At 35.4% G+C, this 72,089-nt stretch overlaps 4 protein-coding genes and 1 non-coding gene across 6 annotated transcripts in view; 4 read left to right on the plus strand and 1 right to left on the minus strand.

Moving 5' to 3' along the window:
* Positions 1-5,789, plus strand: part of LOC141648053 (uncharacterized) — a 7,031-nt gene extending 1,242 nt beyond the window's left edge. Inside the window, exons 2-7 of the mRNA XM_074456500.1 lie at positions 383-690; positions 971-1,702; positions 2,954-3,082; positions 3,591-3,794; positions 4,274-4,474; positions 5,160-5,789. Coding sequence (XP_074312601.1) covers positions 383-690; positions 971-1,702; positions 2,954-3,082; positions 3,591-3,794; positions 4,274-4,474; positions 5,160-5,279 — 1,694 coding nt within the window. The 3' untranslated portion in view covers positions 5,280-5,789. The remainder of the gene's footprint in view (positions 1-382; positions 691-970; positions 1,703-2,953; positions 3,083-3,590; positions 3,795-4,273; positions 4,475-5,159) is intronic.
* A 2,185-nt stretch (positions 5,790-7,974) lies between these two features.
* LOC141648054 (putative histone H2A variant 3) lies at positions 7,975-11,339 on the plus strand. Its single transcript, XM_074456501.1, has 2 exons — positions 7,975-8,192; positions 10,846-11,339. Exons 1-2 carry the CDS (start codon positions 8,094-8,096, stop codon positions 11,140-11,142), a joined length of 396 nt encoding a protein of 131 aa, XP_074312602.1. The 5' UTR covers positions 7,975-8,093; the 3' UTR covers positions 11,143-11,339.
* Positions 11,340-12,164: 825 nt separating this feature from the next.
* Positions 12,165-12,248, plus strand: TRNAL-CAA (transfer RNA leucine (anticodon CAA)). Its single transcript has one exon. It is a non-coding gene; the product is annotated as a tRNA-Leu (tRNA).
* Positions 12,249-30,766: 18,518 nt separating this feature from the next.
* On the plus strand, positions 30,767-39,533 carry LOC141648055 (phosphatidate cytidylyltransferase 1-like). 2 transcript variants are annotated; one of them, XM_074456502.1, is made up of 13 exons: positions 30,767-31,018; positions 32,234-32,312; positions 32,450-32,703; positions 32,807-32,958; positions 34,136-34,277; positions 35,155-35,311; positions 35,404-35,451; positions 35,572-35,658; positions 37,451-37,579; positions 37,673-37,729; positions 38,453-38,536; positions 38,646-38,761; positions 39,052-39,533. In XM_074456502.1, the coding sequence occupies exons 2-12, from the start codon at positions 32,244-32,246 to the stop codon at positions 38,733-38,735; spliced, it is 1,269 nt and encodes a 422-aa protein (XP_074312603.1). In that variant the 5' UTR covers positions 30,767-31,018; positions 32,234-32,243; the 3' UTR covers positions 38,736-38,761; positions 39,052-39,533. The 2 variants fall into 2 exon arrangements, with proteins under 2 accessions (XP_074312603.1, XP_074312604.1); XM_074456503.1 differs by having other exon boundaries at positions 30,786-31,018; positions 39,101-39,533.
* A 27,515-nt stretch (positions 39,534-67,048) lies between these two features.
* On the minus strand, positions 67,049-69,301 carry LOC141649707 (uncharacterized). Its single transcript, XM_074458390.1, has 3 exons — positions 69,237-69,301; positions 67,740-69,134; positions 67,049-67,592 (listed from the first exon to the last, which is right to left on the minus strand). The coding sequence occupies exons 1-3, from the start codon at positions 69,299-69,301 to the stop codon at positions 67,049-67,051; spliced, it is 2,004 nt and encodes a 667-aa protein (XP_074314491.1).
* Positions 69,302-72,089: the final 2,788 nt, after the last annotated feature.

Below are 72,089 nucleotides of genomic sequence, written 5' to 3' on the forward strand. Positions count from 1 at the left end.
GTTGATTACCTATCATGGCTAGATCTGCTGTGGTTAACGCCAGGAATTGCTGACTTTGTATGTTTTTGCGGTTGTGGCTTTGTAAGGAAATGGTTTTGCACTGAGACTTGTATAAGGCAGTTTCACATGTTAAAGAGTGTGAGACCAATTGAAATACTTTTATGTGTCTCGTTTAATTATATGGTCAATGATGTGTGTCGCATATAAGACCGTCTCATCTACGTTTTCCTGATGTTTTTGTATTTGGTTGTTCCTGGTGGCAATTGAATAGTGACCATGGTTATTGAAATCTTGGTTTACTGTAATAGTCGCATATAAGACTGTCTCATTTCTGGTAGGCAAGTTGTCTACGACCTTCTGAGAGATTATTCTGTAATGGCAGGTGTATATTCGTTCTGTGATGCTCCTGCTCTCTCTCACGGTCCATACATGGGAATCGTAACATTATGCTCCATTTCTTCGATTCTTCTTCTATCAGTGAAGGCCTGTGTTTTCTCAGTGAATTCTCAGATAGAAGCTGAGGCGTCACATTCTCTTGCAAGGCGCATTCTACATTTAAAGAAGTCTTGGGGAATGCCGGTCCTGTTTTTGTCATCTGTAGTCTTTGCTCTTGGCCATATGGTTATTGCCTACCGAACTAGCTGTAAGGCAAGGAGGAAAGTGCTATTTCATCGTGTCGACCCTGAGACAGTAGGTCTTCTACTGGTTTATTTTGTGGTTGAATTGCTTTATTTGATCTTTTATTTTCTCTTGAGGATGCAACCAACCATATTGGTCTTGTCTGCTGTTATTTTTTGTATTGCTGCTTTCTCAAACCCTGATACTTGAGTGCTATGTTCGGTTTATTTAGGGTGCTGATTTTGGCAATTTAGTAACTCTTCTATTGAACATAATCCGTGTTTGCTGTTCTTATTAACGTTTTTTATACAGTTTTATGAATTGTTCTGATATGTCCCTTTTTCCTCAATAGGTTCTGTCATGTAAGAGTTTACTTTCTGCCTATCAAAAACTCCCAAGGTCCCCCGTCCCCTCCACAGCAAAGGCAACCCCCAAAAGTGACAGTGAGGCCAGGAAAAAAGCTTATGGCTTGGCTCGTTATGAAGATACCTTGCCTGTCAGGTTACTTGCTGACATTGACAGCTTATTCACTACTTGCCAAGGTTTTGCAGTCCATTACAAGATTAGTATGCCTAGCTCTCCTCCACGTTCTCTTTCTTCTACGACCTTCGTTGAACCTGGCAGGAGTTGCAACCCTCAGCTAGGCATTGCGAGAGTCAAATTAGATAGGACGTCGAGTTGTCTGTCAAAGACCCAGAACCCCCTGCATAGAAGCTATAGCAATCAATTCCACTCTTCTTCTTTGTATGATCCATTACTGGACGGTTCTGCATGCTCAGCTATTTTTTCTGATGAAATTCCTCCTTTGAATCTTGATTCTACTGATGAGAAGGATGAAGTCAGGGATTTGAGCCCTCTAAAACTGGACTTAGATTTAGAGGCAAATGGCCAGTGTGGTATTGTCTTGGTGCATGGATTCGGAGGAGGAGTTTTCTCATGGAGGCATGTCATGGGCACGCTGGCCCGACAAGTTGGATCCCCCGTTGCAGCTTTTGATCGGCCCGGCTGGGGTTTAACTCCTAGGCAAAATAAGAAGGATTGGGAAGAAAAACAACTACCAAACCCATACAAACTTGAAACCCAGGTACCTTCTTTTGTTATTCAGAATGGATATTTACTTTATTATTATGAGGTTTTTATAACTTCATGTTTGATGACTTTCTGGTAAAGCTAATTTCTCACTTCAAACAACTGTTCTCTGAGGGATAATTTTGCGATTTTGCATGTGTACATATCATAGGCTCATAGTACAGTTCTAGAGCACCTGTTTTAGCCAATAACATTTAGGGGGCGTTTGTTTCGTGCATGGGTATGGGTTTAGAATTAGGAATCATACCTGGGTGGTATGGGGTTGGAATTTGATTCCTCATACCATGCGTTTGTTTTAATTCTGAGTGGTATGGGTTTGGAGTTCAATTAAAAGTTAAAATCAGTAAAATAAAATATTTTAAATCAAAATTTTTAGTATTATAAAATCATGAAAATAAAAATTTAATCAAATAAGTATATAGAAGATTTGATTTACATTATGCCATATTTTTATTTCACAATTTTGCTTATTTTAATTTCATTCCCATGGGTATCAATCTCATACCCATCCTCCTCCTTGGGTATGAGAAACCCATACTTCATGGGTTTGAGATATGGGTATGAAACCGCTACATTTGCCAACCAAACACATGGCATGGGTTTAGCTCATTCTAAACCCACCTCATACCTTTTTCAAGTGAACCAAACACCCCCTAATGGGTTTAGCTTAATGATACGGCTAGTTTTATTTGCTGTTGGATCCCCTTACTAAAGATAAAATTATTTTATTTGCTCTAATTTTTGTGGCCATGGCTAGTTTTCCTGATTAGTGTAACGAAGATTTCTACAGTAAGTGAGTGTCTTGCTCTGCAATAATAAAATTATATCCAGTAAATTTGGATTCATTACATTTCTACATGGAACAAGTGATACGAAATAGAAGTGGAATGGATACATATATATCAATTATCAAGTAGTTAAGTGGTTGAAGAGCTTAAGTAAAGATAACTGAATGGACACTGGTGCCGTCCGACTTCTGACAGTGTATTTTTTTTATTATTATGTTTTACCTTCAAAATATATCTAAAATGAGTTTTTATGAATGTTTAAAATATGAAAATAAGTTGGATCTTGGAATTAGAAAACTAATTTGCTTTTTATCTGTTTTCTTGTCGGGGTGCTTACCTGCTAGTGCGCCCTTTCTTAGTCATTTTTTGATTCTTAGATTCTCACTGTGTTTGAAGTTTGAACTTATGTGATGATATTGTTTCTATAATGGTTTGACACTGTATTCGTTTTGTTGCAGGTGGATCTGCTACTATCCTTTTGTTTAGAAATGGGGTTTTCTTCTGTTATACTAGTCGGTCACGATGATGGCGGCTCACTTGCTTTAAGGGCAGCAGAGAAAGTGCGATCTTCTGGAAGCGCTTCAAATGTGAGTATATCCACTTGTGTATATTTTATTTGAATGACTTGAGCTGTTTTGCTCATCATCCGAGTTTTGTTGAATACTTGAATGGGTGTCTTGCATGATTATTATGTAGATAATTGTAAAGAGCATACACTTGATGACTTTCCATTAACCTTCTCCATGCGTTTTGATATCATAGCAATTTTGTAATGTTTGCTAGTCTCTCAATTACTTCGCTTCTTCTGTCCTGTCTTGAAACATGACGATTGTAAGACTTTTGTTGGGCATGCTTTTTGTAGGGTTGGTGCTTTTAGTTAGAAATTGGTTGAGTTTTTGAAACATAGGAATGCATATATTTACCAAATTGCCTTTCGATTCTAATACTACTTTCCCTTATTGGTTTTCTTACAACTCAAACAAACTTGAAGGGACAACCGTTGTGAGTCGGATGGAGTTTGCTATCTGTTCCTTGAACTCAAAAACCTCAATTATTATCTGTAATCTTAACTTTGTGAATCTTTTGAAATTTCAGGTTGTCATCAAAGCAGTAGTGTTATTGAGTGTAGATTTGTCTAGAGATGTTGTTCCATCCTTTGCAAGGATTCTCTTACGTACTTCACTGGGGAAGAAGCACTTGGTTCAACCACTCCTTCGAACCGAAATCACACAGGTGGTGAACCGGCGCGCATGGTATGATGCTACCAAGCTCACAACTGATGTGTTAAATCTATACAAGGTACATAGTGATTATAGTCGTCTCAAGTTTTTTCATCTCTTTTTCTTGAGCTATGTTATTCTGAATCTTCTCTTTTTAACCTGTAAACACCAAACTTAAGGATATATGGGTCTCGGCCCTTGTCACTTCTGTAATCGTCCTAGAATAGTCAAATAGGAAGGCACACCTGACAAAAGTAGAAGGAGAGACCGTGTACGAAACATTCAGTATGGTATTTAATGATTTCAAATCTTGTTTCTTAAATATCTCTTTTGCATTTTGAAACTCCAAATATTTAAATTTTGTACTTATATTTTGGTTTTGAAGACGTGCTGCACTCATTTATATGATCCCGGGTCCCCATGTCTAAAAAATTGAGTCACGTTGTGTCCGACTACATGTACCAGACACCCCTATTTTTGTTCGAGTAACATGGTCGTCGATGGTCAATCACTCAATATAAGCTGATATGCTCTACGTATGTAAATGCATTCTATCAGGCTCCTCTTTGTGTGGAAGGTTGGGATGAAGCTCTCCATGATATTGGCAAGCTGTCTAGTGAAACAGTGCTTTCGCCCCAAAATGCCGGTTTGCTACTGAAAGCAGTCCAAGACTTGCCTGTTTTGGTTGTCACTGGGGCTGAAGACGCTCTTGTCTCTCTACGGTCTGCTCAAACTATGGCTTCAAAATTTGTAGATTCTGTAAGTATTTGTGTTTTCACATTCTCTTTCCCTTCTTAATCTATCATTACAGAAATAAGATAGATAACACCCTCTCCATCCCATTGACCTTGCCGGTTAAAGGACTTAATCCACCTTTTAACTTTCCGCCAATTAGAAACAAGAGTAAATGAAACACTTACACTTTGTATCATCTTGAAAATGATTAGTTTATTTTTAATCATCTTTGGAATGCTGAATTATTGTTTTAAGTTTTAATACTTTCGATTAGACCATGCAAATGGCTCATTGGGCAAGTACCCAGGTCAATTCAAGTTGGGTGATTTCTGATATGCTTGCATTCGGATTTGGGTTAGGCCGAAATCACATGTTTCTGGTTTGTGTATGTTTTCAGTGTTATAATCCGGTCATCATGTGTATGTGTATGTTTTGGGTGTTTTATCTGATTACCTTGTGTATGTGTATGTTTTGGTTATTATCTGATCACCTTGGGTACGTGTATGTATCGGGTGTAACATTTTGGGTTCGTAATTCGTATCTATTTTGGATATTATTATCTAGTCATTTAGGGTGTGTGTGGGTAATCGGATTAGCTTTGTGCTTTTGCTTGATTCTATTTTTGACGTATGTCGGCACGTGAGGCTAGGTTTCATGGTGCTTTTTATCAGAGATTTTAATTCTAATTAAAAGTGGTTCAAATATGCAGAGACTAGTTGCTATATCAGGGTGTGGCCATCTTCCTCATGAGGAATGTCCGAAGGCGTTGCTTGCAGCCATGTGCCCTTTCATTAATCGAGCCCTGTTTAATTCTGGAATTCAGGAGTAATACAATTGAGAAGTCGGGTCACATGGACATGGTTAGTAGCTTGTTCTGCTTGTGAACAACCAGGGCTGTACAAAGGCTCTGATTGGGAGAGGGCTTGTTTTGAAGGGCCTGTTCATCTTTTCCACCTTGGCTCAATCCTTGCTTGCCGAGTTGCCGCAGTAGCTCATCGAGAAGAACCGGGTCATTTGTCTGCCGTACCTCTTCCATGGTGCTAGTGGCAGCTTCATCACTTGCGACTTTGTTTTAGTTGGGGGATTTTTAGTGTGGGGTTTAAATGTAAATCTTTGTTAGTTTTTTATTTTAATTTAATATTGTTGAGGGTAGCTGTGAATGTTTAGAGATCGTGTTAATGACCACCAAAGGGTGGGCATTGACATGTTGTACACCATTTTAATGGATCTGCGCATTAGGAACTTCTGTAATGAATGCAGTGATTCTCATCTTCAAGGATGAGAAGATTTGAGAAATACCTTGATGCTTTATACTTTAAACATCGAAAATTGTCAAAAAGATGCGGTTTCTCACGAAAATTTGTTGATGGGTGAACGTAATGGTAATTCATTACATGACGACTTTATTTGATTGATGGTGTTTGTATTATGAAGATGTTTTAGTCTAGTGGTTAAGACTGATATATTATAGACAATATGCCACATTCATTGGGTAGATTCTTTAGATGATGCACATTCGTATGAGCAAACATGTACACCCACATAACTGTATTAATTATTCATAAATTGCTTGAAAATTGATATCCTTAAAACATAAATACATTAGATTAGAGGCCGTCAAGGGTGAGACCGACGAGAGAATTGCCCTGGAAGGCCACTTAAGTACTTAACCCTAAATCCGCCCAAGGAACAGATGGCTAGGCTGCCTCATGGGTTAGGTGGGCTAAGCGAAATAACAGATCGCTGTGTGATGTGAAATTAATCTTGCAAGGCTAATATTATCGTAATATGAAGATTGAGTTTCAGCACAAGTTTTGTTTGCGTTAAAGCAGCTTAGATTCCAGTCGATCTTAAGGTGAGTCTTGAAAATTAAGGCGAGTCTTGGGTTTCCAAGACTCATTTTAAGACTATTCGATAGTGAAATGTGCGTGATAAAATGGAGTGATTTAGAGAATTTTTACGTGGATGAGAGGCACATTGGGAAATTAAAGAAGTCTGAATTGGATTTTAAAATTAAAATAAGTCTTTTTTTTGTGCTAATACTCATTGTTGGGTCATGGGATAACCTCATAAACATAAAACATAGTGTATGAGTAATATTATTGGACATGAGTTGGTCTTCCTTAAGACAGGTTATTTTCGTCTGAAACAATAAGATGAAATTTTGAGATCATTTTACAGCCAAATATGACCATTTTTTGGGGAATTTTTTTTTTTATCAATAAGCTATAATACTAGCTTGACCACTTTTTGTTAGTGTCTTGCCCTCATACTTGAGTCAAAGCAATTTAGATTTCCGTCGGTTTTAAGGTGAGTCTTGGACTCATTTTAAGACTCTTCAATAGCAAAATATGAGTAATAAAATGGATCCTGTATAGTAATTTAGAGAATTTTTACGTGGCTAAGGGACACAGTAAATAATAAAAAAGTCTGAATTAGATCTTAAAAATAAAATAATAAAATCTTTTTCTTGCTAATACTCATTGTTGTGTCTTGGGATAAACTCATAAACATAAACATAGTGTACGAGTAATATTATTCGACATGAGTTCGTCTCTTAAGACTGGTCATCCCCTATTTACTAAATGAATAGGCAACCTAAAAAATTTTCCCTCCAAAAAGCATCTTTTTAAATAAGGTAACTAATAACACTTATGTATACATTAACTAAGTAAGGTAACTAATAATCCTAATAATTCATTTCATTAACATATTATCTTTTCATTAAAATTAACCTTTTCATCAAATTATATTTTTTTGACTAAACTCTAATCTATAATATTTTAATTAAAATATTTTAATAAAAAAATTGTATCAAACTATGATTTATTAAATATTTTACTGATTCTATTATTTGAAAATGATTTGACTTATATACTATGTATGAAACAAAATTAAACCGTTTTAATTACTTTCGAGACAAAAAAAATGAGAAAATTTATAAATTGGAATCATTAACTTTACATTATAAATAAAATATTATTTACAAAAATACATTTCAACATGCTGCTCAATTCTTTTAATTAATTTTTAGTTTCAATTTTTTATTTCTCAAAGCAAAATGCAATGATGAGAAAAATGAAAAACTAATGAGATACCACTATCATATACTGTATCTAATTTAGTAAAAATAAATAAATTATGAGCTATGCATTTAATGCACGGGGTTTAACCTAATTAAGTAATATAAAAATAAAAATTCTATAAATACCGCGCATTTATTGCACGGGATCTAAACTAGTTTTTATCTGAAACAATAAGACGAGATTTTGAGACATTTTACAGCTAGATGTGATTACTTTTTGAAAAAAAAATTATTAATAAACTGTAAAACTAGCTTGACCATTGTGGCATTGTGGTACCATTTAACCACCGTAAAATAATTACAAAATCCCGTCTTATTGTTTTAAACAAAGATGACTCGTCTTAACAAAAATTTAGGATTGGACATGAGTGAGGCCCTTTAATTAGGGCCCATTTATAGATTTGAGTTGGAATACGCTTCAAAAAGTATCCTGCCCAAACTCTAATACTGCATTACCCTATTAATTAATTCCCAAATCAATTGAATTCAGTTCATTTTGCATTTGCGAGGGAACCCAAACGATTCGAAAGAAAGGAAGCAAGAAACCAATCTCCAAAAATGTCAGGGAAAGGTGCCAAAGGATTAACAACTGGAAAACCTAACAAGGATAAAGACAAAAAATCCCCTATTTCTCGCTCTTCTCGTGCTGGTCTTCAGGTTTTCGTGTATCTTCTACGGCTTTTTTTTACTGTATTTGTTTGTAACCGCTATTTTTAATCAAACGTAAACAAATGATTGTTATGACGGAATAGTGAGATGTCGAATAACTTTCTGTACATATTGTTACGGTGTGTTACAGCGAATGTGTATCGAGAGTCGAGACTGCAGTAGAGAAGCGGGATAACTTGTAATCCCGATCATTTGTTTAGTTTTTGTTTTTATTCTTATTTTAATTAACGATATACAAATGATTAGGACGGAGGGAGTACAGATATCGATTAACTTTCTTGAATCATGTTTGAGCGTAGGCGGTAGGCACTTCTCTGCGTAATGTATCTCCTCGCTTGGTCACTCGTTTGACAAATTAAAATAGTTTGAGGAATGTGTGTTTTGCTTCTGAGTTTGTACTAGATATTGCCTGTTGGTGTTTCGGCTTTTTGGGTGTGTGGTTTGTAGAATGTTGCAATTTGGGACGAGACCTCTGCATCTGCATGTTAGTCCTACTTCTAATGGTATGCTGCCTGTGGCGTAGCTAGAATATTTGGTGACTGGGTCTTAAATCTTAAAACTAATCATCTTCTATAGCAAAATCAGTTCAAATGTTACTTATTATTGCATTTGTAAACCGTAAAACTAGCGAAACGTCAAAACCTGTGGTGTTATTTGACCCCCACTTTACTACTAAGGCCTAAGTCCCTGTTTGCTGTGGAATATACAATCTGTTATTGACAAGAGGTTACAAGTCGGGTTTGTTTGCGTTGTAGTCCCTTTTGTTAGTTGTTTCATTCTGGATGACATACATTTTGCTGTAGCGTCGTTGTGCTTAAGGGAAGTATATCTGTTTGAGACGAAGCATATGAGGACAAAATATATCAGCATATATCTTACATAAATGCAGTAAAATTGCTGGTTGGGCAGGATTTTTTTTTTAATTGGACTCGTTATAACTTTTAAGTACTATACTTAATCAAGAAGTACTGGTATATAGGAAGGTTTCACATTCAGGTTCTGTGGATTTGTTTTTCTCTTTACCGACTGTGTCAATAGATGTTGTTGCCTGCTGATCACGACAAAGAAGTGAAAAAGGACAATGACTGGACAAATTAACCAGTGAGTCCTCTTTGCAAGGGTGTTGATATTTTGATACTTAATAGAACATGTATCAAGCTATTAAGTACCTTCTTTGGCCATTTTGAGGCATCTGTAAGTCTTATTCTTGAGTCATCTAAAATATGATCTAAATTTTCCGAATAGTTCTGACTATTCTTTGTGATCTTTTTCTCACTATAGATATTGGTGATTTTTCTGTTGGACGGAAACTTTTTGAACTAAGTTGAACTTAGCTTCACTGTCCAGAAGAACAAGGACTAAGGAGTATCCTTTTCAAATGGGTGTTTGATGAATCTTTTACTTGGAGAATGGGGGTTGATGAGTTGTTCTATAGGGCTTAATTGAGTTGTAGGTAATGAACAATTGACGATACTTTTTATGCAACTTTAGGTAGAGAACGGGAGTTTATCTGCAATCTGCTTATTGTATACTGTATAGGGCTTAGTTGAGCATTAACTGATGAACTATAGATGCTGCTTTCTTTTTAATAAATGTAGCTTGAGTGATGGATTATTCTTTTTTCAACTAACTAGAGCCTTAATATTATGATTTAGAGTCTCATTAGCCTGGAAGATTTTTAATTCTTGTACGACTTAAAATGCCAGATGAGACTGGGAAGAAGCTAGAGCTTGTACTTACTTTGGGTTGTAATTAGATGGCAACTTCTCGAGTTTTTTTGGTGTAATGTCATGATATGAGTTGCGAATGCCAAGCGCTAGTTCAATCAAAGATGGGGGATTCAAAAACCTGGGACCTACGATATCTAGTATGACTTGATTCAGCTAATAATTGAACTATTGAAGTTCAAGACTGACTTTATCCCTTTAGTTTGTATTTTGGTCAGCTTCAATTAAAGATTTTGTTGTTTCTTGGAATTCTCTGGCAGAGTTTGATTCTATGTGAAAGGGGCTAAACAACGATGAAACTTCAGTCTCATCTCACATTCAATGATATTTGCTTGAAATGCAACCATAATGTAATGAATCAAGTTCATTTGGATTCCTCTAGTTCCAAACTTCCAATTTATTGCTCTCAGTGTGATTACGTGATTACGTAGTTTTAAATGTCTAATGAATTCAAGATCGTTGTGAAATTGCTAGACAACCTAGTTCAGAAAGATAGAGCACCGGATGGGATGACAGGTTCCATCTATGATAGTGTGGGGTATTTCATTATGTCTATTTTCTGGCAAAAAAATGTGATCTTCATTCATTCTGAAGGAATGAAGCCCCGCCATAGTTAAATAATTGCGGAAAGTTTTCTGTACAAATATGGATATACCGTAAGGCGTCAGCACATTCTGATAAGGAATTCTAGCAACTCTGTATACTACACTTCCCAGTACCTGTTTTCAGGGGTGTTTAAGTTAATAAAATTTTGAAAAAAAAAACAATATACAATTTATTATTGCTGTATGTATACTTGATGCATTTTTTATGTTAGTAGTGGATCAGCTGGTTGCCAGATAACATGATTTCTGTTGTCCTTTGGCCGGCTAGTTGAACTTCACTGATATAATGACGATTTTACTCCTGTGCAGTTTCCAGTGGGTCGTGTTCACCGCCTGCTTAAGACCAGTGTTTCTGCAAATGGAAGAGTTGGTGCAACAGCAGCAGTGTACACAGCAGCCATATTGGAGTACTTAACTGCAGAAGTGTTGGAGCTGGCAGGAAACGCCAGTAAGGATCTGAAGGTGAAGCGTATCACACCGAGGCATTTACAGCTGGCAATTCGAGGAGACGAGGAACTGGATACTCTGATCAAAGGAACCATTGCTAGTGGTGGAGTAATTCCTCACATTCACAAGTCTCTCATTAACAAGTCCTCCAAGGATTAGAACGTCTTTTGTCTACTTTAGCATGATCCGGGAAGAATGTATGGGTTGAACAAGTGAACTTTAGTTAGCAGAGAGCAAATAAGTAACTTGTCATCTTCTGAGATTTGCGGCAAGGTTGATTGATTAGTTGAGCACAATCGAAGTGACTATTGCCTACTTCTGGCGAGCTAAAGCTTAAATGATTTCTGACCAGTTCATTTTAGTTGTGTGCGAGTTACTTTCCCCTTATACCTAATTTGTGGAATGTTATCATTAGGTCATGAATCGAGTAGAGTTGTCGTGGACGGGCAACCCAGACCCCACTTGTTCAGCCTGCAGAAAATGTGGGTACGAACTAGGCATTTTTAAAAATGGATCCAAGAATCTATCCCAAACCCGCTAAACAAGATTTCTAAGGGCTAATCTTGGTCCGGTTTGGCTCATGAACCACTTTTTGACGAGCCCTTCCCCGCCCCAGCCTGCATTAGCCCACTTCCCCCACCCGGCTGTGCCTGCCTCAGAAAGTTTTCAGCCCGGCCAGCTTTGCGCTCGCCAAAACGCAAAAATAATAATAAAAAAAGATACTACACATATCCGGGCTGGCACAATTCATCCATGAGAGACCTCAGTCCGCCTCCACTCACGTGTCGGTTCAGGGTCTGGCAAGCCAGACCGGCCTGGCATGTGGCCACCTCTACCAATATGGGATAATGGAACGAACCGAATACCTACACACGAAATCACGACCAATAAAGGCCACCAAACAAAGGTCAACAACACACACAGCTAATTTTACACTTCAATAGTTCTATGAAGCAAGGTTGGTTGAATTAAACAATATCCATCTAAAAAAACCTTCAATACAGTACAAATTTAATACCAAACTAAAATTAACCCAGTTGTATTTATTTGGGTTTTGAATAAATTGTGCAAAAATGGGATGATTGAAATTCAGAAACAAGAACTCGATACCCAACATACTTGCTCAAGCTTCAGACTAAGGTAGGAACTTGTTAAAACTTAAAGAATCTTTATACAACAACGTCAGGATGGCCGAGTGGTCTAAGGCGCCAGACTCAAGTTCTGGTCTTCGTGAGAGGGCGTGGGTTCAAATCCCACTTCTGACATTTTTTTGGTTTTACTTTTTTTTATTAAACACACATGCAAATAACATGATTACATAAATTTCACAATCTGTTTGTAAAAGATATATATCAATCTTGTCCTATGGATGGTTATCTTTGAAAGTTTTAACAATGACTTTTTCTTTTTAAAAGAAATGAATCAAAAGAACATGTTCTTTGATGCAAACAAATGGAGAACATTGGCTTGGGGCCTTGTTGACTTCATTAAAACATTTCTCAATTATGTTTTTTTGATAATGTTATATTCCAAATTTCTAATTAAAAAACTCCATCATTTGTAAAAAAAAATAATATACATATACACGTTTGCAAATACTTACTTTTATCTATAAAATATAATTAAAAGGCTGCCCTAAAATGACAAATAAACGCCACCTAGACAAAGACCCTGCCTTTGGACTCGTATTTTGTTTGTACACAATTAACGGAGGCCTTCTCAACATATGTAGCAACGTCTTCAATAGCATGCTCTTACTTCGTCTTTCCTTTTGTAAGTCACCAAATTTGGTGCTTTTTGATCCCCAGTTGCTATGGGGAACAAAGGACGAAATACAATAGATTTTTCTATTTAAGTGGTTTTTGCTTCTTCCTGTTCCTGTTCTTAACTCTTTCCCGGGTAGTTCTTAATGTTTGGCACTTTCCATACTTCGTGGGTGCAACATCAACAAATTGGCTCACGTATATTCCACTATTAGTTTATACGGAGTACCATATACTTCAATATTAGTACGGAGTATAATTCTTTTAGCAATACGGAGTATAATAAACTCTTTCCATTGTTGAGTAAATGATGCCTTCCTCTCTAACCTTATCACTTTCACGTTAACCATTGTTGAACTCATACATTGTTTGTGCTTTTCTTGGATGACTTTGGATATAGGAGATTATGATAATATCTCTAAGCGATAAGATAGTATTAAGTTACATGTATTTTTCTTACATTGTACCTTTTTTTATCATTTAATCCAAACGTTTATCGTAAACCATACAAAAATGATGTATTTTGGATTTCTCCAAGGCTTCCTCTAAAACTGAAAATATATACAGAGTATTTTGAAAATGGGATAAACGTGGATATGATGGAGTATTATACTTCGTACACAAATTCTAAATGAGACGGTCATTTCTCTAAAAAATTATTCATTTATTATACTCTCACTAAAAGAGTGATTTTCATTAAAAAAAAATGAGGATCATTCTACAGTGTGACACCGTCTCACACAATAATCACTAAACTCTGAAGAGTGATCTATTTCAAATGGATCGTTTTATAAGTTACAATGTGAGACCGTCTCACGCAATAATTACTATACTCCGTAATATAGAGTAATTGTTTTCTGCCGTGCAAAGTTGCAAAATTTATGATTGATAAACTTCAATTGAAATGATTTTTGAGGCTTTTTCTTGGATGTCATTTTCTTTTCTTTTTGTTGGTGCAGGTTCTTACGGGTTAAAGCAACCGGGTTAAAGATTGTACCAAACTCAGTATTTCACTTTATTTTTAACGAAAGTTACGCCCGTGGGAGTATATGTTTTAATGAAATTCGTAAAACGCTTTATCGTACTCCATATTTACTAGATTGCCATCAAATTATAAATCATTTCGTAAATCCTGGCCATTATATGAGTTCAAGTAATGTATTTCGTAATACAACATAGTAAATTTAAAAAACAAACTCTTTTTACCAAATTCTTAAATATATTATGAATTACTTCATCCAATTATCAGACTCTGAAAAGTATTTTAATTACATGTAAACAAATGAATGGGATGGAAGAAATATATATGCAAAAAAGTGGATATATTGGATAATATGAGGAAAATTATCGTTATAATGATAATTGTTGTTCCGCATTTGTCCATTCAAAATATATTATAACTATAAAATTTATAAGGTTATTATATATTGGCCTATATATTACCTATATATGTTCGTGCAATTTTGCACGGGTCCTAAACTAGTATATCTATATCTATCTATCTATCTATATCTATATATATATATTAATCTTCTAATATACCTGCTGACATGGCATTCTATACAACTAGCAAAAATGACGTGGCACATCCTTATAATTATTAGGCTTTAAAATTACTCCCGTAAGAGTTACTGAGTTACAAGTTACAATCACATCATCATTAATTCATTAATGACCGACAGCGACAACCATCAGCAGCAGCACTGATCACCAACGGCCACGACCACTACCAACCGCCAACGACCACTAGCTTTACTTAGCATCCATGACGATCATCACCACCACCAGTATTAAGCACTAACAACGAGCGTCACCGTTGACGATCGACTACCGCGATTCCAATTTGCCATCGGCCACCACTATACAACAGGCAAACACACTACACAAACCACTTATCAGAACCCCGCTCAAACAACCGTCGAACCCAAGTGCACATCCTAAGCCAACATCGACCACCACTAGACGATGACCCACAAGCAGATTGAGGGTTGACAAAGTCGAAGACTTTGGCCAATAAATAATATTGTATGGTGTTAGGGGAGTGTTGGAACTATGTCCCATAGCAATCGTTATGAAACGTTTTGAACGAATTTCATACGGTGTAATTATTAATGGAGATTAATAATTAGATGGCTTTTTCTTATTATCTTATTAAAGTGTTCTTGATTGGAGTTTTGAAACACTACCTCGGGAAACCGAGATGGTAACGCTCCAATTATCTTGGCCGGATAGTTGGGGTGTTACAACATAAGTGTTGCCAACTCTGTCTTACTTCTGTAAAGCTTACTAGCAAACTCAATACCAAGACAATCCACCAAACAAGATCAACACCAAGACGAAATGTTACATTCTACCACCCTTAAAACGAACTTCGTCCTCGAAGTTTACTCATACACATAGACAGCATCACCCAATCCGTTAACACCATCGAAGTTTACTAACACTCCTAAACATCATACTACTACAAGCACTGTCATTACCTGTAATAAAATTGACCATCATACAAATCCATCCTTATTCTACACCAACACTCAAACTTCCAATTGCAACCTGTATGACCATCAAACTCTCTTATCGCATCCTACTCCTCTTAAGTTAAATGTTACGTCCTCGTAACTCACTAATACTAGGTCCTTTGCTATACCTCCCATAATCCCCATTACCACCGAATGTCAACGATAACCCACTATAACCTCAACACCTACAACTATTCCTATATCCAGGGCTCTCTTTCTCTAATAGTCCTCATACCTCAACTCATTCTGCACTCTATATAACCTATACCATAAAATCCTCAGCATAATCACTACCCCAACTCTTTAACATTACCGCAAAACGACATACTTCTATATATATATATATATATATATATATATATATATATATATATATATACACTCATCTCCACGATCATAACTCACGATCCACAATTGTTACACACACTCACATCAGCTTCTCAAGTTCATTTCTTTTATTACCACAAAACTCACTCATCACTTAACATGATACTAAGGCCCAATACTCCGTACTCACTGTCCCAATAAAAAGGTTAAAAACCACCTGTAGTTTCCAGTTCAATACCCCACATGTTCCACAATTTTCTTACCACAACTATGTCCACCAATGCCTCATCTAAAACAAGAACAAAATTATTATTTTTCCTTAAATATCGGTAATTTAAGCAACAATATGTCAATTTAAATGATCAAATCTAGGGAAAAAAGTTTAGAGTTCAGCTAAGGGGTTACTTGTGAATATGAGATAAGTTCAAAAGGTGAATAATAGGCGAGTATCTGGTTCAGCAGGTTTACCTTGTTTAGCCAGGTTCCTTAGAATCTCTATCAGGAACCACAAAAAATCCACTTTGAAAAATCGGAAGGACAACTTAGCACCTTTGGTCCTCAATGACGGGTACTCGTGAGCAAGTCGTATCAAAGACGAGGTCGGGATTGCCCACCATCTCTACGATATATTCCTACCCACCATATGCTCCATTTTGCTTATATAGACTACAAAACAGTCAGAATAAACATTAAAAAACTAGGATAGGAAAACAAATTCAAAACAACAAATACTTACAGAGATAACGAATTATTCCTCCCATTCTATAGTCTTTATAAGCCTGACAACCAAAATCCCAATAAGTTCCAGGAGTGAGAAATTTTTGATGAGTTAGGTGTTTGAAAATTTCGTCGTAGGCCCTTCTATTAGCATCTGTAATGTAACCTGATGACGTATGAAATCAGGGAGCAATGTCACGTAATTTCCTAAGATACTCGGCAAAAAATTGAAATCCGCATCTCGTAACAACTTGTCGATCTTTCATAGGAAGCCTAACAGTCTTAAAAGACCACATGTACGGTCACACGGGTTTTTGGAACCGGTGGGTTCAGTGGGTCCATATGTTAAATTCTTAGCGAGTATAAACATACCACTCCGGATAATATGTGAAAACAACAAAGCAAGCGGCATGAGGCATCTATTTCGGCGCTTTGTGGAGGCGACAGATGCACTTATGTGTATTGTTCCTAAACGACCCATCGTATTCTTTCAAAATTCTTTCCTTGAAAGCCTTGTAGGGGTTTCACACAACTATAACAATTTGTTAGATGAGTGATACTGATAAAGACTATTTTTCTTAAAACAGTCAAATCTTACATTATCAATGTAAAATTAATCACTTTTTGCTAGATAAAGTTAGGGAACGAACAACGTCATTTTCTTTATAAATCTTTCAAGCTCTTTTCATGGTGGAAATGTTTTAATTTAACATGTAAGAGAGAAATGGGAGGCTTGGTTATCCCCCAAATTTGTTTATCCCTTCAAATCTCACAGTTTAAAAAAGAGATACGAGTCTCAACATAATTCAATTAGTCTTGTTAAATACCGTCTTTAACTAATGTTAAAAGTGATTGTAAATGAAATTAAATGATCCAATAAAATCAAAAAAACGATTTCAAATTATATTTTATGAAACCGAAAATAGGTCGATTCGAATCCGGCTTTGAGTATTGTGATGTATTATGTATATATTATTTAGTTTATAATTCAGTAACTAGTTCTATTAACCGTGAAATTCACGGAGCTAGCTATGTTGTGACATTGGTGATGTTATGCAAGTCCGGATTTGCGATCGCACTGGTCCTTGAGGACAAAAGGATCTCGCAAAAAAAAATTCTATTAATCCATACGTATATTGCCATAATGCATCGTCAAAGTATAATTATGTATGTTTATGACCAATTTATTAAACTCTTTGCTACAGATAATTAGTATTTTGCCACAAATATTGCTATGTTTATTAATAGTTTGCCACGATTATTGTTATTATTGTTGTCTTTTTTTTACCTGTGAATTCATAGGTGCATTTGAGGCTAACTGTTTAAACTCACTTATAAACGTAACCTTATTAATTTGAGATATGTTGATATTTTTGTTGCCTTTTGTTAAACCTACAGCGAAATGTAAAAATATTGTACATGAACTGTATTTCATATATTTTGGTGAGAAGTAAAATAACATTTTTATATTCAATTTCAAATGAATTAACATATTCCACAGGTAAATATATGTAATAACGTATATGTTCTAACCTCGATCCTTGAACTACTTATTTGATCATTGAAAATTATGATGTAAAATTAACCATGTCAGTGATGAATATTCGATACCTGCAAAACATATTTATATCATAGACCAATATTTTTTTATATAGTTATAGGATACAAATACGTGGTTGTGTAAACAAATAAAATGTCACAACTTTCATATTATCTTATATAAATTTGAGAAATATTACAATTTATATTTACGTTAACTAACATAATGTATTTATATAGAACACTTTTCATTTGCATGCATTAGTTTAAAAAGACAATAAACTCAATTCCTTAAAATTCTCCATTAAAACCAATTAAATTAATAAAATTTTATTTAATAATTGATTTATATATGACTGTACAATATGTATTTAATTTGTTTATTAGAAATTATGATCAAATTATTGTTTTTATTTTGATTCATCTTTGTGAGTGCATTAAGAATATCAAATTTTTATAATTTTTATCAATGTAAAATGAAAGATATTGATGGCGCCTCAACAAATGTGGAAAAGCAAACTTAAAGAATCTGTTGAGACGGAGGAAGTAATTGTTACAAGAACTCAAGGTTAGGGATGAATATGATGATCATCACCATTACATAAACTTCAGGTTGCTTAAATTTGTGTGAGGTAATTGTTACAGGAGAACAATTAATTGTGTGAGTGTTAACTCTTGGTCTTAATAGGTTTTGAAGCATGTCAAGTTACCGTTTTATTTCTAAGTTATTTTATTTATACTTTTACGAGCTTGGTATGTTTTGTAGTATTTATAATTTAGGTACTCAAGCTTGTTTCAATAGAAGCATATATGACGATGATCGAATGGAAGGATACATATATATAAAGTCGTCACAAAGTCTTAAAAATAAGTTAAGAACATATTTTGTAAAATAGTATCTTAGAACTATGCACAAATTCAAACTGACCTTCAGAGAACGGTATCCTCGACTGAGGGAACGGTTACCTCAAGTGCTGAAGAACCCAGCCAGAATTTAAGGGATCAGTATCCTCATTTGAAGAGACCGTATCCTCGAGACTGCAGTAGTTCGAGTTTTATTTATTTTCTGAAAACTCTTTTTATCTCGTTTTGATTTATATTTTTCAAAAATATAATATTTCGTTTTTATGTCCTGTATGTTGGTTTACAAGATATTGTAGAATCTTTCAACAAAAAGATATACCAAGATTTGGTTTCTATGTAAACAAGAATCTTATTTTTTTTAAAGATATTTTATATTGTGAAAATTATTTTACTTTCCATAAAACTCTTAACCGAATTTATTAAGATTCTATATGGTCATTTTCGGTTATATTTTCATAAAATATGGTGTATATTCTATCTTTTCTAAATCTATTTTTGCCAAGATTTTAGAAATATTTATCTTTTAATATTTTATGAAATGTCGAGATTTAGAGTGTGCATCAAGGTAAGCACAAGAGAAACCCTAATTCGAAAGGTTTACGGTGTTTACTCGTGTGTGCTTCCTTATATATGCTCACATCTCTAAACCTAGAAGATACACGACTTGAATAACTTTCTTACTTGATTAAAATCGACATTTTGAAAAACCATTTATCCGCTGCTTTAAGCAGTGATCTTAATCATTTACTTTGCAATTGTATTTTGGAAAGTTGAGTCTTTTAAACTAAGTACTTTTCGTGTCAAAAGTTTATTTTTTTAAAACTGCATAGTTATACAATCCTCTTCTAGACAATTGAATTGTATTGTTTTAGAATCGATTGTATTTGATATTGAAACTTTGTAAGCTTAACATCTTACGCACCGTAGGTTTTGCATCCTACACCCAGGAAGGTTTAACATCCTTCACAATCGAGAGTTTCGCATCTCTCAAACACCGAACGCTTAACATCCTTCATTAGCACGATTAGGGTTAGTTGTTTATTGTACGTTAGACCGGATTAGGCGCTCGTAATAAACAATTAATAAAAAGAGGTGGACGTAGGCTTTTCAATTGGGTTGAACCACGTTAAAAATCTCGTGTGTTATTTATTTTTTTGTACCATTTCGTTTATATCGTTTTCAATTGTTTGCAATATTATCATTTCCTAATAACATCCGAACTTAATTAATAAGTCTCGAATTGTAAAGTACATCTTGTATTGTGCAAAAATTTTAAGAGGTGCATACTCTATTCACACCCCCCTAGAGTATTTATTGGGCTACTGAACTCTACAATTGGTATCAGAGTCTCGTGCTCTTGATATCCTAATGTGGACGTAGGCCACCTGCACGTCAAGCCAATCCGTGGACGCACAACAATCGGAAAGCCACGCTCGGCGGCGTAGAAATGCTTTCGACCGGATCGCTTTAGATCGGTCGATTTTGTCTCGGTGAAGGTCTCGAAACGATGCAGAGATGTTCGGAGTCGCCACCAAGCAATTATGGGATGCCTAGAAACTGTTCGAATCCACTTTATACCTAGGTCAATCAAGGGAAAAAGCGGTGCTTAACATAGGTACTAAAGATAAGGAATCGTCCCTCTTTAGCATCCTATCGCTAGAATGACTTTCATTCGCCCTGGATAAGGTCGTCCATTATCTAAAGTTTCTGAGTAAGAGGTGAGGGTACATATTGGGAAGCCCTTTAATCGAACAGCCAATCCCGCCCGCGGTAGCGACCTCTACCGGTCGATCTTGGTTGGTTAAGTGAAAAAAGTTGATAAAACGGGTAAATCTATAATTATATAATGCTTGTAATAGAAAATTGTATAGGATAGAGTTTTAGACTCCAAATTTTAATCATCTTAATTAATTAATTAGTTATTTTATTTTAAATTTAATAGTATTTTAATACACATAATTTATCAATAAAAGTAATAGCCAATGAAATCGCTCAAAGGTAATAACCAATAAAATCGCTCCAAAAGTTCATCTTTTAATTATATATATTGATGTGACGTGACATATTTAAATGTGATGTTGCATATTTTTAATGTGACATGGATTATCAATTTATTATTACATGACATTAATTTAAATTATTTATATATAAATTAATTTAATTCACTTATATCTATAATATTAAAAGATATTATAATTATTCTTAAATTAATTTTGTATATTAAATATATTGTATTTCAAAATGTATATAAACCTTACAAATTTACATCAAATTTCATAATTTATAATTAATATTGACATTTTAATTGAAATTTTTGTAATAAAACATGTTAATAAATTTTATAATTTATAATTAGAATTGAAATTTTTGTAATAAAACATGTTAAGGAATTAATTAAATCTCTTCATATTACTAAACACTCACCATTATTAACATTTTCCTATTTAATTCATTGTTTTTAAAATTTTTGTAATAAAACCTGTTAATAAATTAATTAAACCTCTTCATATTACTGAACACCCACCATTATTAACATTTTCCTATTTTTTTTTTAATTAAACATGGTAATAAATTGATTAAAACTCTTCATAATACTTAACACACACCAAATTAATTAAAAGTTTTTCCTATTTAATTAATTTTTGTAATATAATATGTTAATAATTTTATTAAAACTCCTTATATTACTCAACACCCATAATTTTCATTAACATTGTGTCCTATTAAATTCATCTCTTGAGGTCCTCGACAATCAATTATCTAATTTAATAATACCACAAAATAAATTAAAAATTAAATTAAAATATGGGAATTTATGGTTGTGTAATGACTATAAAACCTATAATACCTATAATAGTTTCTATTCACTTTATTTATTTAAAATATGCTCATTTGTCCTGAGTTTCTAAGTTGTGGATTATATTTTATGGTTTAATTTATTTATTTGATTATATTGATTATATTGAGTATTATTGTCGAATATTATTGTTGAGTATTGTTGTTGTTGTTGTTGATGATGATGATGTGTCTAATAAAGTATATTTTAATTTGTTATGTTGTTGGTTTTATGAGTCGTTTGCTTTATATTTGAATTCATGTTTTCCAGTTGGTTTAATTTAAGTGACTTACATGTGACAATGTTTTGATTCAGTTGTCAAGTTTTTGCCAGGTTGATGTTTTATTTTTTGGTCAATGTATTTTTTATATAACTTTAAAGCACCATGAAACATATGTGAATGCAGATAAGGCAAACTATCACGTGGGTAATCTGAAGAGGGAAGAAATACAAAAGGCACGAAACTGAGGTAAAATTAAAGGTAAAAAATCGTAAGGTAGAAACTGATAAGTAATGGATGATTGTTGATCTCAAAATAGTAGTCTTATAATATTTTTTTTAATTTGTTATTAAACGTATATTGTGGTGTAATTTTACTATTATACTTTCTTGATCAACCTATTTGAATTTGTTTTTTTTTGTATTCATGAGTATAATCATCTCTAACATATATTTTTCTTTTTCATTTTATATGAACTATTATCAAGGCATGTAATAAAAGGAAGCGAAAGTGAACCTTCGGGTAAATATTAAATAGTATAATTTCTAAATTCTACTTCGTATCGTATGTTTTTAAGTTTATGTGTTTTTTTGTCAAAACAGGAATAATACATTAAACTTACTTTCATAATTTCCTAAAAATGGGGGATGGAGTAGTGGTGAGGAAACTGAGGATGAAGATGGAGTGGTAAATTGTTAACGGTTTTAAAAGGTCAATACGATGGATTATTATGGGTTAAAATGAAGTTTGGATTATTATGAGAATACAACTAATAGTATGGATTATTAGTGTTAAATAGTAGTTTAAAAAAAAAGGATACTTTAAATAAAATTTAAAGTTTTTTCTCACAATACACCCTAATTTTTGGCTCTTCTAAAATGTATTCTGGTCAAATTGTGACTGTGTGTATTTTAAAATTGAAAAATGTAGAATAAAAGTAATCAAACAACAATTTAAATGATTATTGTTTGAACTATTTTATAACAGAATTAAATAAAACAGTTTGAAAATTACAAAGTATTATATATTACAAAGTCTGAAAGAGTTTAAATAAATATATACATTTTTTTCCCACATTTCTAAATAAATATTATTTCAAAATTTATAAATAATGTGTATAAATTTTATTTTTAAAATAGTTTGGAAACATAAAAAACGTATTGAAAGTATAATTCAACCATAAAAAATAACAATAATTTTTATTTTTCATAATTTTCAACATTTTCTGATTTTTTATAATATTTTGAAACTTGGTTTAACTTTTTAAAAAATTCCAAAAGTTTTTTTAATGGCATAACCAATACCGAATTTTTCTCGAGATTTATAGTAAAGGAATTTAATTTTACTTTTGGGTATAATCATATTAGTTGAAACCCAAAAATGTTTAATCTCAATACTATTAGAAAAAGTTAAGAAGTTTATAAAGTGAGAAGTAAAGTCATTCGCTTTCACTCTATACCAGCATTTTCGAGTTTAGTACATCAAAGTAGATAGAAGATATTTTTATTTTTTTGTTGTTCTTAAAGACCATGGATCGACCTTTAATCAATTTTTAGCAAATCATAAAAGCATTTTCGAAAGAGATCCATATAAGATGCAAATAATCTAATTCCCACGTACGTACTTTTATCCTCAAGGAGGCTTGATATTATCTTGGATTGTCCTTCACATTTAATCTCACCCAACACAATTGATATAGGGCCACCCCACCCGAAATCCGTTTCGGAAATGGGCAACCTAGCCCAAGAATTGATCTGAAGATTCGGACACACAACACTATGTGCTCCACGAACAACATCCGTCAGATCTTGTTGTGATTCCAAATAATCAACGGCTGATCTTAAATACTCCGAGTTATCCATCTTTTTCACTGCTTCGTCAATTATATTGATGGTGTACCATAGTGGATTGTGAACCACATCATCCGCTCTTGCAACACAACATGAGAAAAATATTACATTCCCAAAATACCCTTGTGGTAATGATGGATCTTTTAATCTGGACCGGCCATCAGTATGTATATATAACTTTACATCTTGATCATCTGCTAATCCACGGGCTTTGCATACACTACGCTACACGTGAGCCGCAATTACCTTAAATGTGCTTGGCTTATTGCTTACTACTGTTACTTGAGACAATGCTTTTTGTTTTAAAGCATTAACCTGTTCTTCCGAAAGTTTGAAGAGATGTTCTATTGTTGTGGGTTTTTCACCTGATAAATAGTGTGCACGTAATTACAATTTATAATTGATAAAATAACATGTATATAAAATAATGCAAAACGTACAAATCTCACATAACTTTTGCATAAGACAATTCCACTTAAAAATAAAAGTTTTTGCATCCATACGTTAGTAGTTTACTATGGCAATCACTTTGATTTAGGTTTCGAATTACTCCCTTCATTTTACTTTTATTATTCTATTTTTGTTCTTTTTATATTCCAAATTAATTGTCTATTTCTTCATATAGTAAGCAAAAATAGTGATCTACCCATTATACCCTAATTAAATAATTTCTCTTTTTTCCATTTTGCTTACATTTTGTAGTTAAGTTTAGTGGTTAAGGTTACTTCACCAATATGTTTTAAATATGACTTTTAATCAAACAAGGACAGTAAAAGTAAAAGGCAGTGACTATTTTTTAGATGCATTCCAACTCTAATGTATTATTGCACTCAAGGATATATGACCTTGAGTCACAATATGTATAATGTATTTTAATTAATTACCGCTTGTCTTGAAAATTGTGAGAATTATTATAAGTCATTTAGTAATCAAGCATTCGAGTTGAAATTAATGATAGAATAAGTGGGGCACTAAGATCATGTCCATTTCTTTTTGATTCACTTTTTCTGGTTCAACATTACTTTATGTTTTAGTTATCAATTCTTTTCTTTTTCGATGACTTACGACCACTAATTAATTGACTAAAATTAAAATCCGGACTAACTAAACAGGTTAATAAATCTCCATTTTTTTCTAACAAATTAAGAAAATCTTTACTCGAATTTGGGAGGGTGAAGCACAAGATGTTGCTTTCCTTTCCAATCCGTATTAGTGAATAAAAAGATATTTTAATATACTTATATTGCATTAAATTTAACAAATCTAACAATCTAACTTAACATTATCAAGCTATATTATATACTCCTTATATTTTTTTCTCAATCTAGTCGATGGTTTAACTCACCTAAGAAACTCTTTGGTAGTACGGGTGGGAAAGGAAGTTCGTACTCCAAGTGCTTGAACTTGACTTGGGGTGGGTCACGGGGCCCAAGGAAATGGGCCCGATCATGGCAAGGTATAAGCCTAATCAGCTCGGACCCTCGAACTAAACTTGCCCAATAGTTAATGAATTGCATGTGAGAAGTGCCATCGGCTACATGGTGGTTTGTTGCCACACCAAGGGTTACACCACCACAACTGAACCGTGTAACTTGTACGATTAATAGTGGAAATGACGATATTCCTTTGGAGTAATCACAGTTAGGGATTAATTCCTTTCGAAGCTTATAATTCGGCGCAAATTCGTCACCTAGGTCACCAACGATGTTAATTGTTTCTGCATCAACGAATAAAACTCCCTTTTCGTTGCAATCAATCTCAAATCGACCGTTCTCATTAATTTTTAACCTACCTGCCAATGGATAGAAAGGCACTAGAGCTCTACTAAGTGCCCCCTTCAAAGTCTCAACATCAAAAAATGGCGAAGAATTTATATTATTATTTTGATGAGAAGGAGAGGTGATTTTAGTGTATTTTGGATGATAAATGAACAAAACATGAGTATGTGAATAAGGTTGACGTATCATCATGTCTAACTTTGATAGCCAAAGACATTTCCGAGGCGTCTGATCACTTGGATACACCATTGTGCATTCATTCACTTTCACACTCATGTTCACTATTTTTAAACGAAAACTTCTAATTTATTGTATATTTCTTTTGTTGATAATTAAAATCTCAAAACAAAGACGAGTTAAAAAAGTAGTATTCCTTAATTACTATATAATGTTAGCTATGGAAAATTACTAATGCTTTATATACTAGATTTTGTTAGTGGATATTCGTTAATTCTAATCTTTTGAGATAATCACGTCATGTTGATCTTGTGTTCATTAAGTCTTATCACGATTTTTTCATTTTCATATCATATCGTTTATGTTTCACGACTTCTTTTTTCCCTAATAATACATAATTCATGAATTTCATACTTTGCTTTCGGAGAACTTTTCCTTATTAGCCAATAGCCATTCACATGACTCAAACACATGAAAAATGACTCTAATGCTAGATTTAGGCATGAAGCCATGAACTAAAGGCATTTTCCCCTTTAAACCCTTTTCTTTTCGTGTACCACTTATCCCTAATATAAAAAAGGAATAAGGTCATGCTTTTTTACTCATTTTCTTGTCTTAGTTGGTTTTGTTATTTTTCGACTTCAATATGTTTTTTTTCTTTTCACAAAATATTTCTTGATAATAAATGTAAATGTTTTAATTTTATAAATAAATATTTTTATTCTCCAACTTTTCTACGGTCAGAGTTCTGAAACTTTGACCACTAAAAAACAAATGAGAAGAAAATAAGAGTTTAATCAATAAATAAGTAGTATGACATCGACTCCGAATTTCTACCACTATTTCAAATTTGTGTGCGGGATTTAGCACACTTTATCACTTTATTCTAATCCCACCCTTCATCCTAAAAAAAGTTTCCCCCTTCTCTCCCTCCCAAAACTTAATCAATTCGTTAATTGTTCAACAATTATGAATCTTAATTCGCACAAATTGTAAGTAATTTCGTTGTTTAATCAACAATTTTATTAATACACGTCTTTTAATTGATTGAATGAATGTTTTTTTTTTTTAAAAAAAAATTACAAATAGGGTTTTAATTTTTGTTGTGGAAAGATTGATCGACCAATTTACCGATAAGCAGCTTGATTATCAATGACCTTAATTAACTGTGTAAGTATGGAGAGTATGCTAGGCACACCTAGACATGGGTGGTTAGATAACTTTTTTAGACTGTTTTAAAGGTCAGCTAATTTCTTGTAACATTCTATGACTTGGTTCTTCATCAAAGTAGTTTATTTGTCATTTGTCTCCAATTTCCAATCCCACAAAGGAAAAGAACCACATTAATGGCTTATTCAGTTCCCATTATAAATCTCATTGAAGACGGCACGTATCCGTCACTTTGGAGTGACGGATATCATTTTCTCTCACAAATGACCCAAATAGAGGAGAGAGGGAAGCACATGGGGGTGCTCCCACCTTGTCCCTCCTATCCGTTTTGTGAGTGACATTACCCGTCACTTGCTCCGACCCGTCTTCAGCAAGACTAACTGATTACTCATCTCGCCATTAATGTTCGTTTCACTTTTCAATTTTGCCCTTTACTCTAAAACATTCTCAAAACTAATTTTTATCGGTAATTCAAAATATGAGTGACGGTGACCCATTTTACGATAATTAATAACCAAACATGATTAAATTAGAAACAAAATTGACGATTAGAAACGTAAAAACTTCAAACGATCATAAGTTTGTGCTCGGGTGTCCGATTTTGACGATTTTTTTTCCAAATCACTTAGCTCGACGAGACGAACGCAATGGTAAAAAAAAATAAAAAAAATAAAAGTGGGCCCATTCGTGTGAAACACGAACCGGTCTAAGCCGGTTCATGTGGTTTGGCCAGTTCATGTAAATCACACGAATGGGCCTAGACCAGTTTATGTGGATTACACGAACTGGCCCTGGCTGGTTCGTGTAATCCACATGAATCGGCCCAGGTCAATTCGTGTTTTTTACACGAATGGACCATTTCTCATTTTTTTTTCCATTGCGTTCGTCTCGTCGAGTTAAGTGATTTGAAAAAAAATTTCGTCAAAATGGGACACCCGAGCACAAAGTTATGATCGTTTGAAGTTTTTTGGTTCTTTAATCGTCAATTTTTGTCCAATTTAAATCGCTATTTCGTATTTTTTTGAGACGGTTTTGTTTTTGTTAATTTCTGAAGCGGTATTTTTGAAATTTTAAATTCAAAATCGAAAATGAGAGAAAAGGAAGGTATATGAGATTTTAATTACTCAAGGGCAAAATGGTAATACTTAGGGGCGAGATGAATAAAACTAGGGGCGATCTTTAGCAAACCCGTATTTTTAACATGAAATTATAATGTAAAAGTAAGTTTCACACAAAATAATTTAGGGTGATGATAAATACAATCCATTGGGTTGTATTTAAGAAACTAAAAGAGGAAATAAATTCTTAATATATGCATTAATTGTATTGGTTAATGTGTAATGTAGTTCCTAATTCCCAAATTAATACCCAAATTAGAAGGTATTTAATGCTTCAATACAATCTACTGGGTTGTACTTAGCATTACCCAATAATTTAATATAGCATCAAATAACATGTGGTATTTATATGTACACACTTGACACAAAAATTGATATTCTTAAATTTTCAACTTCATCAATGATGTCGTTCCAAATAAAAAAACATACCAAAAAAAAAAAAATACGTTCAAAAGTAAGATGAAGTAATATATACATTAACCATAACGGAATAGATAAAATCTCAATATACCTCTTAGTTAATTTGACTCGATCCACGATGATTCGATAGTAACACATTCAAATCTAAAACAAATAGCCTCTCTCTTAAGAAAGAAACAAGAATTTGAACTCAGATCACAAGTACCACCTCTCATGACTTACCAATTAAATTAGTTAATACCTGCGCACACACATACAATTTATATCAATTCATGTCTATCAAAATAATCCTTTTAAGAGGTCTATACTAATCAAAATAACCCATTTACTAGGTCTAAATCAAATCCAAATTCCCAACTTATACAAGATACTCTGTCTTAAACAAAAAGGGACGTGCTTTTTCACATACGAACTAGTTTGATACACGTGCAAAATTGCACGGGTATGTATTTTGGGCCACTATTAATGTTTTTGGATGACTTTTTTTTTTTTTTTTTGCATTTCTATTGTAATTATATAGTTGGTCTAAATTAGCGATCTATATAACCTCTAATGTAACCCTAACTTCCCCACTATTGCCATTAAGTCGCAACTCCACTCCTTGCAAACTGTTGTAACTGTTGCCATCACTTAATTAACTGCAAATGTCATTATGTCAGCATAACTGATTCTCTGATTTCATGCAGTTTATGATTTGAAGTTTGACGTTTCAAGTGTATTTAACATGATGATATTAATGTTGCCTATAAAACGTATTTGTCGAAGTAGAAATTACTCGGTAGCCTATAATTGTCATCTTCCGAGTTTCGAGTGCGCGATTTATAGTAAAGTTGCCATAATTTTTGCTCTAAGTAAATAAATCCTCGGTGATAAACGGCTTTCTGTATAGATCTGAAATGATTATTAAAAAAAAACATATGTTAACGTTTTACAATTGTGTCATTATCGTGTTATATTTTAAAAAAATGTTTTTTAGAACAATTTTGAATCATTTGTCTTATAATTTTTTAAAATTGGTAAATTTAAATATTTCCATAAATTTATAAATTTATTTTGTTTTTTTAACGAAATAAAATATTTAAATTAGCTTTAAATGCTTGTTGGAGTATAAATTTACTCTGGAGCCTATCATTGTCACCTACCATTTTCGGTGTGCGCGGCTGATAGAAAAGTTGCCGAGTTTTTTACTTTAAGTAAATACTCTGTCACGATTTTTTTTTTTAAAATATATCGTACTATCTAGTTTTAAAAATTATGCAAGTTATGTAATTTATTCGCATTATATGTAATTCATTCCCGTAATTAAATGTAATTTCTTCTCGTAATTATGTAATTTTATTATTATGTAATTTTTTTTATTAATTATGTAATTCTTTCCGATTATTTGTAATTAATTTCATTTATTCCGATTTTTAATGCATTCCGCTTATATGCAATTAATTTCATTTATTCCAGTTGTATAAAATTATTTCATAGAATTTTTTCTAAGACGAAAATTATCGCTTGTTTGTATTGCCGGACGATTTAAAGAACTAATTTCTTGGCACATGTCCCCACCATAACCTGAATTTCCAAAAAAAAAAAATTGTACAAATGACGTGACGCATCCTGCATTCAGTATTGTCTTCTGAATTAATAAAGATAAGATTTTACTCTTTCACATACGTTTTTTACAATTTTACCCTTGTCATTTTTTTCATTCCTTCACCAATTGTTCTTTTCCTCCTTTCACTCATCTCCTTTCACCACCAACACCCCTACTCCGTAAAGCCAACTGCCGGCCAACGTTGGCTAACCTCGCTCCGGCCGACTTTTTTCTCCGTTATTGTTAGCAATACATGTAACCGTGTAAAAATCGAAACTAAACGATCAAGAGATAATTGATAAACAAAATCAAACTGCGGACAACATCAAAGCATCGCATAATAAATATTGATAATTGCTCAAAGTTCAAATGCCTATTTATGACTACGCATCACTAAATGATACAGTATACTCCAATTAGTCTGGTGTGAAGTGCGAACGATGAAGAATAAAAGCACAAAAGAATGAATTAAGAAGTAAGCATTAATTTCAATAACTGATAATAACTCCAATAATTTCAACCAAAAAAAATTAGTACGAGTAATTAATAAGCAACAAGATTACTTCATTAATCGAAGTATTGTAATCCATTGTTCAATTTTATAGAGAAATTAGATTCGATTTTAGGGAAAAAGTATAATGTAAGAGTTAATTTGATTAGGTTTAGGAAAAAGGGTATGATATGAAAACTTTATGAAAAAATGTATGTGAAAGAGTAAAATCCGTATGTGAAAAAGTAAAAATTTGTGAATTTAATAGGCAAATACAAACCACATCAATTCATGTCAATCAAAAAAGTCCGTTTACAAAGTTTATAATATCAATCAAAATAACCCGTTTATCAGGTCTATATTGTAATCCAAAGTCTCAACCTTGTATGGGGCAGTCCGTCTTAAAGTCTAACAGGGACTTATACTAATAACAACAGCTCATAAATCTCCATCCTTATTCCTTCGTCTTCATTTGCCACTCCATCGAATATTAATCACTCTCTAATATAATACTACTACATCAAATTTTCGTATCACACAACCAATTTTAAATTATTTTTGGTTGGTTTTAATTATTCTTCTTGCATACTTTAATCTTCATAATTCATATCATACATTTAACAATCTATTACAAAATTCTAGTATCAATATTTCCCTGTCTTCAGGTTTGTTATGTTCTTCATTAATTTTAATTACTGTACTTAATTCTGTAATTTTGATTTCTGGGTTTATTCATTATTCAATTATTGTGTAAACCCAGAAATGAATTTTGCTAATTCTGTTTAAAAGGTTGTTATTGAAGAAATGCCGTTTGTTATTAGTATTTGTATTTCATTGCTTTAATTGATTAATTACGATTATTGATTAGAGACAATGATTGTGTTTTTCTGGGGTTTTACTGGTATTTATAGTTATTGAAGGCATTTATGGAGTCTGTCAAGTATTTGTAAGTTTGTTGATTGCTGAAAAGTCTGTTTTTCTTTGAGTCAACTGTCAAAATTCAAGCCTTTATTTGTAGGGTTATGACATAATTAATGTTTAGTGCAAAGTTTCACTGTTTTTAGGGTGAGAATTGTACATTTAGTGCCCATATTGAATACAAAATCTCGTTTAAGGCCGTCTTAAGACCGCCTCTTTCCTTGCTAGACGGTCTTTACAAGACTAGCATAGAATTGAAATGTTTAAATCAATTGTAAGAAGTAGAGACTGGCGTCCGTTGGTGACCGACTGACAGAATTCAGTTAATGTTAGTTTGGGGTAGAGAAGTCTAGTTTTCGTGACATGTTTTGGTATGTACATTTGGCCTTTGTATTGGGGATTTATTTTTATAATGGCGGTTTCTTGGTTGATGCTAGATCAGTTAGGTTTTCTGGACGCCTTTTTTTGTGTACCTATACGGTACCTTGATAGTTGACATGACTTTTTGAAGTGGATTGAAGTATGAGTGTGTGGCTAAGGTAGTGTAAGGAGAATTGTCCGAGAGATTATCGTTGCATTTATGAGTTGGGTGGATTTTATGTCCCTATTGGCCATGGGAAATGAGCTGTATCCTTCAGAGCTAGTAGACTCTAGAGCCTGTATTTCATTTACGGTTACGGAAATACTAGGTAGCCTTTGACTTATGCCTACCTGAATGGTCTATTACTAATTTCATATGCAACGTGGTAATGTCAATACCCATGTCATCTCTTTTGTTGTACTGTTGTGCTTTCTACATGTCATCTTTTTGTCTTCTATTCCTCTGTTCATTGTACGCTTTAGCTTGTTATATAAGAGATGCAATAGATGAATAATAAAACCATATTCCTTTATGGTTTCTAGTTCAGGTAGTATATTAGATGCTCGTGTAAGTGAGTTATTTGCTTGTGGTAAATGACCAGATTTGGAGACATGATCAAAGATCAAGGCGGAGGTGGTTCAGGAACCCCAAGGTTCAGGCGCCGTAAGCAGTCAAATGAGGTTCGTATATTTGAAATATAGTAGCTCAAATTTTTCTGCACTTAATCTGCATTGATCCTTTGTTGGGCCATTTGAATTATATTAGACAGACTGTCTAACACTTATTCTAAAGTGTTCGGTAAATTTCTTCCCATCAGATTCCCTCTGAACTTACCAAACCAAACGGAGGCAATCTACTTGTCAATGACAATAACAAGTACAAATCCATGTGGATTCGCACATATTCTACCTTGTGGATGATTGGGGGTTTTGTCTTCATTATCTACATGGGCCATCTGTATATCTGTGCCATGGTGGTTGTGATCCAAATTCTCATGGCCAAAGAGCTTTTTAATCTGTTAAGAAAAGTTCGTGAAGATCGACATCTTCCTGGTTTTCGGTTATTAAATTGGTAAGGGTTTAAGGTTTGAGTAACTATTTAATGCACTGAATTCGGACTTTGCAAGTTATGAATATCATGGGTCTAAGACTTCGTATATTATTTATCTTGCCAGGCACTTTTTCTTCACTGCGATGTTATTCGTATATGGTCGATTTCTCAGTCAGCGGCTTGTCAACACTGTCAATTCAGACAAAGTGCTGTACAAGCTTGTGAGCAGTCTTATCAAGTACCATATGGTTGTCTGTTATTTTTTGTATATCGCAGGTGTGTCATGGTTTCAGTCCTTTCTTTTCACTTTTTTTTTGTGTTTACAAAATGAGTTAGCATGTTTTTTCTTGCCAATAGAAGAGTAAAGCTTATTCTCCAATGATAGAAGCATTCCTAATATTTGGTTGTAGAGTAAGTATACACTTGTCCTTATAGCCATATAGCCATATAGCCACTACCATATCCTTATCATGTAAGTATTAGATTATTTTTTCTAAGTAATAGACGATATTGATTAATGGTCACCAAGGGGTGACATCAGTCTCCTATCAAATATGGTTTTAGATTTTTCTATGGGTTATACCATGTAGTGAGCTGAATGCATTCAGCGAGCTACTCCTGTAACTTTCTAAGAGGTTCTTTTTGTAGATAAAATCCTGTTTAGGCATCAGACTGGAATTTATAAAATCCTGTCCAGGAACTATGATTAGAGGAACCATTTCTCCTGTAGTTCGAGCTGATTGTTGAAGTGTTATTTATATGTTTATTAACTTTCTCATCTAGTGTTTTCTTTAAAAATACATTCTCAGTATTCTCAGTATAGTTAAATCTGATTTAAGTCATAGGCAGTCTCTCGTTAAAAAGAATCAAGCTTTCTCTTGTAGTCGGACCCTTCTTGTATGTTAGTGTTACCTCATGCACTTTATAACTCCCTAGGATTCTTAAAGATTTGCCTATTTGATATTATGTGGTCTTGAAGACGACATTAGGACCATGAGTTTCATGTGCATCTGAAACAATTCTCAAGCCTTTTATGATTGGTAAACTGGAGCAAGTATACCATTTCCCAGTTAACTTCTTAACTAGGCATCTGAATCAGTTGAGCATCCAAAGTTTTGTTCCTGTCCAGGCTGGTCGCAATCCTTGAACTTTGGATCTTCTTAGCTATCTTTAGATTGTTACATTAGTTTTACTTTTTAAGTTTTAACCCCCATCCCATACCTGGTAGAAATCCACATTTCTGCACTTCAACCTTGCTTCTGCCTGAGTTTGTTGCCTACGGGGAGGTTGAGAGTTGAGAATGAAGTAGAGGTCAATATGTTGTAAACTTTAAAGCTACCTGTTTTGGAAATTGCTTAATTATCATTGTTTGTTTGCTCTTTTTTGGCGTGTTTGATGAACATGCCTCTTTGTGGTGCAAAGTTTGCTAATGCTGTTTTGTAACCGCTTTCAGGTTTTATGTGGTTTATTCTATCGCTTAAGAAAAAGATGTACAAGTATCAGTTTGGGCAGTATGCATGGACGCACATGATTCTAATTGTTGTGTTCGCCCAGTCATCATTTACCGTGGCCAATATCTTTGAAGGAATGTTTTGGTGAGAGTTTCATGATAGGCTAAATCAACTAATTGTTGCTTATTTGTTTATACAATTTTTTCTAAATGGAAGTGGGTTATGCTCATTGTACGGTTGTATCTGAGCCTTGCTATAGACATGGCTGCGACATTTGCCCTGAGTTATGCTTACACAAGAAGCATGAAATCATAAATTATTTCTTTGCTGTTCTGAATGTGTGTTATGTGACATGTATGCTGCAGTTTAACTTTTTTTTTTTTTTTTTTTTTTTTTTTTTTTTCCATTTTAAGGGAAATCTGCTCTTTGTGCGCCTAACCCTTTTTTTCCACGTACATTCAACCCCCTATGCCCCGCTATATGTCGGGACCCCTGAGGCGCTGGGTAGTGTTGTATGGTATTCTCGCCCTATCTTACACGATCTACGTCTGCCTTCAAGGACTAGAAATGAAAACAAGTTGGCCTCTCATCAGTAGATATTTCTGGACTTTTAATTATTTCATTTGTGCTCAAATAAGCCGGCCATCAAATGAAGAGTTAAGTGAGATATATCAAGAGCTCTTTTTATATAAAATGTGCTGTGCATCTTCTTCTCCTTTCTCAAGAAAGCTAAGTTGGTATTCCTTTGGAATTCTGTTGTTTTGAGTCTGAATGTCTGATGGTATGAATGTGATGAGTCACAGCCTAAAGGTGCTAATGATTTCTATAACATTAGAAAGACATTTATTTCATATTCCGTTTTTCCTGTGTTATCATTATCTAGTGACACACTAGCCATTGTTGTCGATTAGGTTGGAATAAAGCAAAATGACTCTCACTAAAGTAGTTGTTCTTTTCTTTGTTATAGTGAAGGCAGTGGGTAATGTTGTTCCAACATTAACTAAGTGCTATGTGACTGCAGGTTCCTTCTTCCTGCGTCACTTATTGTCATAAATGATATTGCAGCTTATCTGTTTGGGTTCTTCTTTGGAAGAACTCCTTTGATCAAGCTTTCGCCAAAGAAAACTTGGGAAGGTTTCATTGGGGCTTCTGTTGCCACAATAATTTCTGCTTTTGTGGTATGGTCTTTCGTTAATCTTGCTGAACTTGTGATGTTACTCGCAATTTTGCGGTGTTAAATTTGTGATGTTGTGCACTTTTGTTTTGGCAGCTCGCAAATGTCATGGGTCGATTTGAATGGCTAACTTGTCCTCGAACGGTAAAATCTTTCTTTGATATATATATATCTATAGCTTATATTACTCCGATACATCTAGAATTTTGACATTTTACTCTCTGATATGCTGATCCTGTTTGTGCTGGCCATAATCACTTCTAGGATTTATCTACTGGGTGGCTCCATTGCGATCCTGGGATTATGTTTAAGCCAGAGTTTTACGACTTTCCAATATGGATTTCGAGTTGGGTAAGTCATTGTTCTTTTTTTTTTTTTTTTTTTTTTTTGTATGAGCTAAGCAACATTCTTCCCACCAAACATCTCCTACCTTTGGGAAAGTTTTATTTTCTTTCCTTTGTAGTTTGGTAGTCTGGCTTCCTCAGTAGATGTTGGTTGAATCCACTGTCTTAGTGTCGGATACTTGCTCTTTTAAAAAAATTTTTTTTATGTTTTTTTGTCAAAAACTACCTTATATTTAGGGATATTTGTAAAAAGACTACCTTATATTATTTTTCTTGTTTTAGACTACCTTTGTTTTCTCTTTTTTTGATCAAAAACTACCTATGCTGAAAATGTGGCGAAATTTGGTCGATTTAACGACATTAACCTATCTCACATTACTCTCTTAACACCAAACAACAATGATCAAGTGCGTTCAAACCCCAATTTAACTTTAAATAAGCATAATTTATGTTTTCACATTTCAATAATAACTACGAACATCTCTTAAAGTTAAGCGTAAGTACATCATGACTTCCCAAAATAGGGTCTAAGCAAATTTGAAACATAAAGGACTCATGCGAGATAGGTTAAAGCCAAAAAACTGACCAATTCCGTCTAGACTCTTAGCATAGGTAGTTAATGACCAAAAATAAAGAAACCAAAGGTAGTCGAAAACAAAAAAAATAATGTAAGGTAGTATTTTTACAAATACCCCTAAATATAAGGTAGTTTCTAACAAAAAACCCTTTTTATTAGTATAAATCACTTCATGACTGTTTAGCACCAAATGATTCATATGCAGCTGCAGCCTTGGTGTTAAATTTATTAAATAATTCACCGACTAATCAATTGATGAATTAATTTTCAAGCTTGCATCTTGCAAAACATCAGCCCTTTCATGTCTAATTGCAATATTTTGGATCACTGACTAACATTGATGGATGCGTAGCTGAAAATGGCTAAATAAATTAATAAAACTTCACGTGCAATTTTTATTTCAGTGACATAAAACTCAACTTGAATTGTGATCTATCTTTTAGTTAATGGCTAGTTTTCTTTAAGGAGCATGGCTCAAAATGGATTACTTCCTTGGTTGGAACCAGTGAAAATATCAGAAATGCCTTTGGCGTCCCATGTGGAAAAGAGTTGTCTTTTACTATGTACCACATGCGTCATTTAATGGGGCATTTTTGCTACTTGTTAACTTAATCTACACCTGTCAAACGGGTCCTTCTGTTCGTGGATTGGGTTAAATCAAACTGTTGAGCCTTAGTTTCGACTGCGATTCGATTTAGTTCAGCTTCATTTCCATCTCTCCTTTATTAGTTTGTAGTTTGTACTGGGAGAGGTTGGTTACGAATTCAGGGCTCAATATTGGATCAAGTTAGATTTGGGCTAGAGTTAGACCATAGATTTGGTAATGCATTTGGCTTTCTAGAGATTAGTGGAAGGAGCTTCTTATGGTGAACATCGCATATACTCTTGAGTATTCAAACGAATTGACAAGATAATTTTTTATGCCTCTCTAATCATATTATAAATAGGATTTTGTATTGTTTGTTAACAGGAGGACTTGTGCAATAATCTGCTCTCTTGTCTACTCATCATTTAGATATAGAAAAAATGGCGTTAGAATTTCTTCACTTTCTGTCCAACTTAGTCTGAAATTCATTCGTGTGATCTTTTTGTCTTCGTGGTTTTAGACTCTAGACTGACATTTTTCGCAGGTTGCTCTCATTGTACCTTCTAAAAGTCTCTATTGTAGATTAATATTCATTGTTTAGCATTATAAATTGATGAGCTGCTTGTATGTTTGCAGTTCCCTTGGAAGGGTATCTCCATCATGCCAGTTCAATGGCATGCATTATGCCTCGGCCTATTTTCTTCAATAATAGCGCCTTTTGGAGGTTTTTTTGCTAGCGGTTTCAAGAGAGCATTCAAGATCAAGGTTCCCCTTTATTACTTGGGCCCTACACGTGTGACTCAGGCGTAGCTTCTTTGGCGTTGAAAGTTGATGTCTTTTATTTTGTGCCTCTTTCAGGACTTTGGTGATAGCATCCCTGGACATGGTGGAATTACCGACAGAATGGACTGCCAGGTATGCTGCACAACTTGTTTACATTTCCAAGTTTTGTGCATCATGGAATGTGTATAATTTTTCAGTAGCTGACTAGAAATTTGTGGTGTCTTGAAAATTTGTGAATAGTACCTGAGTAAAAAACCCGACTCTAGGAACCTGATCCGAACCAAGAATCAAACCATTCCGACTTAACACCAATCCGGTAATGCTACAACCGCATTAGTCCTAAACTCCTAACCCATCCCAAAGAGAAAATGTCTCAACCCAATAGATGATCGACAATGAATAAGCTCAATCATGATCTAAGTAAGATTATCTTATAGTTAACATAATAATCTTAACTCGAAAACAAAATTAATGGATAATATAGTTCGAAGTTTGAACATGAAATTATTGTTCCTAACTTGACAAGACTCCGTGAATTTTTTGTTAATAACTTGACCCAAACCCGAGCCATCAAGTAATAAACCTGGACCAATAATGACCAGATCCGAAGGGTGATATTGACCAACAAAACCTAAACTTTTTATGACCCAACCGCGCCTAACCCAATTCAAAGGTGCCAGCTTAATTTGGCTCCATTTACTATTTTACTTCATTTCTAAGATCAAATCAGTTTAGTTTGGATATTGCCAGTAGGATCAAGAAGTTAACCAGTGGACTAGTACAGTTTCTTAGTATGAATTGTTTGTCTCTTGGTTTATTTGTTCGAGCCATTTTGTTAACCATGATTCTCTTCAGATGGTGATGGCCGTCTTCGCATATATCTATCATCAGTCATTCGTTAGGACACAAAGCTTCTCAGTTGAAACTATCGTTGACCAGGTAGATGCCACAACCATTTTATTTGTTTGGTTCCCGTTTTGAATTTCTGCTTTTTTTTTTCGAAACTTGAAAACTCAAAGAAATCATGTTAACCACAATTTCATCATAGATATTGATGAACCTTACATTTGAAGAGCAACTAGAGATCTATCGGAGAGTCGGGGAGATCTTGCAAGAGAGACGGTTCAGCCTATCATAGTTCTCCATAAAAATTCTTCATTTGAGGTTTGTTTGTCTGGTCTTTGTTCTACTCCCTAAATGTCGTTGTTGTTTGTGTGTGACCCACCCCACTTTTAGGCGTGCTGATTGTTCGAGAGCATTTTTCAATTCTTAGTGGGCAAGGGGGTTATATGCCTGTGAAATTTCGACTTTGGTGCCCGAAGTGTTCAAAAATTCCACTTTAATAACTTGAAGTTAGAAGCAATAGACGTTCTTTGAACAATGTCACTTTTAGCAAGTTCTTAGACGCCAAGGGACCAAAGTGGAGTTTCTTTATATTTTCTTTGTTCTTGCAGTACTCAAACTCTGACTTTCGTCAATCCAATGACCATGCTGTATTTGAAGATAAACCGGATATGGGATGATGGCGATATTTTAAGCTCTTTGATGTTCTGGTGATTTCGCCTGAAAGCTTGTTTTCATTGAGACGTGGTTGGATGGATGCCTTGACGCCTGTTTTGTACTTGACTCTCTGTTTAATATGCGGTATCCTGGAGAGATGTGACTTTGCTGGTAATTTGCCTTGTACATTGGGAATGGTCATGGAGGGTTTTTTCCATCTTTTTTTTCTTTTTATTTATTTATATTCTTTTTTATTTTGCCTTAGTTTGAGTGTATTATTTAATTTTATATTTCTCATTTTTTATTTATTTTAATTTCAACTCTTTTCCCGCCGTTTTAAAATAGGGTACCACAGCTTTTAGGGTTGTTTGTGACATTAATGTTTTCTCGATTATTTACGATCGATTCTCCCTATTTTTACATGAACCAAGTTTTTTATTTATTTTAATTTTAATGTTTTCAACTCTGTGGGATATGTAAAACCAGTGATGATATACCATGCACATTGGCCGTACAATCAGTCACCTGTATTTTTCATAAATGTACGTTTTTCCAAATAAATCAAGTAGCAAATTTGTCTAGTTAATATTTGTGTTCGTCAGTTGAAAATCTGAGAGCTACCAAGACATCTTTGATAACAACACTATTTTTAATAAATTTGTCTATTAATTCTATTTTTTTTCGTAATTACCAAGTCATTATGTGACTATTGACAAAACTCGTTATCACGATTGCATAATTAAAAAAAATTGAGTTTGTAGCCATAAAAATAAAATGTTTCGAAACGGAAGAGGACAGTCAAATTGTCAAAATACTTGGATCATACAACTACAAAGTGTAGAGAGCAGGGGCGGATCTAGGATTTAGAAGTAGGTTAGGCTAGTTGATGTCGGTGGTTAGACATGAAAAATCGACAAACCATATAATTCCAGTTGCACATATACTACATAGCTGCGAATGATGGCAAAGGCATTTTGGGATAATTACAATATAAATATTATCTTACTAGTTGGAAAGCCCGTGCGATGCACGGGGCTCCAATTAGGATTATCTTTAACAATGTGCATGTTGAATGTTCCAAGAATTTGTTGAACAGTATATTGTAAACGTTGGTTTACATTGCCATGTTTGGTAGCAAAAGTCAACTAAACTAAATATAAAAAAAAAAGTCCAAATATGTTAAAAATTGGAACGCATAAAACTTCTGGTTGATTTAGTTGATTACTGCTGAATCTTCAGTCCCTGTAACGTAAAAGTTAATCTCTTTGGTATTAATTATATCAGTTGTATAACATTCAAATAGACAGTTGTATTATTCAATTATGTAGTTACCTATTTTTATTGTTGTAGCCTGTAGGTACCATCAGTTTTTAGTTAACATAAAACGGTATTGCCAAATGTGGTTTAATTCTACCAAAATAAACATGTGATAATTGAAGCTAACCTTTATGTGTTTCGCAAATTAGATTAACCTACAATATCTACCCATATATTCGACTCTGGAAGCATAATACGGTGTAAAAGCTGAATGAGGGTATGCAAAACAACAGGTATCTCGATCATATATGTAGCATGTTTGTTGAATTTGTTATATCTTTAACCAATAGAATTTGTTTTCATAATTTACAATTAAGACTGATTATTTCCTATGAACTTCATGTAAACAATATCTTTCGTGTGACATTGGTATACTTGTTCCCTATCAACAATGTAGAGCATTCATCCCTTGGCGATGTTGTTTCTTTATGTTGTTACTTAAAGATAACCATGACTAAAATCTGAGCTCATATAAATTTTAACATGATTAAGTGACTGCCCCTTGCCTCTATTTATGGTCATGGCGTAGAATGACCTCAATGGATATTGTCTTCGGTTAAACACGAAATATATTTTTGTATCTGAGAACCCATCACTATCTCCGTGTACATCTATGAAGATATGAGTCATTAAAGTTGCATGTCTATTATATAGATGTATCTTTATATCTTAGAGAATAACTAACTACTCCAATAACTAAATACTCCATCTGTCTCAATAGTTATCTATTTCAATTTTTGGGTGTATCATTGAATAGTTATCTATTTCCATTTTTGGCAACCTTTTGTGGCTCATGTGCATCTGGTCCAAATTCACTCATATTTATTTCCTTAATCTTTGTGCCAAAAGTAATAGATAACTATTGATCGGGCGGAGGAAATATATACATAAAGACCAAGGTACAAAGAGAGAGGAATTGATTTTATATTTTTAAAAGATAAAGTAGAGAGTATAAACATACCTAAAACAGAAACGTAAACTATTGACTGAAACACTCAAAAATGGATAGTGTAAACTATTGACCAGGGAGGGAGTAAATGTTTAATTTTTTAGAGTTTAGGATAGATAGTAGATATTACTTGTAAATCCGATTAGATCTATATTAGTTTTATTAAAAAATTTGATTATAGGATTAGTTAACTGGCAATATGATTTATATTAACTTCATTGCGTATGTACTTTATTGTGAAATTTTCAAGAGCAAATTTCGTCTTGCCGAGTCCAATTCAAATACCTAGGCAAAGTCGCGCATAATGAAAGTAAAAAATGACTCATTTAAGAGCAAGGATGTCATATGGAGAAGGGGCATGAACGATGGTTGAAACCATAACTGCCTCAAGAGTTATGAAGATGTAAATATTAGCTTTATGTATGTCTTAACGCCCATAGTTGACACGATGTACAATTTAATACCGGCCTAATAAATCGCCATTTACATTCACTGCAACCAAAACAAATGCACTGATATAATTGAACACTTTTAATAGAGTTTGCTTTCTAATAAAAATGATTTTCTTATTGTAGTGCTAACTATTCTTATATTTACGATAAATAACATTTATTATGACCAATTGCTTATTTATTATATTCATCACAATTATGGAGTATATACATATGTTCCTCTGTATTAATCTACTAATAATATTTACCACCATCATTATACAGCTCTGTTTGGCTATATGCCCCTTTTTTCTTTACAAAATATTGTAACACCCCCATACTCCAAGTGCCTTACCAGGACCACTTAAGGCATGGAAGTGCTACCATCTCGGTTTTCCGAGGCAATGATAATCATAAGACAATAACGAAACATACTTAAAAGTAAATAATATTTAAAGTGATTACATACCAACTCCAAAACTGATAAAAAGAAATACAAGACTCTCAGACGGTCTATTGCTAAAACTATCAAAGCTATAAAACATCGTCTGACACAGCGGAAGACTTCTAACTGCCACGTGATGACTCATCCCAGCTATCCCATACGCGTCATATCATACCTGCTCAATAACTGCTCACCACCCCCGAATGGATCACCACAGTTTTTAAAACATTAAACGGGTCAAGACTAATCACACAATTTATATAACCAACAACACAAGAAACAAGCGGCTCAAACGGTCACACACACAATCACACCCACTCCAATCAATCTCCGTCACCGATCGTCCACCTGGACCACCTCGCCGCTGGGGGACCGCAGCCGTTCCCACCTAAGCCCCGCTCATCATACCGAGCGATAACTCTGTCCCATTAATGTGCACATCCCCTCCCGTGGCGGGTTCCACGGACGGCGAAACTAGGACGTGAAGCCACTCCCGCAAGTGACTCCACTCAGCCGAGAACGCATCTCGAGAACCAGAGACAAACAATCACAACCATCAAACAACAATCAATCAACAACCGTCTCAATACGAATACGATAACAATCAACAATCACACAACACCAACAATGCATTATGGGACTAATACTGAGTAGGGAAACCCTACCTGAAAAGCAACACAATCAGACGGTCTCACAGCTGATATCAAAAGGCTTATTCTACGAATCCTCCTCCTAACATACAAACATATAATCACTACCAATCACAAAATACAACAAAACCCCCAAATCCCAATATTAGGGTTTAACCAACTTTGACTAAATACTATAAAAACGGTACGTAGATCTTACCCTCGACGCAAGGATCACAACGGTATAAAGAAAGGTAAAATCCGACCTTCCACGCTCCGGGATTTGCCAACAATGCGATTGATGCGAAGAACGTAGTTTGATTTCTCTTTTGAAAGTAATTAGGTTGTAAAAGTGTTTAAAGAAAAGTGACGGAAGTAATTATATACTTAATCGCATTATTAACCAAAACCCGAGAAATCATCCCCCGTAAACCGGCTACTCGATCGAGTAGCTTAGGTACTCGATCGAGTGCCCCCTTACTCGATCGAGTATCAACGTTACTCGATCGAGTACCCAACAGGTCAGAAACTATTTTAAAAACGCAACTCACCCTTACTCGACAGAGTAAGGCCTACTCGATAAAGTACCCAAAGACTCATAAAACCGTAGTATTACAGTCTTCCCTCCTTAAAAAGAACTTCGTCCCCGAAGTTCAACCCATACCTAAAAACAACCATACTAACTCGACCAAGACACAACAACATACTAAGAACTCAAGAAATCGATCAAACATAAAACATGAACTCTTAACACCCACTCCACCAACTATGTTTACTTCCACAACATGACTCACGATATCGTATCTACCAAATATATATCTCTCACGACACCAACTCCATACATAACCAACTACCATCCTCTAACGTTGCTAGCTCCATAATATCATCCACTATCAAATCCAATATAAAGACACTCATAGACATCAAACGGAATGTTACATTCTACCACCCTTAAAAGGAACTTCGTCCTCGAAGTTTGCTCACACTCATAACCTCATCATCCAACTGTCAACACTAGTGAAATATTCTCACACTCCTAAACATCACACTACTACAAGCTCGACCATGGCCTTTTAACAACATCAATCACAAAATATTCAACTTCCTTCTTTATGCTACACCAACACTCTACTGCGAATATACCACCATATGCACAACCATCAAAATCTCTTTTATCGCATCCTACTCCTCTTAAGATAAATGTTACGTCCTCGTAACTCACTAATACTAAATCCGAGCTATATCGTCTCATTATCCTCATCACCACCGCATGTCAAAGATAACCACCTATAATCTAAACACTCGCCATGCATATATCCAAAGCTCTCTTACTTAAACATTTCTCATACCTCAACTCATTCGGCACACCACCTAACCTATACCATAAAACTCGTAGCAAAATCACCATACTAACTCTCCATTATTACTGCAAAACAACATACCTCTCTATGTAAAGCACCTATCTCCCAAAAGCATAACTCACGATCCACACTCGGTACGTATACTCACACTAGATCCTCAAGTTCTTTCTTTCATTACCGCAAAACTCATACACAACATAACATGACATTAATTCCCCCAACACCCTACACTCACTGTCTCAACAAAGGATTATGAACCACCTGCATCTTTCAGGTCATTACCACACATGTTTTATGAATCACTTGCCATTACCATATCCACTAAAGCCTTATCTGGAACCAGATCAAAATTACTGTAACAACCTCTCGCAACCGTGTCTCATCAACAGAATATCACTATACCAAGACAACAACGAAAACATATACAACTCTATTTCATATCATACTCTACCCTGATTCCCAAACTTAACTGGTAAGAAACATCAATAACAAAACAACTGTCTATCTTTACAAACTGAAACTCACAGGAAGCAACATCAAACAAAACAACAATCTATGTATGACTGGTATGTACTTTTGAAAACTCGTATCATAATCATCCCGCCTACTCCACCACAACCGGTGACGGCATCGCAACACCACCACCAACAGCCACACCGCAGTGCGAAAATACCCGCATCACAACACTATGTACCGTGCCCAGATCACCACCCGAGGCACAACAACCACATCGATAGACATCACAACTGCATACACACTACTACAAATACAGGCAACCACAACGACCCTTTAACAACGCTTATTCACGAAAATCATCAAAACACGTTGTAGAATTTATTCCGCGAATTTTACTAAACTTAATTACAACGGTTATGTGTTGTTAACCGTTGTTATTGGTTTTAACAACGGGTCATACTTAAACAACCGTTGTTAATGAAAAAACTAATAACAACGGTGAAATTTTAACCGTTGTTAATGGTTTGGCGCCAAATTAGTAAAAAGTAATCACAACGGTTATATTAGAACCCGTTTTTAATACGTTTTAACAACGGTTGTAGACTCAATAACCGTTGTTATTAATATTATGAAAATCTTAAGAACAACATATTGCTTTATTCTGCTATACGCTACAAACACAAACACAAGCTAATACTGCTACTATATCATCCTCCATTCCTCCCTGATCGTCTCTCTGTCTTCATCTCCGTCACTGTTGTCACGTCTTCTCTCCCTCATCGTGTTTATCAATCAGGTATATATATGTTTCTTAGCAACGCTTATAGATATAGGATTTTTGGGTTATTATCTAATTTGTTGATAATTTAGCTTAATTGCTTTCCTGAATTTCGTTTATTTGTTTGCCTATTATTGTATTTTCTGAATTAGTTGCCTATTATTACGAATGTAGAATAATGACTCGAACTTGGATGATTGATGCAAATATGAGTGACCGCACCTACAAGGATGGTTTAGCTGAATTTTATGAATTCGTTTCGAACAATTTGAAAGGTTCTTCTAGTATTACATGTCCTTGTGAAAGATGTGGTAATATTAGCTATATGGCTTTTCCGGACGTTAAAATACACCTAGAAAAGTGGAGATTTAGTCGATCCTATACACTTTGGATTTTTCATGGGGAATCATTAGAGGAAGAGAATAACTCTGAAGAAGATGATGTTGAGGTACACGAAAGGCTAACTGATGATCCTGAGTTTGCCGAGTTTTTTGAGTTGGAAGAGTTGGAACTAGAGAAGTTGAATGTTGGGTCTATAGATAATGAAGAGAATGATGATGATTCCATTGCTTTTGAAGATGTAGGTGATGACACTAGTAATTGGGATAACCTTAACAACATGTATGAGAAGTTGTGTGAGTCTGAAGCACCTCTGTATCCTGGTTGTAAGTTCACAAAAATGTCTATTTGTGGTGAAGTTGTATAATATCAAGGGGGCAAATGGTGTGAGTGACACGTGTTTCACTAGTTTTTTAGCCTTGATAAAGGAGTTGCTTCCTGATGGTAATGTTCTACCTGTTAAGACATATGAGGCGAAAAAACTAATAAGAGGAGTGGGTATGAAATATGAGAAAATACATGCATGTCCAAATGATTGCATATTGTATCGGAAATTATATCAAAACTTAACCAATTGCCCTAAATGTTTGGAGTGGCGTTATAAGGATAAGGAAGGGATCCCGGCTAAGGTGTTGTGGTATTTTCCATTGATACCAAGAGTCATAAGGATTTATGCGAATCCCGATGATGCAAAAATGTTAACTTGGCATGAAACATGAAGAATAAATGATGGAAAGCTAAGACACCCGGCAGATGGTAAGCAATGGAAATCGTTCGACGCTAAGTATCCCGAGTTCGGCAATGAACCTAGAAACTTACGTCTAGCGCTGTCCACTGATGGAATGAACCCACACGGAAACATGAGTAGCCAACATAGTACTTGGCCAGTAGTGTTGGCTATTTATAACTTACCTCCATATGTGTGCATGAAAAGAAAGTATTTGATGTTGTCGTTGTTAATTTCCGGCCCTAAACAACCTGGAAATGATATAGATGTATATTTGGAACCTCTTCTAGATGATTTGCGATTGTTGTGGGATAGTGGGATAGAAGTATTTGATGCATATAAGAACGAAACTTTCAATTTGAGAGCGATGTTATTGTGTACAATAACTGACTATCCGGCTTATGGCGACCTTTCTGGGCACACAGTTCATGGGAAAGAGGCTTGTCCATTGTGTGGGGAGGATATCGAGTCTGAATACTTGAAGTCTTCTCGTAAGTATGTGTATATGGGAAATAGGAGGTTCTTGTCTCATGACCATTGTTATCGCAAGATGCAGAAAGCATTCAATGGAAGACAAGAACTTCGCCAACCTCCTAGAATTTTAAGTGGGCATGAAGTTTATCAGAAAGTAAAGCATATTGAGATAGATTATGGGAAGAAGAGCGGCTCTAAATTGTCTACTCGTAGGTATAAGAAAAGATCCATATTTTTTGATAAACTTCCATATTGGCCTCGACTGGAGGTCGCATTGCCTCGATTTCATGCACATTGAGAAAAATGTCCGTGATAATATTATCAATACCCTTCTGAATGTTCCTGGTAAAACAAAGGATAACGCCGCAGCTAGGGAAGATATGAAAATGATGGGTATTAGGCTAGAGTTGGCACCACGGAAGAGAGGTAATCGTACATTTTTACCGCCAAAGCAGCCTTTTACCCTTTCACGGAATGAGAGAAAAGAGTTCTCGTGCATGCTTGAATGGAATTAAAGTGCCACATGGTTATTCGTCGAACATCAAAAGCCTAGTGTCGATGCAAGACCTAAAACTCACCGGGTTAAAGTCACATGATTGTCACACTTTGATGCAACAATTACTACCTGTGGCTATTCGTTCCATTTTACCTGAAAAGGTAAGATATGCTATAACTAGATTCTGTCTCTTCTTCCAGTCCATATGCGAGAAAGTCATCGATCCCGATGACGCGGATTCATTGCAGGACCTCGTTGTAACCTCTCTTTGTCAGTTGGAAATGTATTTTCCACCCTCTTTCTTCACTATCATGATTCATCTGACCATTCACTTGGTTAGGGAGATTTTGTACCTTGGGCCCGTGTACTTGAGATACCAGTATCCTTTCGAAAGATTGATGAAAGTCTACAAGGACTATACATCTAATCGGTATCGTCCGGAAGGTTGTATTGCTGAACACGCTATTTTAGACGAAGCTCTTTCATATTGTTACGCTCATCTCTCCCCTGAGGAGTTGATTGGCGTTCCTAAGAATCGTCATAGTGACTGGATGACCGGAAAAGGTATTAGGGGCCGGGTTGAAAAAATTGTGACACGTGAAATGTTGCATTTAGCACACATGTATGTGCTAAACAACGAAGATGAGGTGCAACCTTATATTCAACAACACAAAGATGAGCTCAAATACGATCACCAAAACAAGACCGAGAAGTGGATTGCGAACGAGCATACGAAGACGTTTCCAGAGTGGTTTAGGAATATTGTCTTACAAAGATGTAATGATCAAACTGGTGATGACATCTCTCCTAGGTTACTACGTCTTGGTTTAGGTCCAAATGCCAGGGTCACCTTTTACAACAGTTTTGCCATTAATGGATATACTTTTTACACCCGCGAGCAAGATGAGGTGAGCACAATGCAAAATAGTGGCGTGAGTTCTGAATTTGAGGCAATGCACTTTGCTACTTCAAAAGATAAAAAGCCTATTTGGGGAAAATGCCTTTATTATGGTATTATTCAAGAAATATTGGTACTAGATTACATTGATTTCACAATGCCTTTGTTTCGATGTAACTGGGTTGATAACAACATCCATTGTGTCCGAAAGGATAAGATGGGATTTACGTTGGTCAATATGAGTAAGGTTGGCAATAATAAGGATGATCCTTTCATAATGGCATCCCAAGCTAAACAAGTGTTCTATGTCACCGATCCTATAGATAAGAAGTGGTCTGTTGTACTGTCTATAAGGAAAAGAAGGAGTAGTCCATCCGATAATGGTGATGATGATCAGGATGTCGTTTTTGAGGGAATGGATCAGTCTACCACTGTATCTTATTTCGACGATGTTGACACTGATCATGAGGACACTGAAAGCATCTATATGCGTGATGACCATGGTGAAGGTATTTGGGTTAACGAAGAAACTATGACATCCAAGAAACGTCCCCGATCCTGAGATAGTTCATCAGGACACAGTATGCATGCATGCTTGTGTTGTCTTATTTTCTTGATCTTATTATTAGATGTGGATGCTGGTGTTGAAATTGCTGAATAATGTTGCAAAAGATATGGTGCTTCTTTGTTTAAGTATGTATTGTTACAGTTTGACCGTAATGGAATTACGTAATTTTAAAAAAAAAAAAAAAAGAGGTTCAACAATAACAACGGTTATATTTAAATTACCCGTTGTTAATACTTTCAACAACGGGTGTAGTACCTCTACCCGTTGTCAATTATTTTTTTGACATATTTCATTTTGGCGCAAATTTGGTGAAAATATATTACAACGGGTATATTTTAACCGTTGTAATAAACTTTTGACAACGGTTTACTTTTATTGACCCGTTGTTATTAACATATAACAACGGTTCTTCTTTGAGCACCCGTTGTCAATAATTTGTCTTAATAAAAAACTAATATAGAAACCCATACAGCATGCCATACACAAACACACACAACATTATTATTAGTTCAACCGTTGGTATCCTGAGTTAATTCTTCTCTCTTCCTCGCTTTTTACATTCTCGTCGTCGCCGCCGCCGCCCGATTTCAAGCCCGATTCCGTTGCCTTCCCTTATCATCCCGCTCGTTCTCTTTATCATCATCATCAACAGGTATGTTCACTTTAATTTTGTGTTTCGTCATTAGGGTTTTAAGACGATCATCTTGTTTCTTTTTCATGCATCTGTTTGTTTTTCGTCTTCTTTGTTATCTTTATCATCCCGCATCATCTACTTTACTCCTCTTATCAGGGTTTAGGATTTTAGAAGCTCAATCTGTTGTTTTAAATTTTCATTCAAATTAGAGTTTAGGGTTTTAGATAATACTCTGCATGTACGTTGTTAAGTTGTTCATTTCCAGCTATATCATTCATATTTGGGTTTTAGGATTATCATGGGTGAAAAACGTAAAAGAAGTCAAAAGAATAATGAGCCTGGTGATAATAAGCCTGGTGAGAGGGGTGCTACGAAGTGCAAGAAAGTCCTTGCAGCTATAGCCGCTAAAATGTACTGTTCGAAATAACATGGAGTGAGATGGGTTTCCCTACTGGTCCAAATGCGGGTCTTTTCTCCAGTTGGATTGGTGCTTGCACAAGACAGTTTGTGCCTATCCATTTAGATGATGTTAGAACTTTGAATCCAAAATTGGCGGATTTATACTTGGCTCGTGTAAAGGAAGGCTTTATTATACCCGATAAAAGCCATGATGAGTATTTAATGCATAAGGCAACGGATGTCCACAGTGCGGTGGAAGTGTGGCGTTGCTAGGGATTGGTTGTATGTGGACAAGGCAGCGGGGGAGATGCGTAAGAGCCCACCGGAAAACAAGTGTCCCACCATCAAGCAGGAAGAATGGGATCTTTTCAAAAAGATGAGAACTACCGAGAAGTTTCAAAGTTAAATATCCTCGCCTTTTAACGATTTACCTATCATTTTTTTAATTAATGAGTCCTTTATATAATCTTTTTATTATCTCATCTACTTGCGCTTTTATATAATTATTTGAAGGCCGTTAGCGGAAGAAATCGTGCTAACATTTCATGCAAGAAGGGGAAATTCTATGGTTCTCGAGGTTTACGAAAGATAGAAGAGGACCTCGTAAGTAGCATGCATTATTCCCCTGTGGGACTTTATTTTTTTAATCACACTTGGACTTGCATTGATACACATTTACGTGTATAAATGTTACCATGTTAATGTGTAGGTGGCAAAGGGAGTGAAAGAGGTGGATCGGCATGTAACTTATAAACAAGGGCACACGCCTAAAGGATCCCGGTCGTCGCGTGACAAATATGATGAGGAAGTTTTGGCCAACATAGTAAGCATTATTTTATTAAGACGAGTTCATTACTAACTTTATTATTTTAGTCACAAATATAATTTGAAGTTTATTTAATATATTATAGGACAACGTATTGAAAGAGGTAGAAGAAGGGAAATTCACTCCCAAAGGGTCGTAATGACGTTCTTGCTAGAGCGATCGGCCGACCCGAACATCCAGGTCGTTTGAGGGGCGTCCCGTTACAGGTTGGAGTAACGAAATATTATGGGAAAACTGCCCAGATAAAGAAGAAAAGGAAGACTAAGTCTGAGAACGCTGACATGGTAACATTTATTCTATTATTTTCATTTAAGTTCAATTCACATGTTATTGTTGGGATAAAAATTGCTGACACATTACATTCTTGGCAAGCGACTTGATTAATGGCATCCGTACTACTAAAGTGAATCTTTGGAGGTAAGCTTTCCGAAGAAGAAGTGAAGATGATGGAGGATGTCATTTCTAAAGGGGGTAATAATAAGGTACAACAGATTGGTGAAGAGGCCGCTACTACCTTGGCAATACATGAGAAGGAAGTATCGGTCAACGAGATTCAGAAAGATCAGGTACCTAATAATGCTTCTGAAGTTGTAACAACTAAAGCCGATCAGGTACCTAATACTTCCTTTTTTTTTTTTTTTTTTTTGGGTAAGATCAGGGGGTGTGTTCACCGCCAACTTCGACATGGTGCCATTGAATTGGTTAATTTTATTAGGTAAATAATGGGTCCGAAAAGGAGATGCAACTTGAGAAGACGGCTGATGGAAAACAAAGATACATCCCCTTCAAGTCGGTTCCTGTTTTCGTAAGGTATGCATGAAGTGTTTAATTAGTTAAATTTATATGAATGCTGAAGTTTGTGCAAAAATCGGCCCGAGACAGAAAGCGTTTTTGCAAAATCTTTGAATCTTTGCGTTTTTGCAAAGATATAATAATGTATGTGTATATTCTTCAAGCCGTAAACAAGAGGCCAGTTATTCTTGCTGACCCTAATAGAATCGAAAAGCCACATGTGCGTGTTGGCCGGGGTCTCGTAGAAAACAAATCAGAAATGAAATCGTAGTTCATGGCGAAAAACTTTTGCCGAATCATAGAATAGTAGAGATAACTACAGTCAATCCAGGCCATGAAAACTTTCAACCGCTGTCCAGTTCGTGACGACATTACCATTTGGGAGATGCGCTTGGAAGTTTCATCCAATGGCCTCGATACTCACATCTACTTGGCGAAGATATCTCCGCCGCCCGAGCAAAATGGAAAGCAATTGGGGTTAGAAGAAATACCTTTATATATATGTTACATTTTTAATTGTTGAATGTTTTTATATGTTAAATTTATATGTTATTTTTTTTTGTAGGGAACAAAAAAGGCGGCTTTGGCGGATAAGCCTAAGTCCACAGACATGCCAACGACCTCGACTTCACAACAACTTGATGAGGTATTTAATTAAGTACGCTTTTATTTTTATTACTCCAACTAGGATATGTTACCTTTGGATTTTTTATTATTTTAATTATCTACTACATGTGTAGGCTGGTGGTAGTAGCACAAAATCAAAGACTCATTCTTTCCGGACCGAAAGTTAGGACTTTAAACTCCACACAATATAAAGGGAAGGATTACATGCAAAAAGTAAGAACGGTGACGATGATGAGACTGCATGAGGAGGCTGGCCATCGCATAGCCACCGAGCAAGTGATAGTTATTCCGCTCAAGGAGGATATTCTAGGGGCTGAGCGCCAAGCGCTTATATCATGGGATCTGCTAGCCGTATGGGCTGGCCTAGACCAGATTGATATATCACACATATTTGTTTGGATGAAGTAAGTTTCTTAATAAATAATTTCATAGTCTAATATTCTGACTACTAGATAGTGTTTTAAATACCGGAATTAATACCGTAATAATGTAGGATATTGAAATTGAGAGTGATCCCGGAGAAGAATATTCCATCCGATCTATACGGATTCCGTGCCCCTATGTTTTATCTTTATTTATTCCGGATTTCTCGTTCGAACAACGGGTAGATTATATTGCTCAAGAATTGTCGACAACCAAGAAGCCGATTTTTGGCGCTTATAATGAAAAAGGGTAATAAACAAATTAATATTACGTTTCCCCCTACAATTGCATTTTCATACCTAATATATGTACTTGTTAATAATGATGATGTCTCTTGATGTAGGACTCATTGGGTGCTAGCAGACATCATGCCGACAAAGAATAAAGTTTTCTGGTTGGACTCTTTACATCATCAACCAAGCGAGACTTTTAAGCACTTGATTAATATGTAAGTTTATAATACCAATTTATTTATAATAACATTTTCATTTTTTATTTATAGAAAAAAGTTCTTTCATATTTTTGCCCCTAAAAAAATTAGTTTCTTCCTCCTTTTTTATTTTTTAAAAAAAGGGCCTTTAAGAAGAAAAGAGCAAACGAGCAGGATCAACCCACGGAAGATTCTCGATGTTGGCCCCGATTTTATTACGATAACAGGGTACGTGCTCAAATACAATAACATTAAGTGCAAAATCTGTGTTTAATACTAATACAATACCTAAAGTTCAAGATTTTGATGTGAGCCTTCTCTCGTCTGTTTTTTTTATGTAATAATAGGCCCTCGCCAGCCAGATAGCATACAATGTGGATACTACGCTTGTCGGTTCATGTTGGAGATTATTAGGCGAAGATATCTCGTTATTCCAGACAAGGTTAGTAATAATTTAAACATGTGTTTATTACTTTTTTTTAAATTAGAGCTAATGTTGTCTTGCTTTTCGCTATATATACCATGATGTTGCTAATGTTGTCTTGCTTGTTGCTATATATACCATAATGTCTTCTCTTTGTTTTTTCCGCAAAGATGCAATCAACCCGTCACAACAGAGTTTGAGCAGTACTCAAGTGTAGATATAGACGAGGTAAGAGACATGTGGGGCAACTACGTCTTAGAATATATTTAGAAATGCATGATACTCGTAGTTTAGATCAACTTATTAGTAAATTTTTTATTGAAGTTAGGGAATGATTAGTTCATGTAAATTCAACTCCTTGTAAGTATATATATATATATGATGCAAATTTTTTGTTGTGGTTAAATTGAATCTATTGAGTTCTGATGAACCCAGCTGTGATTTATGCTGGTGCTGGTATATGGTGCTGCTGACATATGCAGGTTTTTGAATGGCATGAAACAAATTTATTTTTTCAAAACATTAGGAGTTTGTAATAAAAACGGTTACTAAAAAAAAACCGTTGTGAATACCTTTCACAACGGTTAATAAAAATAACACCGTTGTGAATGACATTCACAAATACCCGCGCATAATATTCAACAACGGGTATTAAACAAAGAACCGTTGTTAAAAGTCTTCACAATTTTGGAGGTAAAATTACAACAACGGGTATTAAACATAGAACCGTTGTTACAAAAAATTTCAACAACGGGTATGTACCATAAACCCGTTGTCAAAAGACTTCACAATTTTGGAGGGAAAGTTACAACAACGGTTATACATACGACAACCGTTGTTATATTATTCCCTCCAAAATTTTGAAACACTTTCCACAACGGAGAACACCCAACAACAACGGCTTTTAACCGTGGTGAATACTTTAGACAACGGTTTCACTAAATAAGCAAACCGTTGTAAATACCTTCTACAACGGCCGCTTTAACAACGTCCGCTTTTTTATTTTACAACGGTTTTTACCCGTTGTTATAGGCTGTATCTGTAGTAGTGACAATTCCCATAAACACTGACTTAGAATAACTTCTCAGACAAGAAAAAAAAACTTACTCAAATCCACTTTACTAAATCACAACGCAACATATTTTATGAATTAAACAGGTAATAACCTCACGAATATCATCCCCTTACCATATCACAGATTGACATGTATCATGAATACATACAAGTATAACCAGTCATGCCAGATCACTCAATTTATTACCTTTTTAATCATCATTCAATTAGATTAGCGTACCCAACATGCATTACAGAACATTCAACTAACAACTTTATGATAACCACACCATATCACGTCTTGTGAGGTCAAACCTCACACAAACATTTATATATATATCACAGACCCGTAATCACATACAACCAGTCAATCCTGATCACGTAAGTTACCACCTGATAAAAGTTACCCCTCACCCGAGCTTAACTTGTATACCCCTCATAACATATTCTCCCATTCGCATATCCATCACCCCCTGCCAATTGTAACCATACCATTAATACTCAACTACTAACAAGCGCCTCATATAACCACATCTTATACTTTCTCACAACCATACATATCAATCTCGTCTCTACAAAATCAACCTCATTAGAATTGCTACCTTTCTAATATACCACCACCCTTAACCACTAGTCACAAACCATAACACTACCGCTGTCCGGACATCAAACCTCTTACACTCATCTCTAAATATCGCGATTTCTTTCTATCTTTAGTTAACATCCCAAACAACGAACATCGAATCCATCAACACAATTACCTCAACATTCTTCCCAATACTATCCTTAATTGTATCATCATCTAACTCTCCACCAAAATCTCGTATCGTGCAAATACCCCACCAACTTCATACTCCCTTAATTCCTCGAAACTCATGATTAATCATGTTGTCCTGAAATTCCTATATAACCCTTAACTAATATCCTCATGATAATATCATAAATCTCGACGATTCCTTACTTCTATATCACATAACTCTGGTCAACATTTTTCTCAGCTTACTTTTATCCTTCTTTTCTCTTTACACTCAACAATACCAATTAATAGTTTAACTCCTTATTCCTTCTAACTAACTCTTTAGTAATCTAGTTACCCTTTCGTTGCTCCAAAACTCAAATTTCATTATTTTATACCAATATCATCTCACTCTTTCTTACCATGGATCTTCTTTTATTATGCTATCACTCACACTTGCCACTAATCTATCCATAAAATCAACGTTCACTGTCCAAACAATTGCATCTCCTTTGTACCTCTCTAGAAAAAAGAATTCATTTCATACCGTTAATTACCCAAGGAAATCACACAGTAGTTTCATTTCTTAATAAACCAAATCTCCCAAACTTACTCACTGTCTACAAATCCACCTCGCGACATGTCTCCACAAAGTTCACTATATATTACTCTTCTCAACCCCTTTAAACGAACTTTCACTATGCATACTCCTAACCCACACGACTCCTAACCATCTTCCTCCATTATTCTTTACACATCTCAAGTTGCCATTATCCACATCCTTACTCTCAATCCTTTCATTCTCACGTTCCTTAGACTCACATCATCCCTTGCCCATATTCACTTGCTTTTACGTTACTCAACACACAATCATATCACTCATCTCATCTCAGAGAACATGCTCTATGTCTCAATTAAGCCATAACGATCCTCCTTTTCTTTTCCCACTATCTATCACGACCACATATAACTCATGTCCTCCCACCGAACTCATACTCACCACAGGTGCCACTCCTTACATCACAATATTGGGTAACTTACGCATCAAGACCAACATACATGTAAAATAATGCATAAAGAAGCAAAATAACACTTTTGAATTAAACATGATATGCAACAAAGTCTAAAGATAAGCATATGACCCAAAATAGGGGTCACTAGATCGAAATAGAGCCACTCGATCGAGTAAGGGACTTACTCGATCGAGTAGGTGAAGGTCAGAAGCATGTAAAACAAATTTTACCAGGGTTACTCGATCGAGTAATGGGTACTCGATCGAGTACCAAGATGCACTCGATCGAGTAAGGGCCACTCGATCGAGTACCCTACGCATTTCTCAGCATTGTCCAGTTTTCGTAAAACGGTCATAACTCACTCATTTCTTGTTCGTTTTGGACGTGTGACCTATCGTTAGAATCGTAAAACAACACGCTATCACCTCCAATTGGAATCACATTAAAATCTTTTATACATCTCAAGTTATAACAGTTTAAAGACGACCTCTTTATAATCGAAAAACACAACTACTTGATTTTTACTTCCAAACGACTTAAACAACAACAAGGTAGACAAAAACAACTCAGTACTCATAAAACCAGTATTGCTAATCACATGTTACTATCTTCAAAAGTCAAGCAACAACATCCATCATGCACATATATTATTTAACTCATTAATCATGTACTAACCGCATGCTTTAATTTTATGACTTTTCGTAAAACAAAACATACTCATACAATTACAAATCCTATTTCCATGTTACTAACACAACAATATTACAACTTCACTTCGTCATCTAAACATAATCATATTCACAAAATCCATATTCTCATGCAATTGACACTCCATCTTTTCCAATCTGTTCATCTATTTCAACCACATTCTTCATTTACAAGTGCATATGATACCACAGTAGACAATTATATGAACTTATTATCTAACTTTACGCAAACCGAATTATGTAAAATCATATCAAATCCCCTAATCACAAGTTACTAGTATATACACATTATAAACCATTCATCCTGCAACATCATTATTCATCACATATTATCACATATGAACTACTTCCTTTTTCCACCACATCATTCGTCATTCTCACATACCTTTCCAACTATTCCAATCAACATGGTAAACCAACTATCATCCAACATGCTTTCAACCAACAACATACAAAATCACAATTATTCATGCCACACATCACTATATTGGTACACAATTCACAAAATAAACACATAGCGATCCCGACTCATATCCCATGGTGACCGGTTCAAAATTGTAGGGCGAGTTCGCGACTTTAGGACGTCTCCCAAGTCTTTGCATTAGCTCCTACAACTTCTACCCCAGGTTCATTTTATTTGACTCCTTATATTCATTGGATTCATTGGTTACAGGTTTCAGGATCGTCTCCCTGATACCATTTTGTAACACCCCCATACTCCAAGTGCCTTACCAGGACCACTTAAGGCATGGAAGTGCTACCATCTCGGTTTTCCGAGACAATGATAATCATAAGATAATAACGAAACATACTTAAAAGTAAATAATGTTTAAAGTGATTACATACCAACTCCAAAACTGATAAAAAGAAATACAAGACTCTCAGACGGTCTACTGCTAAAACTATCAAAGTTATAAAACATCGTCTGACACAGCGGAAGACTTCTAACTGCCACGTGATGACTCATCCCGGCCTATCCCATACGCGTCATATCATACCGCTCAATAATCGCTCACCACCCCCAAATGGATCACCACGCTTTTAAAACATTAAACGGGTCAAGACTAATCACACAATTTATATAACCAACAACACAGTAAACAAGCAGCTCAAACGGTCACACACACAATCACACCCACTCCAATCAATCTCCGTCACCGACTGTCCACTAGACCAGCCCTGCCAGTGGGGGACCGCAGCCGTTCCCACCTAAGCCCCACTCATCATACCGAGCGATAACCCTGTCCCATTAATGTGCACATCCCCTCCCGTGGTGGGTTCCACGGAGGGCGAAACTAGGACGTGAAGCCACTCCCGCAAGTGACTCCACTCAGCCGAGAACGCATCTCGAGAACCAGAGACAAACAATCACAACCATCAAACAACAATCAATCAACAACCGTCTCAATACGAATACGATAACAATCAACAATCAACAATCACACAACACCAACAATGCATTATGGGACTAATACTGAGTAGGGAAACCCTACCTGAAAAGCAACACAATCAGACGGTCTCACAGCTGATATCAAAAGGCTTCTTCTACGAATCCTCCTCCTAACATACAAACATATAATAACTACCAATCACAAAATACAACAAAACCCCCAAATCCCAATATTAGGGTTTAACCAACTTTGACTAAATACTATAAAAACGGTACGTAGATCTTACCCTCGACGCAAGGATCACAACGGTATAAAGAAAGGTAAAATCCGACCTTCCACGCTCCGGGATTTGCCAACAATGCGATTGATGCGAAGAACGTAGTTTGATTTCTCTTTTGAAAGTAATTAGGTTGTAAAAGTGTTTAAAGAAAAGTGACGGAAGTAATTATATACTTAATCGCATTATTAACCAAAACCCGAGAAATCATCCCCCGTAAACCGGTACTCGATCGAGTGCCCCCTTACTCGATCGAGTATCAACGTTACTCGATCGAGTACCCAACAGGTCAGAAACTATTTTAAAAACGCAACTCACCCTTACTCGACAGAGTAAAGCCTACTCGATAGAATACCCAGAGACTCATAAAACCGTAGTATTACAAAATATACAATGTCTAATTGGTTTTGATTTTGACTTTGCTTTTATAAGCGTTTTTTTGTCATAAAAGTACTAAACATTTCTCTCGTTTCCAATAAACTAAAGTACTTTGTATTTAAACATTTTTCCCCTACTATCTTAATTATTTACCAAAATTTTGTTATACCCTGCCAAATGCTGATTTTTTTTTTCCGTGACTTGCTGAATATATTATTTTTGGTTACAAATTTAAGGTTGGCCAAAATTATCGAATCGTATCAATTCTTTTAAACATTAGAACTCACTCTGGTTCTCCTCTTCTATTATATACACCGTACCTTATAGTTTATCTTTCGAAATTTTAAGCGAATTGTGCATTTGGTATACTATTTCAATGCACTAATATAATTACCTTATTGGTATACATCAATAATGTAATAAAAGATTATTTATAGAATTAGGAGTCAAATTTGTATTATAGTCCACTTAAACTAAATTATATACGTAGTAGTAATAAGTCCTGACTTAGTAGTAGGATCTAAGGATCAGATCAACGTCTAACATGGTTAGGGCACTTCAAAATCATACCACTACTCAAAACTCATATACGGGGTATTTATTTATAGTTTTATACTCTCATTTATGTTTAAGTAGTTTGCAAATATTGGATTTGCTAACATAACTTGAAAATGGTTGGCAAAAGTGGGATGTTATGCACATAAATGTCACTATAGTCTCATACGGAGCATTAAATAATCCACTCATTCTATTTTTATTGACCTTTTTTCTCCAAAATTTATCCCAAATCAACCATCCTCTGATAATGATAAAATCGATGGATTATTAATATTACCCCTAATATTATACTATTATTCATTCTATTAAGATGACATTCTCCTCCTTCTTCTTAACTAAGGGATAGAGTAGTAATATCACCAATATTTCTTAAATTTTTCAAAATGAAAATAAAAAAATAAAAATGGAATGAATAACTATTATCTACACTAAGTATACTCTAATTTTTTATTGCTTAGATAAGGTAACTATTTGATTTTCTTTGGGCGTTCTAGTGAAAATTAATTTTGAAGCTCAAGCCATCATATTATAGTAGTTCAAGACCAGATAAAAAATTGTGTCACCGTACGATTACTTACGGAATATTTAAGATTGAAAAAGTACGTCTTGTTTTAGATGGAATATCCGTCTTAAATCTTAAAATGGGTCAAAGACTACCACATAGTGGTAATAAAGACAAAAAATTTGACATTTTTTAGGCAATTTGTCATGTGATTTGGTATATATTTGACCCGTTTTAAGCTTAAGATGGATAGTGTCCATCTTAATTGAGATTTGTGTAATTTTTTAAATGAACTAAACTTTAGTATGTAATTATTAACATGAATCTTGCACCTATAACCTAGATATACGAAATTATTTCAAGCTAATACTCATTTTTGTAAACTCTAAATAAGAACAGTTGTCGGCATACATTATTACTCATTTACACGCTTGTTTCATCAATATATATTTGGTACTTTGAAGGAACAATTGCATTTTATAGTACTCCGTATATGATAATGATAATGTGGGTCCTATTGATACAACAACTGGTTATTGCTTTACTACTCGGAAAACATTATGCCAATATCACAAATACTCGTGGAATATAAAGTACTAAACTGCCTCCTATAACACTTTAGTTCATTTATTTTCTACTTATATTAAGATAAAATTAAATAAAATTTGCTTTGTTCTTAAGAAATTTAATTTTATAAGGATAATTTTTTTTTTGTTCTTTTTATAAATCTACTTTTATTAGGATACATTGAATGACATTTTATTTCATTTTCAACTTAAGATAAAATGAGAAGTTGTTACTCACAATTACATATAAATTTATAATCACTAAAATCTACATATATGTATGTGATTTAATAAATTCAATCTACTTATATTAGGATATAAAATTAAATAAAATTTGATTTTTTTAAGAAATCTAGTCTTATTAGGATAATTTTATAAATTTAATATTCTTTTTTAGGAATCTACTCTTATTAGGATAATTTATAAAAATTTTCTTTCAATTATAGGATTTCTAAAAAAATTGGACTCTCTAATATCTCTCGAAAAGTTTCTGCTTTATATATATGTACTAGTTGGAATACCCGTGCGTTGCACGGGACTCTCATTAGGATCATCTTTAACAATATGCATGTTGAATGTCCTAAAAATTTATTGAATAATGTATTGTAATACATGTCATGGTTTGGTAGTAAAGTGAGTTAAGTTAATAAAAAAAAGTCCTACTATGTTGAAATTGGAACAAACATGGGGTGATTTAGTTGATTATTAATGGATCACCGGTCCTTTTAACATAAAAGGTATTCCCTTTTGTATTATTTCGGTTGTATAACATTCAAAAACACAGCTGTATTATGTAGTTACCTATTTTTATTGTTGTACGAACCACCGATTTTTAGTTAATATAAAACGTGATAACTGAGGGTGACCTTTATGAGATTCGCAAATTAAACTAACCTACAACATTTACCAATACATTCCAGTCCGTAAGAATACGATGGTGTAAAAGTTGAATGGTGGTACGCAAAACAACACGTATCTCAATTCTATATGCACCATGTTTGGAGAATTTATTAGAGATCTAAACAATAGAATTTGTTTAAGATTATCTACAATTTAGACTGTCATGCAAAATATATAATACGACACCTAATTTGGTAGATATGTGAAAACATCTTAAATTAATACGGAGTAATATTTATGCATCTATGTAAAACTAATAAGAGACTTCTTTTAACATAGGTAATACAAAGATATCTGATAGAATATATATAACGATCTGACTCATTAAAACTTTATTTCTAAGAGATAGGATATGAGGCTACTACTCTTAAATCCGATTAGTTTTAAATTAATTTTAGAGATTTTCTACATGGTACCCTCGTGTTTTTCCGATTTTTACGTGATACCCCTCGGTTTTTAAAAAACATCACCGGTACCCTTAACTTTTATAAATTGTCCACAAAATACCCAAACTAATTAATAAAATTTGAGTTTTAAATGGTTAAATTTAACAAAGAAAATATACTCAAGAGTAAGTAAACGGAATTTGTGATAAAAGTTTGACAAAATATATATCATCCATTTATAGATAATTTGAGTTTTCAAACTAATTAATAAATTTCATTATAAATTTATTTTTCTATTATTGTTTTAGTAAAGAATAATTGATAATTTTTTTATTAGATCCACTTCTATTAGTATTATTTTTCTCATAAATTAGTAGATATACTTCGATTAGGATAATTTTCTCATAATTATTAAGAGGAAAAAGTTAGATCTACACTTATTAGGATAATGATAATATTTTTATATAAAAATTATTTTATATATAGAAATTCTAAAAACGTTGGACTCTCTAATATCGCTCGAAAAGTACCTGCTTTATATATATATAGGAATTCTAAAAAAGTTTGACAAAATATATATCGCCAAAAAAACAATAAAAATGCGTAAACTAAACATTTAAAAATGACGAAATATATCTTTTTGGGTATTTTAATAAATTTTCATAAAATTTAAGAGTACTAATGATGTTTTCAAAAGATGAGAGGTACCGCATATAAATCGAAAAAAACACGAGGGTATCACGTAGAAAATCCCTTAATTTTATTAATAAATTATAACTCATTTTTATTTACATGAAGCATTATCTATTAACAAATACAAGCCTCATCTTACATTAATAATTAGCCATACACAAACTGCAATGTAAAGTTAAGCGGAAAAAAAAGCATAGATGAATCGGAATTTAGAAAAGTAGAAATGATTGTAACAACATATTTTTGTATATTTGCCTATTTGGCATTCCATATATTTTTAGCATCTACTAAGAATTTGAGATGAATTTGAAACGCAAGTCCCAGATTGATGATAAACTTCGGTGATATAATAACGGTTATATAGTTTACACTATTTCTCTATATATTTATCGTACACTACGTACATACATTCGGCTTATTCAAATTTATTCTACACTAAGTATAATATAAATTTATTTTAATGTATTTTTATATAGTCAAACATCTTTATATCAAAATCTCATAGTTAGATTGTTCTCGGATTATTGGTCTCGCAGAAGATCCTAATTGTTGACTTTGTTCATTTGTATTCAATTTTTTGACTCATTTGACAAAATTTTGATATGAGACTTATTATTTAATATTTTTAAATGGTAGCTTGAAAACTTTTTGATCTGTTATGAATATGGTAATCTAAGTGTAACAACAAATTTTGTATCGCAAAATAAATGTAATACAAAATAGGAAACAAATGAATTTTTATTAATATCAGAAAGTTTATGTGTACAATCTCTAATGTATCCTCTGATTCTAAATGCCGTAGTATATCACGTAAACGCTGTCTGTAGTAGAGGCGCGAACGTTGTATTTAAATGACACATGTAGAGGTTGTATGCACTCTGTAGGAGGTGTCGATTTGTATTCTTGAGAGGGTCACTGCGACTTGTTCTCTCTTGAATGTTGTAGCTTGAACTTGAATTTCTTGGGCAGGCGGCACAGTTTTGGTGTGCTTGTTGACGGCTTGCAGAGGTGTCTTGCAGAGGGAATTTATAGAGCTTTTGTGTCTTCTTCTCTCTGAATTTTATGATTATGATTTCTCTCCCTTGAAATGAATGAGAATGACTCTATTTATAGATTTCCAATTCCCTTTGGTGGACTTTGACATTCACAGGCCCATTTATGGGTTTATTAGTGAACTCGGCCCAAATTTGATTTTTTCGGGTTTAATGATCTGGATAACCCATTTTGTAATACGAATCGACCCGTATTTCATTTAATTGGGGCAAAATAATTAAATCGAGCTAAAATTTAGTATTAACTCAAAATAATTGATTTATTTTATTTATTCAGCACATTAATAAATTTTTTGTGCCTACAAATTGCCCCCTCGAGACCTTGTCACGTGCACTATTTAGTGTCTTGACGTGGCGGGGTCTCGATTCATTTTGGCTTTGACTTGGAAGTCGATGGTTACCAAAACTTGTCGTAAAGATAGCCTTTTTGACGTCACCCTGTCATTTTTAGACTTGGCGGTTGACATATTGTTTTGTTTGACTTGAAAGTCAAGGCGTACCCAAACTTGTTGTAAGGGTAGCCCTTTTTTTTTCGTCACCCTATCATTATCTGATTTGGCGGATGATTGTTTTTATCTGACTTCGAAACCATTAGGTAGTCGAACTCGTCGTCAGAGTGCCTTTTCATTTTTCTTTTAATGTCACCCTATCATTATTTTTAATCAGTGAATGACATTTTTTGGTTTGACTTAAAAGTCGATGAGCAACCTAAACTGATTGTTAAGGTAGCCATGTAATTCTTTTGAGTTAATTTTAAATTTTAACTCAACTTACTTGATTAGCCCAATGGCCCCAACACATACGTAGAATATATTGAAGTCCACGTGAAGGTTGGATTACTCAGGAAACAAAATTTATCGATTGTTAAGTTTCCTTATTTCTTCCGTGTCTATTCCTTCGGCTGCAAGCTTTTTTTTTTTTTTTGAAAATAGGGTTTAGAGACCACCCCCATGCCTATATAAACTCCGCAGCCTTGAACATCATCACCTGCATCTTGTGCTTTTCATCTTCGTCCTAGACTATAGGTAACTCCTCTTTTTTTTGTGTCTTTTCCTTTGTGTTGCTTCAGTTTAGCCAAGTACGCACAATTTTCAGTCTTTTGATTTTGCAACATATTGACGATATTCTCGACCGAATTCTTTAACACAGACAATTATTTCTTCTGGGTTTTCGATTTTGCGGCGATCCGAATTAAGAGCTACCGAGGTAACTATTTTTGTTTTTTTTTTGTTTTACACAACCGGTACTTTCTCCGTTCTGAATTTTGCGATGGTGGGCGAAATCCGAATAGCAGGTAACAAATTCTCTTGCTTTCTGCAACTCTCGATATATAATTATGATTATTCCGGATTTTTGCTTTGTTTACGAAACTCTGGCTGTGTACTTGCTTGATATACCTTTCTTTGTAGGAGCATCTATCCAATTCCGACGAACACTCACTGTCTTAAACATACCTGATTCGTGGTCATGCGTACATATTTGCACTTGATTTGAACTTTGATTCAGCTATTATTATTGTCCAGAATTCCGTCTTCGATATGGACCGATTGGATAAGATGAACTCTGATATTAAGAGTGATGATAACGATGAAAACCTTATGCATCTTTGTGTATGAAAGTGCATGAATTTTATTTGCTTTCCGTGGTATTAATGAACACCATTACACCCTTGCTCTTTTTTAATATCAAATCAATGTTCATGTAAACAACCAAGACAACACGCCTGACTTACTTTAATCTAACCCTTTTTCTCTTCATTTGAAGCTGCTACTTCTTCGATCTTCACCGGGCTAAATCTTTGAATTTCAAGATGGTTGGCACAATGGTGAGGTGGTCGCCCCGGCACGATAGCAATATTCATAGAATAAATGGTCCGTCCTCATACTTTGTGTCGAGGTCGTGACGTTGTCGCGTTTGATCAGGAGCAGGTTAGCAAAGTTTCACAGTACATGGCGATATTAAATTTTATGAAAGACTCACAAGTCACACTTGTTTTTTTATAGTGTGTAATGACATATGAGAATTGCAGCCATTTGTTAACTTTTCGTCTACAATAATGATTAAAAGAACCAGAATCATCATTATTTCTGAATTATATGAGCTTGATCAACAACACCTTTTTTTTCTTGTCACAGATTCAAACTTTTTTTTCTTTTTATGTAGTGTGAAAAGAAATAAAGGCGCCTGATGATTATGGATTACTCCGGTCGGATCATTTCGACTCTCTTCGGAGTTGTTATGCAATGTACCCGATTCGTCGACCGCATGAAGTTTTGGGAGGTACTCCGGTCGCATCATTTCGACTCTCTTCGGAGTTGTCATGCAATGTACCCGATTCGTCGACCGCATGATGATTTGAAGTTATTTCAGTTGGATCATTTTGACTCTCCTTGGAGCTATCACTGCACGTAACGTACCCAATTCGTTGACCACATGAAGATGTGGAGGTTACTCCGGTCGGATCATTTCGGTTCTCCTTTGAAGTTATCATGCAATGCACCCGATTCGTCGACCGCATGAAGATATGGAGGTTACTCCGGTCGGATCATTTCGATTCTCCATTGGAGTTATCATGCAATGTACCCGATTCGTCGACCGCAGAAGGCGCAAGAGATAAGAGACTACGAGCTACTCTCTTAGGAAATGTCATTTGTTGACTGCAAGAGGCTGCAAACCACGAAGTGTACTTCACAAGATCAAGACAACATGGTTTAAAAAGACATGATTTTTATTTGGAGGTGTGACTGTGCTCAAGCTGCCTACGTACCTACAAAGCACGAAGTGTACTTTATAAGATCAAGCCAACATAGTTCAAAGATGGAAGGTGTTTGTTTGGAGGTGTGGCTGCACTTGAACAAAGTATTTGTCCAAATTGCCTACGTACTCACAAAGCTGACAGAGATGACAACTTGCAAGATCAAGCCAACGTAGTTCATAAAGAGGAATGATGTTTGTTTGGAAGTGTGTCTGCACTTGAGCTACATGTTCACCCAAGCTGCCTACGTACCTGTAAAGCACAAAGCACTTTACAAGAACAACCCGACGTAGTTCATAAAGACGGAAGGATTTTTTTTTTTTTTTTTTTTTTTTTTTTTTTTTTTTTGGTATGCAGTTTAACCTCTTGCTTAGGAGCTTTCACTGTCGAGCTTCAAGAATAGTAGCGCTTCAAGAATTTTCCGTTGATTGGACCGACACGCACACCGTCTTCATCAACAATCTTATAAGCACCATTTGTGTAGACTTCTTGCACCACGTATGGGCCATCCCACTTAGAGGTGAATTTACCAACTGGTTAGTGAGATGTGATGATTGGCCTTCATACTGCAAGTACCAGGTCTCCCACTTGGAAAGAACGAGGGCGCACCTTTTTGTTGAATGCGCGTGACAACCTTGCTTGATAACATTGGAGCTTTTGTTGAGCCTCTAGTCTCTTTTGATCGAGAGCTTCCAACTCTGCGAATCGCAACTTGTCATTCTCATCATCTGTGAGTCCCTCCTGAATAGCAATGCGTAAGGAAGGTATCTCCAACTCCAAAGGCAGCACGACCTCCACTCCATACACCAATGCATACGAGGTTGCTTGAGTAGGTGTTTTGTATGTGGTACGGTATGCCCATAACGCCTCACCAATTCTTTCATGCCAATCTCGCTTTGACTTTGCTACTACTTTTCTCAACAAGTTGCAAATAGTTTTATTGAAGGCTTCAGCCAAACCATTTGCAGAGGCATTGTACATGGATGACTTGTATTGTTTGAACTTGAATTTTTCTCCCAGACTTGCCATCAGATGGTTGAAAAATTGTTTCCCGTTTTCAGTTGTGATACGTTGAGGTACATCATATATGTAGATGATTTGGGTTCTAATGAAGTCCACAACATTTTCTTTCTTCACTTCCCGTAGTGTGATGGCTTCTGCCCATTTTGAGAAGTAGTCAGTGGCAGCGAGGATATACTCGTGTCCATTTGAGGCCTTTGGAGTAAGAGGTCCCACAACATCAAGTCCCCACGCTTCAAAGGGCCATGAAGAAACAGTAGGATGCAACGGCTCCGGCGGTTGGTGTATAAAGTTTGCGTAGAACTGACAGGGTTCACATTTTTTCGCAAAGTCCATACAATCTTGTACCATGGTTGGCCAGTAATACCCCATTCTCTTTACGCGATCATGAAGTTTAGGCCCAGATTGATGAGCGCCACAAATTCCAGAGTGAGCTTCATGCATTGCTTCAACAGCTTCGTCCTTGCTTAGACACCTCAAGCATTGGCCTGAGAAAGAACGTCTGTAGGGCGTCCCTTTATAGTGAATAAACTTTGTAGCACGTCGACGTATCTCAACCTTGTGTCTGGGATCATCAGGTAATTTTTGGTGGTCCAAGAAATTAATGATAGGTTGACGCCAATCATCTTCATCAGCTGTGTAGACGCATATCATGTTGGTCGTGTCTACATTTTCTTCTCCTTCAAGCAAAGATACTGTCCAGCGGTTGCAGGCTGGGACTTGCATAGACTCTTCTGCCCCCAGTGCCAAAGTGGCTGCAAGATTAGCAAGCGCGTCAGCCAACTTATTGGCACTCCTTGGTACATGACCAACATGGATGTCGTCAAGTTGATTCAGCAGTTGTAATACCCGTTGATGGTAGGGAATCAAGTCTTCCTTTTTTACTTCATATTCACCAAGGACTTGGTTGACCACTAACTCTGAGTCTCCGTAGATGTCCATATCCCTGACGCCTATTTCAATCGCCATTTGAAGGCCGAGTATAAGAGCTTGGTATTCTGCCATATTATTCGTGCACAACTGAGTAAGTGTAAAGGCATATGACATGAGATGATTTTGTGGAGTTACAAACACAACTCCAGCTCCAGCTCCATCTTGCCTTGCATCACCATCAAAGTACATCTGCCATGGAGGTAGAACGTCCACGTAGAAAATTTCTTCTCCTGGGAGGTCATCTGAAATTTCCCACTCTGCTGGCACTGGATGATCAGCAAAGAAGTCGGCGATAGCTTGACCTTTCACAGCCTTTTGAGGCACGAACACCAAGTCATACTGCTTAAGCAACATTGCCCATTTCGCAAGTCTTCCAGACAAGGCTGGTCTTGAGAGTATGTACTTGATTGGATCAGCTTTTGAGACTACATGTATGGTATGCGCCTGCATGTAGTGCCTCAACTTCTGGATGGCAAACACCAAAGCAAGACATATCTTCTCTATAGGCGCGTAATTCAACTCAGCTCCAACCAAGGTACGACTCAGGTAGTAGAGTGCTCTCTCCTTGCGGTCTTCAATTTCTTGAGCACACATTGCCCCCAGTGAGCATTCTTGTGCTGCAATATAGAGGACAAATGGCCTTCCTGGAATTGGTGCCCCCAGCACTGGCGCGCTGGCCAAGTACTTCTTGATGCTATCAAAAGCATTTTTGCATTTTTAATCCCATTGAAATGGAACATCCTTTTTCATGAGATGGCTAAATGGCTGGCAACGCCCGGCTAAGTTAGAGATGAACCTTCGGATGTATGCCAAACGTCCTTGCAATCCGCGCAACTCTTTCAATGTCTTTGGTTCCGGCATTTCGTTAATAGCTTTGATTTTTGTTTGGTCAATTTCAATGCCTCTATGCCTGACCACAAAACCTAAGAACTTCCCAGATGTGACTCCAAATGCGCACTTGAGTGGATTCATCTTGAGTTGACATTTTCTAAGTCTTTCAAAGACGGTTCGAAGGTCTTTTATATGGTCTTCTCTTTTCTTTGATTTGACAACCACGTCATCAACATAACACTCTATTGTTTTATGCAGCATGTCATCAAAGATCTTTTGCATTGCACGTTGGTACGTAGCGCCAACATTCTTCAATCCAAACGGCATGACGTGTAGCCAGAAGATCCCTTTTGGGGTTCGAAAACCTGTTGCTTCTTGATCTTCAGGTGCCATATGTATTTGATTGTAACCAGCAGTACAATCCATGAATGAGAGGGCTTCATGACCAGTGGTTGCGTCAATCATCAACTCTGTAACTGGCAAAGGGAAGTCATCCTTTGGGCATGCATCATTAAGGTCTCTGAAGTCGACACATATGCGCAGTTGTCCATTCTTCTTTCTGACTGGGACAATGTTTGCTATCCAGGTATAATATTTGACTTCTCGAATGAAACCTGCTTCAATGAGTTTATTGACTTCCTTTTCAAGTTAAGGTACAAGCTCCGGCCTGAAACGACGTTGAGGTTGCTTTTTGGGATTGGTGCCTTTCTTGATTGCTAGACGATGAACTGCAATTTTTGGGCTGAGTCCAGGCATCTCCTTATAGCTCCAAGCGAAGACATCCTTGTACTCGACCAACAACTTGTAGTACTCCTCTTCTTCTTCCTTAGTCAGCAGAGCACTGACATAAATGGGGCAAGGATCTTCAGTAGTTCCCAAATTGAGTTCCTTGAGCTCATCCATAGTCGATTGCCCCCGTCTTCAAGTGTTTCAGGGGCCTCATCGGCCTCAACTTCTTCATTCTCGTCAGGTATCTCTTCTACTGTGATGTGATATGATGACGTTGTAACTTCTAAATCTCCTAGCTTCTTTACACCAGAAGGACGTGAAGATGAAGGAATAGGCTCAACATTTTTTGACTGGCCTGTGAGAACTAGTACGCGCCTCCTTGCTTTGAGTAGCTCATGCTGGATAATATCCACTACTTGCATACGCTTCATGCGAGATGGTATTGCGCTTCTCAAGTCATCACTTACTCTTACTTCTTCTTCATTTTGTGTTTTAGAAGTTGAGAGAGGACGACCCTCACCGCTATTCTTCTTGGGAGCCCCTAGTCGACTGAAGACTGTTTTTGATGGACCGCCCAAGCGTTCATGTATTGCACCCTTCTTGTTTGTGCGCAACGAAAGTGTTGATACTTTGACTTTACTTTCTCCTTGATTGCCAAGCCTGGTAAAGACAGAAATGTGTTTGGTTGAAGCACATCCCTAGCCTTGTAAATATAGAAGGACGACACTTCTCTGTAGGTGGACTTATTCGATCGAAGACTGAAGATGGATGCATCTTTTCCTCTCCTTCATTTTCTTCGACCTCTTCTACTGTGATGTGCTGAGAAGACGCAGTAGCCCCTTTTCTACGAGCACCAATCTTCACAGGCGCAGGAGACTCATATCCGAGCCCGACCCTGGTCACCATGAAGCTCCCATCTTGCTTGAACACTTCATGTTGTGCTTTGTTAAGACCGTACGGCTCAACTTCTACAACTTTGCCGAGAGGAGTCGGATTTGTAAAGTCATATCCAGCCTTCGCAAGTAGCTTGTAAGCATTGGAATCAAATATCCCCTTGTTTTTCTCAATTGATGATTGACTGGATGAACAGACGAAACCATTCAGAGGAGGTCTCACAATCTTCGTTTGAGATGAACTTGGTAGAGGTGTAACGACTTTGGCCACCCATTCCTGCTTGAACACCAGACTTGACTTTTTATCCTTATGCTCTATCTTTGGTGTTAGACACTCTGCAAAAGGACTCTCCCCATCTTTGCGGCGAGACTTTGGGATGAAGCGTAGTACTGGTGGTGTAGTTTTATGCGGCGTCTCTTGCTTCTTGGGTGACGCAACAGGAGTAGCTATTTTGCTGGCCTTGTCTACATCTTTCTTAACATCATTTTCTTTAGCAGGACTTAAAGCACTATCTTCTTTGATGATGTTCTTTTCCCGCTTACCCCCTTTTCCTGTTGAAGAGATGGTGGTTGGCATGAACTCACTGGAAGTATCATTCTCTTCAAAGAATTTTGCATCAGCGAAGAAAGAGTCGACCTTAGAGAAGGGTTTGGCGTCTCCGTCTATCTTCCTTTCACCACCACGATAATATTTCAAGCATTGATGGAGGGTTGAGGCTAAAACTCCGTTTTCGTGCTTCCAAGGTCGTCCCAGCAATAGTTTGAACGATGTCTTGCCATCCATGACATGGAACAATGTGTCAGAAGAAAGATCACCCATGGCAAGGTTCACGCGGATCATGCCAACTGCGCGCTCCCCATTTAAGTTGAAACCATGAATCATTGTTCGACTACTGGAGAGTTCGTCCATCGTGTTCCCTAATTCGTTCATGGTTGCTTTTGGCATGAGATTGACTCCTGATCCTCCATCTATTAAGATGTGCTTGACCTTTTGCCCCCGGATGTACCCGGACACATAAAGTGGCCTGTTGTGAGGTTTGGATCCAAGAAGTAAATCCTCATCTGAAAAACTCAAGGCTGCGTTGCAGGAGACACATCCGATTGATTGCTCAAGAGGCTCAATTTTTTCTTTCATCTTGCCCGCATACAACTCGGGCTTCTCAAGTCCTTGAATTATCAGCTGACGCTTCTCTTTA

The sequence above is a fragment of the Silene latifolia genome, chromosome 3 (genome assembly GCF_048544455.1).
Source record: "Silene latifolia isolate original U9 population chromosome 3, ASM4854445v1, whole genome shotgun sequence".
In the NCBI taxonomy this organism is placed as follows: Eukaryota; Viridiplantae; Streptophyta; class Magnoliopsida; order Caryophyllales; family Caryophyllaceae; genus Silene; species Silene latifolia.

What these genes read in the sequence shown, in the direction of transcription:
- LOC141648054 (XM_074456501.1), top strand. Translation starts at nt 8,094, where the DNA reads ATGTCAGGGAAAGGTGCCAAAGGATTAACAACTGGAAAACCTAACAAG. An exon ending in CTTCTCGTGCTGGTCTTCAG is followed by an intron (nt 8,193 to 10,845) that starts GTTTTCGTGTAT and finishes ACTCCTGTGCAG; the next exon opens with TTTCCAGTGGGTCGTGTTCA.
- LOC141648055 (XM_074456502.1), top strand. Translation starts at nt 32,244, where the DNA reads ATGATCAAAGATCAAGGCGGAGGTGGTTCAGGAACCCCAAGGTTCAGG. An exon ending in GGCTAACTTGTCCTCGAACG is followed by an intron (nt 35,452 to 35,571) that starts GTAAAATCTTTC and finishes AATCACTTCTAG; the next exon opens with GATTTATCTACTGGGTGGCT. An exon ending in CCGACAGAATGGACTGCCAG is followed by an intron (nt 37,730 to 38,452) that starts GTATGCTGCACA and finishes GATTCTCTTCAG; the next exon opens with ATGGTGATGGCCGTCTTCGC.
- LOC141649707 (XM_074458390.1), bottom strand. Translation starts at nt 69,301, where the DNA reads ATGCCGGAACCAAAGACATTGAAAGAGTTGCGCGGATTGCAAGGACGT. An exon ending in CGTTTGGCATACATCCGAAG is followed by an intron (nt 69,135 to 69,236) that starts GTTCATCTCTAA and finishes TGCTTTTGATAG; the next exon opens with CATCAAGAAGTACTTGGCCA. An exon ending in TCTTCATGGCCCTTTGAAGC is followed by an intron (nt 67,593 to 67,739) that starts GTGGGGACTTGA and finishes GGACTTCATTAG; the next exon opens with AACCCAAATCATCTACATAT.